Consider the following 64,916-nt stretch of genomic DNA (forward strand, 5'->3'; position numbering starts at 1 on the left):
CTTCAATCTGAGTATATCCTTGAGCCACCAGTCTTGCTTTGTTTCTAGTTACTACACCATTCTCATCTGACTTGTTCTTGAAAATCCACTTGGTTCCTATGATGTTTACTCCCTCAGGCCTAGGAATGAGATCCCATACTTCATTTCTTCTGAATTGATCAAGTTCTTCTTGCATAGCATTTATCCAGTATTCATCTGTCAGAGCCTCCTTGACATTTTTGGGTTCTACCTTGGATATAAAACATTCATGAGCAATGTAGCTTCTAGCCCTGGTAGTAACTCCTTCTTTGAGGTCACCAATAATATTCTCTTGAGGATGATTCTTTTGAATTCTGATCGATGGAGCTTTATTTGCAGGGGTCATCTGGTGATCTTGCTCATCAGAACTGGTTTCTGATTCAATGTCGAGGTCAATAGTTGGGACATCGGCTGTGACATGTGGACCATCATCATCTTTAGTTGCACCAGTGTCTTCTCTTTCATTTGGTTGATCATCAATAGAGACATTTACAGATTCCATCATTACCTTTGTTCGGGAATTGTACACTCTGTAAGCTTTGCTGTTTGTAGAGTATCCCATGAAAATTCCTTCATCACTCTTAGGATCTAGCTTTCTTCTTTGTTCACGATCAGCCAGAATATAACATTTACTCCCAAAGATATGAAAGTGTTTCACAGTTGGCTTCCTTCCTTTCCAGAGTTCATATAGAGTGACTGTGGTTCCAGCTCTAATGGTTACTCTATTGTGAATGTAACAGGCTGTGTTCATGGCTTCTGCCCAGAACTTGTTGGAAATCTTCCTTGCATGAAGCATAACCCTGGTGGATTCTTGAAGAGTCCTGTTTTTCCTTTCAACAATTCCATTCTGCTGAGGTGTAATTGGAGCTGAGAATTCATGGCTTATTCCTTCTGAATCACAGAAGTCAGAGAATTTGGAGTTCTCAAACTCTCGTCCATGATCACTTCTGATTCTTACTATAGAGCAATTCTTCTCAGTTTGAAGTTTCAGACATAGCCTTCTGAATATGTCAAAGGTTTCTGATTTTTCCTTCATGAAGTCAATCCATGTGAACCTGGAATAATCATCAACACAGACATATACATATTTCTTACCTCCTAGACTTTCTACCTGCATGGGTCCCATCAAGTCCATGTGAAGAAGTTCAAGGACTTTTGTTGTAGTTGGATGCTGAAGCTTTGCATGAGATGTTTTGGTCAGCTTTCCAATCTTGCATTCTCCACATATCTTTTCTTCATCTATTTTCAGTTTTGGTAGCCCTCGTACAGCATCTTTAGAGATAACTTTCTGCATACTCTTGAGATTGATGTGACCTAAACGTTGGTGCCATAGATTCAACTCATCCACTTTTGATATCAAACATCTAGACACTTGGGCTTTCTTTTGTGGAATCCACATGTAGCAATTGTCTTTGGACCTGACACCTCTCATCACAATCTCTTGATCACTAGTGGTAACCATGCATTCAGTCTTGCTAAACTTCACATCCAGATCTTGATCACACAACTGACTTATACTGATTAGATTTGCTGTCAACCCCTTGACAAGAAGAACGTTGTTCAGACTAGGAGATCCAGTGTTTACCAACTTCCCAATGCCTTTGATTTTTCCTTTAGCCCCATCTCCAAAGGTGACTGATTTACTGGAGTATTCCTTGAGATTTTCTAGATACTCCTTATTCCCAGTCATGTGTTTTGAGCAGCCACTATCAAAATACCAGTCTTCACTTGATGAGACTCTAAAAGATGTGTGTGCTATAAGACATGAAACTTCTCCTTTGGGTACCCAAGCTCTCTTAGATGTCTTGAGAACCTTCTGGATCTGAGGATATCCGTATAGCTTGAAGCAGTAGGGCTTAATGTGACCAAACCTACCACAATAATGACATCTCCATGGAATTTGAGCAGTAGCCTTCTGAGTAGTAGGATGTGGAGGCATATGTTGTGACATCGGGCTTGACATCTGATAGTTCTCTGGGTTTTTAAACTCAAAGTTTTCTTTAGCTCTTACAAACTTCCTTGATGCTTTCTGATTTCCTCTACTCCCAGACTGATAACTGAAACCAATGCCTTTAACACTCTTTCCTTGCTTGCTTGTTTCTTCCAGAATCTCTTCAAGCATATTAGATCCACTATTCAGCATACGCACTGACTTGTAGGTATTTTCCAGTTTGGCTGTCAATGTAGCTACTTTCTCTTGAAGATCAGCTATGGTTAACAGAAGCTTGGCTTTTTCAACAGTTTCAACATCCTTTAATTTTGAGTTCCATTTATCCAAATCAACTTGCAGTTTATCAATGGTCTCCCTTAGGTTTTCATTTTCAGTCTTAACTTGTTTCATCTCATCTTCTTGCTCCTTCAGATGTTTGCAAGTTTCCTTCCATTTAACATGTAGGAGTTTGTAAGTCTCTTCCAAATCCTCAAATGTCATACTCATAGATACCCACCTAATATATAAAATACTAAAACTCTCATATATATATATATATATATATATATATATATATATGTGTGTGTGTGTGTTGATATAATGATTTTGTACTTGGGTCTTGTGTTCAACTTTAAGTAAATTTTGAAATTCTAGATCCCTTAGAACAAATGTCCTGCACGATGCTGGGACAATCGATTAGAACATCATACAACTGAAAGACCTGAACACGAAACAACAAACAACTAAAAGGAAACAAGACACAGGAAGTTGTTAACCCAGTTCGGTGAAACTACACCTACGTCTGGTTAGCTTTCGCCCAATGAAAAGGAATTCCACTATCTCAAGAACTAGGTATTACAGACCCACATGAACACATCAAGTTCATTGTTCTTAACCTATTCTACCCAGTGGTATTCTACTTAGAACCACAGCCTAAGTATGAGAGCCCCTCTCACTTTTCCTCAATCACTGCCACAGTGATTGGTGAACAACAATAACACAGAGTTTGTTTGACACTCAAACACAACACAGAACTCAGTCTCACTTTATAGAATCAGTGAGCAAGACGAGTTCACAACTAACAAAGACAAAGAACAACTTACACTCTTAAGAACACTTGATCTTCAAGGTAATTCTCTCGATCAACATCAAGCTTCAGGTCTTTGTCAATATATATACTTCAGCAGAGGCGGCTAGGGTTTATTTGGGCTGAAGAACACTTTGATCCAACTCATATCAGCAGAGAATCTTTCAAGATCTGATATGAGTGATCAACAAGTAAAAATAGAAACAAATCTTTTTAATCACAGATTTGCTTCAACAATTACAACCCGCAACTGGCTCCCAACACACAGTTACTTGACCTTCAAGTAAGCACAGATCATACCATAAAGCATAACCACAAGGGACCCACTTGCATGCCAGCAGGGGCGGATGTCCTGGCCTTCATCAAGGCAGATGTCACAACATCGGCTAGGACATCAGGTTGTTTTTTTTACAAAATTGATGACAACAAAGGAACAACAAATTTGTACAATGGTAATGATAAAAAGAAGCTCTTAGAGCATCTCCAATGCTAGGTTTCTAAATTCCTAGCACTATTCATGTGGGTCCGTGCTGCCACATGTGTTTAAACAACTTTTTGCAAATTTTGCTTCAACCATGAGTTCTTAGGGCCCGTTTGGTGGTCAGGATAGGATATGATAGGATATGATATGTGAACAGGATAAGAACAGGATATGATAAGAGCAGGATAGACTCTTATCATATCCTGTGTTTGAGGTGCACATAATAATGACAGGATATGATAAGGAAAAAAGTATCAGATTTATATTTGAATAAAAAATACATTTAAAAATTGATCATTCTATTAAATTTAATTTCTTTACATTTTCATGAATAGTCTATGTTTTAAAATAAATACAATTAATTTAAATTTTATTAATTAGCCTATTTTATTGTTTTGAAGATAGCATATATTTTAAATAAAATTATGCAGTTAACCAATTGGTTTTCATTTAGTCGTGACACGTGATAATTAACAATAAAAGTTAACTAAATTAAGAATATTATTATTTCAAAAGTACTTTATATTTAAATTATAAATTTATAATTTAAATATAAAGTACTTTTGAAATTAATAATAATTTATAAATAGTTTTAAATAATAGGAGATGAAAATAGAAAATTAATCTATTACTATTAAAAAATCAATGTTTGTAATCAATGGTTTTCACTTAGTTGCGACACGTGATAAACAATAAAAATTAAGGCTTAATTGCACTTTTGCTCCCTGATCTTTCACCTTTGTGCGATTTACCTCCCTCATCTTTAAAATGAGCGAATTCCCTCCCTCTTCTATTAATATGTGCGATTTAGGCCCTTCCGTTAGTTAGCCGTCCAATTACTAACGGCGGTTGCTATTTTCACCCTCCCTTTTACTAACCACACCCCCATATCAGAAATAAAAATAAAAATAAAAATAAAAAAAGGAGGTAAATTGCACAAAGGTGAAAGATCAGGGGGCAAAAGTGCAATTAAGCTAAAAAATAAAAAAATAAATTAAATAAATTAAATAAATTAAATACAATTAACCGAAAATAAAAAAAAAAACTGAAAAAAAATATTTTTATAAAAATCAAAGAAAAAATAATAAAATAAATGAAATAAGTTAAATACAAATAATAGAAAATGAAAAAACATTTTTATAAAATAAAAAAAAAGCTGAAAAAAATATTTTTATAAAAATCAAAGAAAAAATGTTTTTATAAATTCAAAGAAAATAAAATATTTTTTTTAATTGAAGAAAGAAATTTAAAAATAAAATAAAAGAATAATTATTTTTAATTTAGTGTAGGTGGTGCAAATAGAAACAAATTCTTCTTTTATTTTATTTTTAAATTTCTATCTTCAATTAAAAAAAATATGTTATTTTCTTTGACTTTATAAAAACATTTTTTTCTTTGATTTTTATAAAAAAAAATTCAGTTTTTTCTTTGATTTTATAAAAATATTTTTTCATTTTCTATTAATTGTATTTAACTTATTTCATTTATTTTATTATTTTTTCTTTGATTTTTATAAAAATATTTTTTCAGTTTTTTTTAATTTATAGTTTTTTTTATTTTCTATTAATTTTATTTAATTTATTTAATTTATTTTTATTTTTTTATTTTTATTTCTGATAAGGGGGTGTGGTTAGTAAAAGGGGGGTGAAAATAGCAACCACCATTAGCAATTGGACGGCTAACTAACGGAAGGGCCTAAATCACACATATTAATAGAAGAGGGAGGGAATTCGCTCATTTTAAAGATGAGGGAGGTAAATCGCACAAAGGTGAAAGATCAGGGAGCAAAAGTGCAATTAAGCCAAAAATTAACCAAATTAAAAATATTATTATTTCAAAAATACTTTATGTTTAAATTATTATATAAGTAGATGAATAATTTTTTAATAATAGGAGATGAAAATATTAAATTAGTCTATTATTATTAATAAACCAATATTTGTAAGTGAGTAGTCTATTTTACTATTTATGAATAATAATTTTATTTATTTTTTATTTTAGTTAAATTAATATTTTTATATTCATTAATTAATATTATTATAAATTATAAATTATATAATATTAAAATAAATTAATTTGAAGTTAGGATACTGAAAGAAAATATATAAGTGATATCCTATCCTGTTCTATCCTAGCTCCCCCCTCAGGATAACTTTTACACATGATTGACAGGATAGGATAGGAGACAGGATAGTGTTATCATATCCTGTTGGCGCAACAAACATCAGATAACAACAGGATATGATTATTATCCTGTCCTATCATATCCTATCCTGGTCACCAAACGGGCCCTTAGTTCTTAGCACTATTCATCTAGTCCCACAAAACCATTATATTAGTAATATTTTTTATTTACATATAATCTTGATTTAAATTTAAATGTTAATTTTCATTTTCAATACTTAAATTAAATCAGTTGATGAATGAGAGAGAAAAAAATTAATTTTTTATGCTAAGAACTCAAAAAGTAAAACTCTTTATATAAGAGCTAGTTCTTATTTTTAAGAATTAAGAACTTCACGTCAGCTCCCTCCAATGGTTAATAACTCAGTTCTTAGTTCTTAGCTTAGAAATAAGAACAAAAAACCTTGCATTGGAGATGCTCTTAGACCCAAAAAGAGGAAAGAAAATAAGTATTCGCCTTCTCGCTTGAGTTTTGAGTTTAATCTTGAATCTATATTAAATTTAAAATTTAATATTATTTTCATTTGATAAAATATTTGTGAATCCATATATGTCCATGAGTATCCATGGATATTCTAAAATCCGTTTAAAATCCACTAAATGGATATTAATGTAGGTTTGGAGCGAGTACGAGTATGAACTTTTACCTGCGGAACAGGTTATAGATATATACTACTCATGCTCACCCGTATCCACTGACATCCCTACTCGCATCGGTTATTAGTAGTACGAGGAACTAAATCAATGGGTCATTGGTTGGACCGATTGACTCAGCTTATATCAAAAAAATTCTAAAAAATAATATTACTAACTACCATTAATAAATAATGTCATACTTCAAATTCAAAAACATTATCCTCACACAAGTGCCTATTTAAACAACCAACAAGAAAGATTTTACAACAACAAAATAACACAAGTTGTAAACATCATCGAAAAACATAGGTCTTATGCTTCAATCACAAAAAAGCGCACACACAAATGAGTATCAAACATGATTAAATAGCCACAGGCTCATAAATGTCAATCAAAACTGCAAAAATGACAAGTTTCATGTCCAAGGAGGAAAAGTTGCATCCAATGCAGACACTCCTTTATCAAATAAACCAAATAGCATTCAAATTTGCATTTTCCGAGGTTATCTTATGCAGCAGCATCATCATCCAAATTTAATTGATCTGTGAAAAAAAAATCAAAAAAAAAATCAATTTAGATTCATGTAACAATTAACATCAAGTGAAACAAAATATAAAGCAATGAATAATATATTCATATTATAACATAGGTATATACCAATATCATCTGAAATTGGTTGTATGGTTATATTGGCAAGATCATTATGCAATGCATCCACCTCCTCATTGGTTAAGAATGGTGGTGACTCCTCCAATACCCAATCAGAATGGTCATCAATTGTTTCAAAATTGATGGGATCATAACTTTGACGCTTCAACCGGCTCCTGAGTTTATTAATTTGCTCATATATCAATATCAAAAAATTCAAGAACATATTTATTTATCTATAAAGAAAACAATCAATTAAGAATTAACCTAATCATACCTTTGTTGTAGCCTCAAGTTGTAACGAACAAAGACAAGATCAATAAGTTTTTGACGCTCCAACCTATTTCTTTTTATTGAATGAATGTGCTCAAATACACTCCAATTTCGATAACAACCCGAAACACTACAAGTTTGACTTAAAACACGAATAGCTAACTTTTGCAAATGTGGTGCATTGCTTCCATAAGATTCCCACAATTGATCTATAATATCACATGCAATAAAACCAATGAATATACATATAGAACTATAAGTCTAGAATCTAAATCAAGGATCAAAGACAATGAAAGTTCTCAAACACTAATTTTACCTGGCATTATTGTATTTCTTTCACGCACTGCAATTGGCCTTCCAAAATCTAACTCAACATTTTTGTATATTCTCGTTTCACTTGACAACTTACATTCCAAATCATGATCTCCCCAAGAATACTTTTCAATCCATCATAAAGGCCAGTTATTGTGATCTTATGCTTTTCATAATCTTCAAGGTTAAACCGACAAGCTGGATTCAACCAATAACCTGCAGCATTAAGATTTTTACAAAGTCGAGAATCCCAATGACCATCTATGATGTTCAAGTAAGGCTCTACTTTCTTCTTATTTGTTTGGAACCTCTTCACCATCTCCTCTCTAGCTTTATAAAAAGCTTGGTAAATAAAACCCATGGCAGGTTTATCTTCACTAACAAGATGTAACAAACGAACAAGTGGCTCAGTAAGTTCGACAATATCAACACATTTTTTCCAAAACCCATAATCCAAGACCTGCTCCACAAATATTTTTGCCCGAGCATCTTTGGCATAAGTTGAGCTTTTCCACTCCATAGATGTAACCATGACTCTTAGTGAATCTTTTTTAGCCAAAATACTTTGAAGTGCAATGAAATTAGTTGCAAAGCTAGTATGAGCAGAACGAAGAATTCCTCCTCCACATGTATGCTTTCTCATCAAATACAATGCATAACAGTGGTTATAAATGTACTTTGTAATTTTTGAAGCTTGTTGCATAGTCTCACTTACATCCTCGAGCTTTCCAATATCCTGCAACATCAATTTAACACAGTGTGTTGCACAAGGAGACCAAAATAATTTAGGAAACTCAGCTTCTAATAACCTTCCAGCAGCAACATAATTTGGAGCATTATCTGTCACTATGTGAACAACATTTTCGGCCCCAACGAATAAGACCACCTCCTTGAAAAGCATATACAACAATTCTGGAATTCTTGAATGTTGAGAAGCATCAACAGATTTCAGAAAATTTGTTCCTTTAGGACAATAAACCAGAAAATTGATGAAAGTTCTCCCACATCGATCAGTCCACCCATCTGCCATAAGTGTACATCCAGTTTGCTTCCAAACATTACGATAACTCTCAACAAGTTTCTTCACTTCATCAACCCACTTACTTAACAAAAAGCCACGAACTCTTTGCATATTTGGAGCTTTATACCCTGGACCCATACTACAAATAGCGTCAATCATAGGTTGATAATATGCCAAATTAACTGCATTAAATGGCACAGGAGCATCAAACATCCATTTTGCAATGGCAATGTCACACTTTTCAATCACTTCTTTACTTTGCACCGCACTTCTTAAGGTCGGTTGAGCTCCTGGAGTTGTTCTAGGCATGAAGTAGTCACCTAAGTGACCAATATGCTTTCCCTTTTGAGTAGAAGGTTCTTGCCTTGATACATTAACATTGGAAACTTCATCATCAATTACTCTTATTAGGTCTTCATCAAGAGGATTACTATCCTCACATTCTTCTTGAAATTTTCTTTTATTCCGACCTAGATCAATGTTTTGTGTGCGCATCTTTGGAGATGGTCCAAGCCTTTTCAAACAATCTCATGCACTTCTCTTATACACGCTTCTCATGATTGGAAGAAGGATTCCTCATAGAAGGTGCTTGATTTTCCATTGATTGTGGTCTTTGCTTGAGATGAAAAACTTCAACCTATATATGCATCAACAAACAATGGAACTATCTTTTTTAAGAAATCCAAATTTGAGGATTGTGAACAGGGAAAAATGAGGTTAAAAGGAGAGTAAAAACAAAAACTAGTATGATACAGGTAATTGAGAAAGCAATTTTAACATAACATAACAGGTAAAAGGACAACACTAAGAAACAGCTAGCTCCATTTCATTTTAGTGTTTAATTTTCCTAATGGAAGCATGTCAATTCTCGCAGAGTATACAAGTCAATTGGAAGTAATTATTACTTATTAGCATTTAGAACCACTTCAATGTGGTGTTTGCCCAAATCAAACATGTAATAACTAGGCTAAAAAGCACTTTTGGCCCCTAATGTTTTAAGTTTGTGCAAATTCTGCCCCTACTCAATTTTTGTTGATGTTTCTACCCCTCATGTTTTCAAACAGTGCACCGTCTACCCCTCCATCAGTCAAACGTTAAAAAACTAATGGAATGAGCTAATTTGGCTTTTTATTTTAATATTTTTTGGACCTGCCACATGAAAATTATAAGTGAAATTGGAAAAATGGGCATGGGAGATTCAAACTCAAGACCTGTAAGTAGCAAAACATGCATTTAACAAGTTCAGTTACATACATAATTGATATATACATCAAGTAAATTTAATTTATATCATTTCCTTGATGATCATCAACCTCATATACTCTTCTTCATCTCTTCAATCCACTCAGGAACCTCTCTTGAGAAAGTCTGACTGACAAAGGGGTAGACGGTGCACTGTTTAAAAACATGAGGGGTAGAAACGTCGACAAAAATAAAGTAGGGGCATAATTTGCACAAACTTGAAACATCAGGGGCAAAAAATGTTTTTTAGCCTAATAACTAATAACCAATCCTCTAAACTTCATAAGAGAAATCCTTCACCCAAATATGAAGAGTTTGAAGAAAGAAACGTACAAAAAGGAATAATTTAAGCAACCAGATTCATTGGTAACACTCTACTTGAGTTCATAACAACTCACCAAGTGATTTCTCAAGCGAGTATTACATTACTCACTTCAACTACAACACCAAATATACTAAAACATGCATGAGGAATATGAGTTGCAATCACAAAAGACTAAACCTCTAGTTGTCCTAGCCTCCTAGCAGGGCTAAACCCACAAGTTTAACAAATAATAGAACTAAATAATGACCTAGCTGATTTACCAATGTGAGTAATGACTTACCAACTAAAACAATTCATCAATAGGTGCTACTCCAATATCCTCCCCAAGACACTCATTTATGATATTATCTTTTTTTTTTCACATCCACTAATCCACTGCAACAACTTCAACTTAACAACACTTAACATTCAAGATGGGTTACCTTCACAAAAGCCATAACTCAAAACCCTTTTAGCAGCAAGAGTTCCTCAAGAAAGCTGGGATTTTTATTAATTTTATGATGGTTCATTACTGTTTAGATTTTAATAGACACCTACTACCACATGATCCATACTATAGACTAACCAAACTAACCTATGAAAACAATTTCAATCAAAAAATTAGCAAATTACCTTAAGCAAACTCCAAACCTAAATAGCCAGATCAGTACCAGTACCAATAGCAATGATTTTGAAAAACCTCCACGATGGACTCCGATCAACTTCGACTTAACGGGAAAACCCTAGTAGCAATGAGGAAAACCTAATCAAACAAAGTAATGAGAAAAAATGGTGTTAAGAGAAAGAAATTGAAATGAGGTGCAAGAAATAAGAGGAGAAACTCAAATCAGTGTGAATGCAACTCAAAATATCTCTGAATGCATGCGAGTGAGTGCCGAAATTAGCAGGGAAAACTGATGACCCGGGTGTTTAAGCTATTTTTCTAGTTTATTTCCATGCATTTTGATATATTATTTAGGATATTTTGGTAATTTTAGGTCACTCCATGATTATTCCATGCATTTTACTATTTTTATGTGGTTTTTAGTATTTTTATATATTTTTATGATTTTTATTTAGATTTATTAGGATTTAAGTTATTTTATTTTTAGTTGATATGTTTTATTTTGAATTATTATCTTTTTAATATTTTATTTTGATTTATTTTATTATTTTGATTTTATTTTATTTAGGATTTTCGGAATAAAAGGAAAAGAGAAAATCAGGAAAAAAGGATCGGATCTGGTGGCGATAGTCCACGGAGTTGCAGTGCACTTGCGAAAGTAAACGGCTGCGGACTCTCTTTCTGACACGTGGCTCCATCCTTCTGAGGGTCCACCGTAAGACGGTAGTTCGAGAGGCACTGGATTCCATTCCTTTAAGCTCCGTCCAATGCAACCGCGACACGTGGCAGTAGCAGCATTTTGTTTTCTTCTTGGAAGGAATCACGTGATTGGAAACCGAAACAGAAACAAGATCATATGACGTGATATTTTTTGCAATATTGGAAGTAATATATTGGAGAACAGATTAGAACGTAAAAGATATATATTGAGAGCAGCTTGAGCCTTCTTCCCTAGAGTTAATCCTAACACTACTTGGAGCTTTTTGAAGAACTATTTTTATTTTAATAATTTATTTGATGATGGAAGTCATGCTTGGCTAAACCTTCGTTGGTACTTGGGGTTTTTGGTTTGATTCTCTTGACCTTATGTTTTGATTTACTTTTTGACTCATGAATCCTATTTTTATTTATGAATTTCTCATCTTTTATTTATGAATCTTTATGCATGAAGACTTTGCTATTTTTGTATGCGATTGAGAAATCGGTAGAAAATTGGGATCCGGTGAGGAATTGATTAGGAACGCTTACGCCTTAGAGATAAGGGTAACTTCTAATTGTGTTGGCTAGTAACTAAGTACTTTAATTCTCCAATTGAATTCGTCTAGGAACTAAGAGATTAGTGTTAGCAGTTTAATTGGAAGTTCTGCGTAGTTAAGAGATTATCACGTAGAAACTTAGGCAAGCACCATAAATAAGTTAGATAATTCATGAGTTAATTAGTCTATTAAGGACATAAGTGAGATTGATGAAATCCTACCCCAGATACTTTCCCTTTTGATTGTTTTCAATACTATATACTTGTTTTTCACTTTACTTTGCAATTAATTAAGTTCTTTTTCAACAATTATTCACCCCCAAAACCTTTTTACTTAGTCTTTTTAGTTATTTAATAGGTTAAATTGATTTAGACAACCGCAATCCTTGAGTTCGATATTTTATTACTACTTAACGAATAGGTACATTTGCCTAGGAGTTATCAAAAACAAACCTCGATAATGTTGGTGCCTAGAGTCAAAAGCAGCGTTCGTGGAGTGGAAGGTAACAACGTCACAGCGAGAAAGAAGCAACAACGTTCATGGAGAGGAAGCAACACCAACGTTCGGTTCTGGGAAAATATTTTTAACAATAATCTCAAATAGTTTTTAATATTTTTAAAAGATTTTAATAATAAAGGTAAAATGGGTGTAATATTTTTTTAAATAATAAATGATAATAATACTATATATATATATATATATATATATATTAATCCACATTACAAGAATAAGGATACAATGGTAATTAAAACATAAAATAAAAAAGAGAGAAAAATAAAAAATCAAAGATTGTAACATCAGCAATACTTAACGTAAAGATTTAACATTGTTAAAATTTAAGGATTTTATCACAAAATTCTAAAATTATAAAGGTTTAATAAAAATATTTTAAATTATAAGGATTTACATAAAAATTGAATAAAATTATAGGGACCAACTGATTAATTTAACTAAAAATAAAATTATATAAGCTATACAAGGAGATATTAAAGGTTTTATTAGAGATGTGAAATACATGCCACTACCGGAGCAAACCAAGTGCAAGGGGCAGAGGAAAAATAGTAATGAATGTTCTGGCTCCTTGAGCAGAGAGGGAGGAGGATATATACAAATTTGCCTGCAAATAACATAACTCATGCAAACTCTACCGTCTCTGTTATAACTAGTTTTTAGCCCGTTTATCTGTTCTATGCACGGAGGATTTTAATTCGAATAATATACTAATTATTTTGAGAGAATATAGATCAATATTGATATATAAGGAATACTATAATGACGTATTTACTGATTGTAATTATTTTCTATTGATGTTTTTACATATTATTTTCAGTGTGAAGATTAATTGGATAGTTTTCCAGTTTGAAATGTGCTACACACTCTATATGATTCCTGTTATGCACAATATTGGATTTAAATGGCAAGGAAAGTAACAAAATAATGTAACATATGAAATAAAGGCTATTGGGCTAGTTAGGGATGGCTGATAGGAGATGGTTTTTGAATACTGTTGCAGAATTTACATTGGGCCCAAAAACAAAAAAGGCCACCAAAGTAATGAAACTCCAGGAGGTGTTCAGCAAAAAGTCTTGGACGGTACCTTTTTTCTTGCACGTTTGGACGATGGCTTGCATGAATGGGTATTGGGGGATAGTTAAGACAAATATCAATATTCAAAAAGATTGTGATAACCATGAGAACAATGAATTATTGACCAACAAAACTGTGTTCCCAAAATATTCACTGGCACAATGAAAACAACTTTACATGGAGTGCATAAGGAATCTGGTTGAGGTCTATAGCATAATGATAAGATTCTCTATGTATTTCTTTAATGATTAATATTAAAATATTATATACATTATTATTTTCCACAAATAAATTATTATTTTATTTACAATATTTATAATTCCTTCTCCATTTCACAATCAGTGGGTAAAAAAACTTCAAATATACTATTTATATTTTTGACCAGAATTGAATTATACGACAATCATTTATTTCTTTGTTAAACAGATTCTTGATTTGCTTAAAAGTGATTTGAAACAAAAATTGAATACATATTGCATGTATAAATAGGGAGCGATTGAAAGTTAAAAACCCATTCCACTTGATCTGTTTCTTCCGGTGGTAAAAAGAAAATTCCAGAAAATTGCAAAATGAAGAACAATAGCATAAGAGAGTTTTGGGACAACGAAGAATCGTTTATTGTTAAATTGAAAGAGAGCAAGGTTAGTGTTTAAGATCTCACTCACATAAGTATCTTCCATAAATTTTGTTTTAATGGATCTGTAATTCAAGTTCTTGTTTGCAGGATTACATCAATGTTCATGAATGGTTTGTAAATACTCATCCAGAAATACTTGAGGAGTTCTAGATAGAACTGATGGACCCTGTTGGGAATAAAATTTAAAATATATTTTCTTTCAAATTCAAGGTGACATAAAAATATAATTTTATAACCACCAAGCACGTAAATTATATGCATATGGTTTGCTTATTTTTCTTCTAGCATCATGATAAAAAGAGGAGCCTGCATTTGTTGTAGGCTTAAAGGCAAAGAATGATAGATTGATATCATCAAAGTCAACTTTTTATGGAGCATAGATGGTAGATGATAATTCTGAGCATTAGATGTTGCAAGGGCCACAAATTAAAACGAACACTCAGAGGATTAGGTGAAAGGGCCACAATCCCTTTATGAGATGGCATAATACAAAAATAAATTCCACCGATAAAAAATACAGGGAAACTCTAGTCCATACAGTTCAGCAAGCTAAACTAATTGTTCAGAATTATAAAAATTTCACAAAGCAAGGAAGAAGAGGCCGGAAGTCTTTAAAGCGCAAAGTTCTTTTTTTTTTGGCTTTGCGTACTGGTGTGTAGTCTTTTGGTCTACCTCATTTTTAAGGGTGTAACTATTTCTCCACAAAAAAAGAATGGAACTGATGTAGAGAGCAAAGCAAATAAAAAATCTAAATCAAACTTCCACGTGAGAGCAAGATGGCTGCAAGAAATGCTTCTCTTTTGTTGCTTTACTTGAGAAGCATTTCTTGCAACCATGAAATATCCCCGTCTTACACTCAATAAAGATAAGAGATTGAAATAAGTACCATTTTTGAATTTGATAAAGATAGGGATAGTTCATTATCACCTCAAGAGTGTATCATATTGAGAAAGAAAAGCACATGTCACACGGACCAAACTCACATAGCATCTTAGATTAAGAAAGAATCAAGTTCATTAACCAAATTCAGTTCACTTCAGCTATCAGCCATGCAGTCCCTGACTGCCCTTATATTGAAAAATTATAAAAAAGAAATTATCTCCTTTGAATACAGAGATCATGCCAGAAAGCTCTGAAGTACATAAGTTTAATTTCTTTAAAGTCTAAAGCAAGTAGCTGAATTCAAAAAACTCTGATATCATGCCAAAAAGCTCTCAAGTACCTGAGCTCAATTTGTCTAAAGTCTAAAGCAAGCATCTGAATTGAAACGACATAGTCATAGTTAAATTAGAAAAGGCCAATAAGTCATATGTTATTCAACGAAACTAATAAAGCTTGCAACATAGGTTAAAACTCAAGCAATGTTGGGTTTTCCATAAACTGTGGCTTGTTAAAAGATCCTTAAACTTCCAACACTTGGATAAAAACCTTGTGATCACCCTTTTTCTCACAACCAATGGAATCAAGAAAACCAAAGAAGAGAGTTGGAAACTACTTGGGCAGTAGAGTTTAGGGCCATTATTTTTGTCATAACATTGCCAGCAAAACTATATATAACTCTAAATTTGATGCATCAAAGCATCACAACCAAAAGTAACTCTAAATCAAGAACAGGTAGGTAATACAAATTAATTACTTAAAGCTAAGTTTTTAAATAAGTGACAATTATTTCCAATAGTCTGAGATTTTATATGTACTATTATAATTGCAACAACAATAGGTGAACCAATTATTACATAAAGGAAAATTCCTTTTATCATGTCCTTAAAGAATAGACATGGTGTTTGTTGTATGATAGATAACAACAAATGTTACAATGTATATATGAATTTTACAAATATTAGTAAAATGAGATGTCAGATCAAACTCAAAAGCTGCAGACTAAAAAGATTGATGAAATAAGAGATAGATGATTGAATTTGAAAGGAGGATATGAACCTTATTAAAACCATGATGAGCCTCAATCACAAAGGTTGAGTATAGAGAGAAAGGAAAACCAGTTATCTGCACAAAAGGTAGAAGTGAGATTTCATTAAAATATAGATGTTAAGATTGATAATAATTCTAAAGCTCAATTATCACAAGCACCATCAAGATAGCATACCACTGAAGTAGAAACTTCCCCCAAAACATAATGCTCCAGAACAGGATATCAAATAGAAAATAATGAATTGCAAAGCATCAAAGTAGTTCAAGTGAGGTTGAAGATGCAGTACGACTGGTAGTGTCCATTACTCAACCTAAACCAACAAAAATAACTTTATTCTTTAGCAATAAGAGGTGTCACAACTGGTGTGTAATCTTTTGTGCTACCTCATTGTATTATGTGAGAATGAAAATGATATTGAACTAAAATGTCCCATACTTGAATTTTTGCTGCTGTGCGTGCATCTAGAAATGTCTTCACTGCTTTCCACAGCATCTTAAACCCAGATCCAACATAAATAATAAAGAGCTAATTTAGAGTCTGGAAGAATTAAAATGAATACTAATTAACTGCACAGTAATGCTCATAAACCAAACAGGGGGAAGGAGCAAGATTTGATATCATACACTTTTCTACGGTATACAAATTTAATTACTTACAAAACATTCTTCATTTTCTGCACTTCAGCAGCTTCAGCCACATTTCATACTGATAGCGTTATTGAGGTCTCAAAATCTCATAAGCCTTCCCCTGCATCCCTTTAAAAGGATAGCTGTTATTTTCCTTCATTGAGAAATACACATAACAACACTCCAGACAGGTAAAAAGGTAGCCAATCCTTCCCTGGTAATATTACAGTTTGTGCCATGTAATATTTTGTAACCACTTCGTAGTGCAAAAGCTCAAGTAGCAATCGACTGAATATTGGTAGATTAACTATTTGTACAATCAATTTAGTAATGGGGTTTTAATGAAAGAGTGAAGAATTGGATAAAGGAAACTCATATTACCATTGGAGCCACCATCAACGTGATGAAATCCTCCATCATCAATTGGATCAGAAAACGTGAGAACCCTACAGAGGAGGAGAGGAAACCCAAAACACTGATGGATTCAAACCTAAAACACTGCTGAATGACGAATGAACAGTGGAGAGTTTGAGATGTAGAGACGTGAATGGTTCCACCATGTCTGGCAAACAACAACCGGCAACAGAAAGGAAAGCCTCAACATCAGATCAATCAAAGAATCAAGCTGATGAATGGTACGACGGAGTGGGTAGAAAGGGGAGAGGAAACACGTTAAGCCAGCTAGGGTTGATGGGAGATGGGGAGATAGAGTGCTGGAGATAGAAACGGCGTCGTATCCCACGTTCTAGTAAAAAAAACGAAAACGAAAGCCAGGTGGCGGAAGCTCATTGGTTGTTTCTTATGAATAGTAACTGGAGAATAAGATGTAGTAGAAGTAGATTCACTATTATCAAATAGAAAAACTAGTGTGAGGAAGGAGGTTAACAATCAGGAAAAAAAATATGAACCAAACGAGCCAGCTATGAGTTCAACGAGTTACCTCTCTTTCGCTGTGTAATGCAGTTAAATCCGCTTAAGATTCACTTAGAACTGTTTTCAAAACCTGGAAAAGAATTACTTGATTGTAAGAACTACATTAATAGAATCCGACATTAAAATTACAAAACATGGTAAATATTTTCACCATGTAAGCGCGAGTTAGAATACAAACAAATATAGCATCATAACTACCTTCCTTACATCTCGGTCAACAAGATCTCCTTCAAGTTTCTACAAAAGGATCCCACCACCACAAGTTTAGTATTATGTCAGAAATAACCAACTTAGAATGGGATAATGAGAAAGTGACATACATCAAAGAATGTGCTGTGAACTCTCTTGAGCACATCGAGAGTTCTTGCAAGTGCTCCATCAGTTTCATTTTCATCAGTCTTCAATTCAGCTAGGGATTTGCGTTCTAAACGATACGCCCAACAACTAGCAGCAAAAAAAAGGTATTTTTCTATCTGTATCAAATTATCTGTATGCTTCATCCATACCTACAACATTTGGTAAAGAATGACATCTAAAACATTAAATGGATGGATTTAGCACATTTCCAACTCTGAGCTCTCTATACAGAATGTACTTAGAAATGATTAGATTCAATGTCAAATCAATAAATAAAACTAAATACATACGGAATGTTAACCAATAATCAGGTAACCACTATACAAAGTGTATAACCATCGCAAGAGAAAGAAAAGAAGCCAAGATATTCAAAGTATAACCATAGCATTATAAATAGATTGATCATGCTTAGCCAAAATTGCCAATAATTTTCAAAGCCATGCTGCAACATCATCTTCACACAAATTAAACATTCAGAATTTACTCAGGGAAAGATAGTCAAAATGAAAAGTCCAACCAGAATGGAAGGAAAAATCTGTTAAACATAGTCTGACCTCTCACTTATGAATCTACATACATAAAACTATAAATGGAAACAGAAGTAGTTTATATCATAAGAATAATACATAATTCAATAGGTACCAGTAACTGGAAATGAGTCAGGAGTCACATTTTCTAATCTATGTTATATTTTACACAAAGAAATTCTGCAGAATAAAGCTGATTTGTAAACACCTCATAAAAAACTAACTTTTTTTCAAAAATATAAAGAAAAAGTTTAACATGCTCTAACATATTGATGTAGACAACTTCTTAAAATGGTTTCCAAAAGAGCATTAGAGTCAGGATGCTTGTATAGCCACCCTAGGCTTGATAACAGTTTTAGCAGGTCTTAATTCCCGAGAGCACCAAATGCAAATGCATGGAAAATCTAATTGCATACTTCTTACGCCTGTCACAGCATCATAAATTATAGAGTTGTTGCTTTCTTTTAATTCACAATATACAATTGTGTTTCAGTTATTTCACCCCAAATTGAAATCTTTTCAGTTAGGAGTAATCCACAGAAGTTGAGTCCTATCAGACTGCTTTAATTTATGAATGAAAGACTGAATGGCTTTCGATGTCACTTACCAACGGAAGACTATTTTTCTTCCCCTATAACTAGATAATTTATATATAACATGAAATTGACTTTGAGACATATAAGCTCATAATCTTCATACATATGTAAAAATATTATAGAACTATCTTCCATATAAATAACTACTATCAAACAAACATTCCAATTAGGTAATTTAGCATTACAATTCAGAAACTGGCAATGCACTCACATGTTTTGTGTCATCAAGAATTAGGATAGCACTTTCATGCCCTGGCACAACATCAAGACTCTTCTGTTCTGTTTCAGTCCCATCAGCTTGAGAAATCACCTTACCATTGAAGTATTCTCCTAGAGGATCAAGCATCTTAACAACATCTCGCGCATACTCCCGACCACCCAGGGTGTATATGTACATTTCAAACATTTTATTTACTTCTTTTAGAAATGTCCGGACAAAAGGCTGATGTTTAGTCAACTTAGGCAGATTGCTGAATTTGAAGAGACTACCATTGGAGACATCTGGAAGCATTTAAAAGAAGCCAATTAGAACTCAGAACATCAAATATCAAGAAAAGGTTGTAGTGAGTCTGAAAGACCATAAATCTAAAAAATATGCAAGAATTTAAGTTAGCATATGTGTCAAACAACCAATTATCCCAAAAGCTTAAGCTATTGGGTAAGGGTCAAATGAATGGTTATATATTATATTCAAACACGCCCCCTCACGCAAGAGCCATTTAGGCTTGAAGCGTGGATAAACGCACAGGCCTGCCTACCATGGGCTTAAATTCCATTTTTTAATTAGAAAGTGAGAGGAGCAAGGATCGAACTCTAGACCGCTAAGTCATAGAGGCTCTGATACGATGTCAAACAACCAATTATCCCAAAAGCTTAAGCTATTGGGTAATGGTCAAATGAATGGTTTTATATTATATTCTAACATCATACAAATTGATTCAATGAATTCTCATCAATGGAAGAGTCTCTCTCTATATATATAGATATGTTGTTCTATATGATGATGGATAGATGCGACAACAACATGGTCCTATCAAATGTAAAATAACACCAGCACATTTTTGTCTTTTAGCACCCAAAGAATAACAAATAAATCTTTTTATTGAACAAATTTTCAAAGCAGAATCACAGACAAAATGCATAAAACCTGTTGGAAACTGATAAGAACCGGATCAAGAATGATGAAAAAGAGAATTTTATTGATCAATTCCTAATTTACAAACCCTGTCCAAGATGAAGCAGAACCTGGAATTAGGCAAGAATGGATAATTACATTCAAATCTCCTTGTGTTTTGAGAGCCCAAGACCTCTCCCTAACTTTCTAAAACTAACAAAAACTCTCTCGACTGGAATTAATATTTTTCTCTAACTCTCTTGCTAATACATTCATTCGATTTCTCTCTCATTCAGTCTCTAACTAACTCTCTCAAACGCAAAACTCTCTCAACTAACTAATTCAGCTACTAATTAATATGGGTACCTATCAGACACTTTCAAAATGCATTCAACAAAAACAACATGCACAATTGCCAGAATAGACTCATTCTCGTTGATTCCTCCACCACACTTTCCGCTACATTCAGACTTTAGAAATTTATAAACCAACAGATTTATATAATACCAAGATTTTGGCAACAGATAATCCTCACAACACAGTAGCACTAAAGTATACATCTATGCTAATTTCAGGGCCTTTCACAGTATAATAAGATCAAGTTGCACTGAAAAAATAGATCAATTGATATGTGAGAAAAGCAAAGATGGGTAAAAACACTATGCGATAAGTAAAACTGCTCATTTAAAGTACAAATGCTAATCACCAAAAGCAAAAGAACAACGGTTGAGATGTACCATCTAGAGAATCTGTCTGGGTAAGCAAATGCAACTCTTCTGACCTCAATAAAAAAACGAAAGTGGAATTAAGCAATGTGTTATCTAGGTCAAGAACCAAGTAAAGCTTTTTACGACTTAACAGGTTCTTCATGTTTGTATTGCGCAATGTTGAAATTTCCTCATCATTAATTCTCAGTCCCTGCAAATAAAAAATTATCCACCACGTTAAATGAACTATCAACTATTATTATGCTTAATTACATAGTGAGGTCATGTGCACAGACCCCAACCATCATGCTAACCATGTCATAAAAATGAATATATGTTTTCTATATTAAATATTAGAGGACAGGTTATAATGTATATAAAACCAAAAGAACATCATCAAACTCTGTAGAGCATCTAAACCAACCATTCATCTGTATACATATACATGAAAGCCCAACAACAATATATTTTACTCCTTACAGTAACAATTACTTCCAATAGAAAGAAACATATCCAGACGAGCTGTGCTATACAGGCTCACCACTACACTTTTTGGTCATGAACATGATCAATAACACTGAAAACCATTCAAATTAAGTTGGTCTAACAAAACAACTATCCGAAGCTAAATTTGTAATTTCACAAGATACATTTCTGAAAAAATGTGTACCTTATGTATGTATCCAAATGTTACGCCATATTCCCCATCCAAATTTTGCCCACAACGTATCGACATATCTTCAGATGAGCCTGGATGTGTACATTCATCCTCCACAGAGGCCTCTGCAACAAGAAGAGGGAGTTACAACACTTACACAAAAAAAAGATAAACACTGTAATAATGATTGCACAAGCATGTGAAAATATTATGCAGAGTCTTCACCAATCACCATTACAAATAATTTCTGCTTGATTCACAAGAACACAAGTTTTAACAAAGTCAAATTTGATGAAAAATATGAAACAACAAAAAATTAGACCAATACATAATTAACGCATAATAGTTTGAAACAGGTAATGAGGAAGAGCACCTGACAGTCTCAAACTCATCTCCATTAATGCTTGATGAATAATGTGTTGGAGAATTTGTAACAATACTCATCTTAGTTTCCACGGCCACCAACACCCGCACCGCCGCCGCCCTCAGCGTGTGGGAAAACGGAATTGCACCTTGAAGAAAAGGAACACGTGACAGGTTTTAATTTCTATTTAACCTTTTAAGCGCGCTGGAATCATCATCTCTTAAGGTAACTTCTCTTATCATATATAGCTTCCCTGTTCTGTTTTTATCAATCAATTTACAGATTCTCTTCACTTTGTGTTGTTTTATCTCCTGTGATTCTGTTGAGATTAAATACTAGTACTACTATAAAATTAAAGTTGGAAAATGAGGCAATGTGATATGATCTAGACTTCAGATTTGATTTCTCTATCATGTTTGTTCAGCTTGTTGTGACCTTTAATTTATTAATGTGTTTTCGGTGCTAATTTTCAGCACGATACGAGAACAACCCTAAATTGTTTTCCCCCTTTTCGCGTGTCCTAGAAGACTGAACTGAACTTTTTTTACATCAAAAGAGATAACCTTTCAAATGTAACAATTTCCATATAGCATTCAAGATGGTCTGGTTATGACTCAATCATATTTCCTTAGGGCCAATGATGTCAATGGTTTTATTTTCTTTTCCAGCCATTTCTATCCAGTACTCAACAAGGCTGCCGATATCAACTAACTGTATGACAAAAAAATTGGTTGTCACTCAATAAAAAGTAGCACAAGTTCCTCTATCCATTTGTTTACATTCCATTTAAAACTGATGTAGGCAAATGACAAGTAGCAATAATGCAATAGCCAATTGACATTTGATGAAATAGTTCAAGCTCTGTTTCTTATTAATGGTATTTTTAAAAATTATGATTTTCCTCAAAGGGGGGTTCACCTGAGTTATTTATGTTACCAGAATCTTGGAAGGTGTTCTGGCAGACTCTTTATAGGGACTACATGGTTAAAAAAAAAAAACCAAGCTTGAGAATTGTTAGGGAAATGTTTCTAATGAAAGAAAAATGATAGACTCTGTTTGTTTAGGTCAGATAAAACTAACAAATGTACTAGAACGGGAAATCCCTCTGTAATGATATCTATTTGTAGGGGTTTAACACACTTTAGCTTAGATTTCCTACTACTACTTTTTGTGTCTCCCTTGTAGTTGATGAATTGCCTTAGCTTACAGAACTAACATAGGCTGTTTCTGTTTTGGATATCTGTTGGCACTAGTGTAAACAGACATTAGCGCTCACTTCGAGGCAAAAAGTGAACAAAAATCTTCTTGTTAATTGAGATGAAAATCTGTTGACATTATACTGATATCAAATATACATAGTGGGCTGTATTTTTGTTCACAAGAAATTTTGACATGCTGTCTTATGATGATACTATAGGCAGCTTAAGATGGCGTGTGAAATTCTTAACATACTATTGTATATCTGTTGATGATCATGGCTATCTCAAGATTGGTTGCCTTAAAGCTTGTTCACACATTTCTGATTTCACAGGGCTTTAGTACATATATATGTGGGCTTTGAACGTTTGAATTATTTGGTCTTTAATTTTTCCCTTTAATGTCATGTTTATCTTTGTGATTTTGTTCTGTACAACAAAATTACCTTTAGTCAAATTTTCTTATCTAAATGAAGAATGTTACAAACGAAGGAAACTTATTACTTTGTCCAAACAAGAAATTTGATCACTTCTATCCGTGCAAAATACTTAACAAGTAAAGGGAATTCAATTTATCCAAACACACTATTGATTTGTTATTATATCTGAATCTGGGGCCAATACTCAGTTACTTCCATTTTTTTGATACTAGTGAAATAAACACACCCAGCCAAGTTCTCAGTTGAAAGCATGGATCCAGAAGCAGCACGAAGTGCACGAGAATCTCTAGACTTGGCATTTCATATGCCCAATATACTGGACACAGGTCTAGACCGCCACACACTTTCTGTTCTTATTGCCCTTTGTGATCTTGGAGTCAATCCTGAAGCACTTGCTGCGGTTGTCAAGGAACTAAGAAAAGAGCAACCCTCATTATCATCCTCGCACTCTGCAGCTCCATCTTCTTTGTCATAACTGGACTGTTGAATGGATGACATCTATCCATGTTTGTCCAAGTTCTTTAGATTATATTGCAATTTCACCTTGAATATTTGTATTCTTTTTCTTCCATTCACCTATTGTAAACAATGGTTAAAATACAAAGACTAGTTATGTTCATTTCAACCCGTTTATTTTTGGGAAGTTCCATACCTAAATCATTTTACTGAATAGAAAAGTTGAAACTTTTTTCTTTTTTCAAAATTATTTACACGTATGACAGTGTTTTAAGAAGCCAGAATTGTAAGCAGAAATGTTATTTATCAAATAACATTTGAATTATATCCACAACATTGGGTACATAGTTATTGGTGTTTTCTCTTCAAAAGATAACTTTGTGGTTTTTCCTTAGAAATAATCATAGGATTTTTCTCTGCAGAATTTAACACACCCTTGATGTGTTTGGTTATGCGATGCACACTAGAAATCTTTCACGCAATTCTGCTTAAGATGAGAACATCCGCTTCTTGGTGATACAAGCTCTTCCAACGGAGAAAACTTAGGAGTGGTTAAATTAGTAATTGTAAGAACTAAGCCAATTTAGATGACAAACATTATGTGACCTACCTGTGTCGCCCAAAACCACCACAGAATGTCATATGTATATTAGGAATTTAGGATAAAAGAGGAGGTGCCTTGAAGGGATTATCAGATAATTGGAAGTGGATACACTCAGAAATCAGAATTTGCATCCAAAGGTTCTCTAGTATGGGAGTCTCTAATTCAAACATGGGCTGACTATCAAGATCTCTAGAATCAACTAGGTCATGGAGAAACTATTTGCTTTGGCATTTGTGTCCTTGATGATACTTTTCATCACAATAGTAACAAAGTCCCTAAGCTTTGCACTTCTACATTTAAACAGACGTGAGTTTCTTAATAGGAAGTGGTTAATGATTATGGTTTAGGAATAGGGTTCAGATTAGGGGTATTGTTTAAGGAGATGGTGTATGAGAATGGTGGCGAACAAGGAGAACAATATACGGCTTTTGAGCCCTTAAGTTTGGACTTGAATGAGGAGTACGATATACAAGTTAGGAGCCCTTAAGTCTGGACTTAGTCAGTTTAGCTAAGCCAATAGCTTGAATCTCATTTGTCAATAAGCCACTGATGTTGATTGCTTAAGCTTGAAGAGCTCCTATTGCCATAGGAGAAAGGGCCAAAACAAAATATGTGTGCCCTAGTAAAATCATCCTAATCAGTGAGCGAATAATTGTTGTGCATCCATTTAAATCAACCAAGAGTTTCCTCTTTCATGTAAAAAAAAAGTTCTAGACCTTGTACCGGAGGAGTGTGATATAATTGAAAAAACTGGTCACCCTGAAATACCAGGCATAATTTAATTAAACAACACAGCTTCCCAATTCTGAATTGCATCAAATCAACTTTTTCTCAGCTATTAGAATGACACAAGGAGTCGGTCGAACTAGTTATTATCAATTGAACTATACTTTGAGGTCCTTGTTATGGACACACAGCAAGCTAGCCTAAACACTGCTATGACTTTCTTTCAATCTGTTAGAATCCAGGGTTCATCAATAGTTAATCAAATAAGTAGGAAGATGCAAAGAAGTGAGCAACAGAAACTGGAAAACTCAGAAAAAGTAGATCAAGATAGATAAAATTTAAATCTCAATAGTTCATTTTCATTTAACCCTTAACGGAATGGTTTAAATAAAAACGCAACGAGATAATCTGTAGACGACAAAGATTCACCAATTGTTGCAGAAAAATAGCATCCTGCTTTGTAGACATCATATATAAAAACATCAAAAGACAGAATGACCACAAGGCTCCGCCAATGATTGACATCAATCATGCAGTGTCCCCAGTATATCGTCATCTCTATACAGATGATACCTGCACAAATGGCATTATGATCTAATTAGTCAAGACTCGACAAAATAACAGCTATTGCAACATGACTAGCCAATTAAATATCACTTGCCAACCAATTAATCCATCCCATATAATTCATTCAGATAGCTAATTATATATCACTTGCTAGTCTTTTGAAATGGAAGTGTTTTTCATTATAATTCATTTAGTAGTCATTTGAAAGAAGCTACACATTACATTATGGAAAATAAGAATAAGTACAACATGGGAATGCCATTTTTCCAGAAATCAATTCCATCTTAACATTTTTGAAACTTAGAGTAAACATGGAATGTCTCATTCAAAGTTAACTTTATCAAGATTAACTTTCTATTCTAGAATCAAACACATCTGAGTGGAAATTAACAGATAAAATATTAAAACACTCCCTACCCTCTTCCCTAAAACTAATTTGGGATTGCAACAAGCTCAAGCAATGGGTTTTGGACAAATGGAAATAAAGGTGCCACTGATAATCACTACCTCCGACATAAAATTGTGTTCTGACTTTATTATTGACAGGAGGAAGGTCCCTATGGGCACTATAGCAAGTACATCATCATCATTTGAAGTCCGTGCTGCCTATTATCCCGACTTAAAATCAAAAAAGTAAAATATCTAATTTAAGCAATCTGTCTGATTTAAAGTTCAAACTAAGAAATTATTATCACTAGATATGGAGCTTCAAGCTAAGTGATAGTGAGAATGATATGCTCAATTTATGATCTAAATGCTTGCCCACCTCAGAACTAAAACTACTAATATAATAAGATAAAGATAGAGTTTGTCCCTAGCTTTAGATTTGAAGCTCTGTATCTATGCACACAGACAAAAGAAACAACGAAAAGCTAATGAAGGACATAAATTTATAAGAAAATAAAAATAAATAATTCATGAAACATCAAACAAAAGCAAGTTCCAAACAATGACAGGTAAATGCAATTCAACTATCAAGCACAACATTTCTTCCTTAATAAGTCCAGGATTGCTTTCATGATTCACGAAGGAGTCTGCTATCAGTGGCATTTCAATATGAAGGGATCAACTTGGCGACAAGCAGATAAGAATAAACTATGATTTTGATGCAACATTTTGTGATTATTGACAAACAAATAGCAGTGCAAATAAGAGTGGAAAACAAAATAAAATGCCAATCCCATCAGACATGATGCAGGCACATTGAGAATGATCAAGTTCAAGGATTGCATGAGGGTAGAAATAGCAAATAATAAATAAATACATCATTAAAAACAATACATACTCTTTGTTATCAAGCTTCACTTCAGTTCCCCCATATTCAGGCAATAGAACAGTGTCACCTTCCTTTACAGTCACAGGGACGAGCTTCCCATCGTTACTGTGAATGCCAGGGCCAACAGCAAGAACTTTTCCAGAATTCAGCTGAGACAAAATAAGTAATTAATTACCAGCTCAGCAAGTGTACTTCAACAAAGCAAGAATGCAATAAAAATATGGATGGTTGCAGTGATAAATGATCACTTATTAGTTTAAAGAAAATGAGACACTAAAAACAGACTTAATACCACACAAAATAACACACTCAGTTTAAACATTTTGAGCTAGACACTGAAACAAGTGGAAAAGCAAACAATTCAAAGTTCACACAATTATTTTCCAAATCCTAATGACAAAGAACTCAAAAATAGTTTACTCAAAACGGGAACAGCTAATCGATTCTGCCGAGAAAATTTAACATACCAACCCACCCTTAATTTATCCTGCTTCCGAAAGAGGGGCAAAACCTCAACTCTCATTTTTTCCTCTGCCTATTATTAAATTACAACTTCAATGTACCACCATCAAAGATTTAACTTGTCAACATAATCCTTCTAAAACAACAGGAATACACACACTTATGGACTTATGTCAACATAATCCTTCCACACACACTTATGTCAACATAATCCTTCTACAAAGAACTGTAGTATTCCAATCAAAAACTTCGCTTTGTTGCTGCAACATTTCATCAGCAAAAAACAAATAGCGACCATTTACATTTACCAATGTTATGGTCCAAAATTAAAATGAACTATAAGCCTATAACACATTTAACGGAATGTCGGAACCCAAAGGGGTTATGAGCACACAACCAATTATTCAAATATGTCCCATATAACATTAAGAGGCCATTTATCAGGAACAGGTTAAGCGAAAATTAAAAACATAACTACATAAGAATAATAACATTCAATCCATGTAAAAGCATGCATCAGCAAAACTACCCAGACAGGTGTGATATCACAAGCAGAAAATTGGACAACCTAAATTCCCCTATAACACCAGGCAAACATTGATATTAAAAAAACAGGAAGAAAAGAAGAGTGTAAATAACGAATTCAAAATATACGAAAACCATGGCAAGATAAAATTTTGAGACGAAAAACGAAGACCCAAAAGGAGGAAATGAAAAGGGTATGAGAGGAATGGGTTAGTAGAAGAAACCTTGGATGATTTCTCAGGTAGCAAAATGCCAGTGGTGGTTTTTGATGGAGGGATGATTTTCTCCACCAAAACTCGGTTGAAAAGTGGAATCAAGCGCTTCGCCATTGGAAGGAGGAGCACACAACAGAACAAAGACTAGAAGGTTGGTTGGGGAAGAAAACCAAGAGCAAGAGCAGAATTGTTGGCTATGGCGTAAGACTAGGGTTTTACAAAGGGTTTTATGTCCAAGGGGTTCTAGAATCGTCTCTCAGCATATATATATTTTCTTTATTTTATTTTATTTTTTACTAAGAAATTACTAAAGGAAATGATTTTCGAACTTTCTTTTTTACCACGAAACAATTTTTTATTTTTTCAAATATTATTAATTTGGAGAAAAAAAAAGAGGAAGAAATTAAAGGATACACATTAAGAGGCCTGGACTTGAGTTATTGGGTGGACTATTACCAACCCAGATCAAATTGAATTGGTACAAGCTAAGCATCCCGGGCCAACTTAAAATTCTCAATCAACTCAAGTCGGAGGAAATGTCATTTTCCATTAACAAATTAAAGCCTGACAAAAAGAAATTAAAGAAAAAAAAGGGTAGTCCTAAGCCATAAGGACATATAAATTTAAAATTTCAATATGCATAATAACTACTAATTAATTCCCTGTCTTTTATGTAACCGTGTGCTTTATCTAATTGATGTCAACATGAGTTGATTCAACTAGTTTCAGGTTTTAGATTTAACTCTCACATTCCGATTGGTGAAAAGTTCGAATCCCTCTGGTGGGATCAGTAAAATCTTAGTTGGTGGACAACCTCCTTGGGGATCTCCAGCGACACTCCTACCCAAGAGTGGGCCTCTAATGATCTCCTCAACATGTCACTAACACCCTACCTAATAATCAAAAGATGTTTTCTCTTCATTCTACCATTTTTTTATAAAAAACAAAATTACCTAATTGATAAGAAATAACCGTATTTACTAATCTTAATAATGATAGCATTATTCAGAAAGCCAAGCCAAGAGACCAAAAGAAACCAGGAGAAAAGCCAAAGTGGAATAAATCACATACAGGTTGGCTATAATCATAATTGATTTGACCACCTTAAACCTAATTACTTATTATTAATGAACATTTTTGACGATACTTATTGGAGTAGTTATCATAACATCTTGGTCTTTATTAGACAACTCTAAATATTCTTTGATATGTTAGCTAATGGTTCAAAATAGCTTATAGTTATAGATAATTATAGACACTTATTTATAAATCAATCTGAACAAGTTATAAAATTAATAGCAGAACAGCTTATAGGTATGTCGTAGGTTATTCTCATATACTTGTAAAAGCCCTTAAATTATAGAGTAAACTCAAGTAAACTCTTTTAAGCATAAGCTAATAGAATGCTTACATGGTTTACAGAATATATACAAGCATGTTTTCACTATAACCTTGAGTTATCATACTAAAAAAAACCTTGAGTTATCAATCCTACTTGTTGTTGTAAGTTTGTAACAGCATCATTTATGCAACCAAGTAACAAATTAAACTACGTTTTAGGCACTTAAAGTGAAGAGTTTAATTTCTATGTACCGACGGTGTAAAGTTGTTTTACACTGTCAACCAATCAGATTTTAAGGATGTGAGAATATTTCTCTTTTTATTTAATTTCATTAATTGACGTGGCACATCCTTGAAATCTGATTGGTTGATAATGTAAAACAACTTTACACTGTCGGTAAAGGCATGCCAAATTAGTGTGGTAACTGAAATACCTAATTTTCATTGCAATAATATATTGTCAAAATAAAAATAAAAAATGATGATAGACATTCACTTTCTATAAACATTTAGACATAAGACTTTGTGGAAGTTTCTAACCGTCATAATATATTGTGGGGTTATGCACCGTCACAAAGACGTATGTCTCATGGCTATCCGCCGGAAAATATATTTCTACCTGTTATTACTCTTGTTGAAATTCTACATAAGCTCTTCTTTTTTGGTAGATAGCAACACATGGGCTCTTTAATTAAACATCATTACTGATTAGCAAAGAAAGATGTAGGCTTATTTTTGTTAGTGCATAATTAGAAGTTTCATGTAGCAGTTATGTTCCAATGATGGTAACAGAGCCAAAGGGCCAAGTCTTTGACTGAAGAGCTAGGTGCAACAGAGTTAAAAAAGCAAAAAATGTAACACCAAAAAGTGGGAAATTATAGTTGCTTGCGGAGCAAAGAATTCTTTTCCTTAATCATATCGCTTGTACTCATAACGACAATCCCCATTTATGCATTTTCATCTCTGCTTTGTTTCAATTGAAATGAAAGCACATGCCAATCAAACCCTCTAATTAGCTAGCATCCAAAATGAGGTGTTGGTGGGTCTTAACAGTGTATAAAACAAACACAAAAAGATACCAAATATTGAAACACAAAATTTAGATCTTAATGTACACTCAAAAACTAATTAAGCTATATACTTAATCATATGGCGTTTCTTCAAATTGGGAAAAACAGAATTTGCATCTTCAACCTTTTCTATACACACACAATAGATGATTCCTGAAAAATCAATATTTGTTTTGAACATTTGAGAGCAGCAACATGCAAATAATGAATGGTTGTTTCAAATGCTATATGCTTAATTTCCTTTAAATAATGTATTCGATTTGAGTCTTATGGAAGAAAAAAAACAGTTCATTGAAATATATGTTTGAATTAGCGTTAGCAGAATTGATACTAGGCTAGATAAAATTACAACAACAACAACCGTCTAAGTGAAATAAGCTATATAAATCACATTACGCAACTAAACTCTATCAAAAACCAAAATTTGAGGAAAACCTGACTTAAGCTGATGTGGCTTATGTTTGGATAACATTTTGTAAAAATAAAAAAAAAACTTTCTTAGGACAATATTATGAAATTCAATCGTAAAATATCATAATAGATTATGTTTAACGCAAATGTAATTATTTGTTGTGAAGAGTGATTCTAATTCTTAACCATGAAATCAATTTTACTAGTACAGTCAAACATCATTCATCAACTTGATTATAAACAAGTAGAATGATTATACTTTCCAAATATGAAGACTTGAAGAGCATGTGGATATTCAATCCTCAGTTTCAGTCTAGTATTGGACGAAAAAGTTCAACATGGAATTGAAGTCAGAAGCATAATTATAATTAGTTCTTGACTAATTAAAGCATGCTGCTTCACTTTTTAATTTTTTTCTTTATACATGCATTATGAGTTCTACTTTAGCATATTAGCATAATATTTCTCCTCTGATTTTCTCACACGAAGGTCTTTGTGTACTCATTCTATTATACACCAAAGCACTGATATCTCTTTGCTTTGTGTCTCTCTTTTTCTGATCCCTTTCACGTACCTACACACGCACAACATAATGGGATCTCAATCATCTCATAGCAACTTATAATGGAAGCTTGTACAAATTGATCATGAAACGGTGAAAATAAAATCGTTTCTTCTATCTTTTAGGGGAAATACTCTTTGTCTGTTTAAATGTTTACCTTTTTATTAAAATTCAATTGGCAAATAGAACAAAATATACTCACAAAAAATTGAAGGAAAGCACGTACACCGCCACATAACATGATGGGGGGGATCTCATAAACTTCTGGTGGAAACTATTTTAAGTAGATTTTGAAATAATCAACTGTTTTTAGTGAATTTTTAAAGTAAAAAATAATTTTTGTATCTGTAAACAAACATAAACTAATTTATGTTTTTCAAAAAAAATCTTAAAATAAAATTATTTTTTTATTCAAACTTTAAAATCACTTACACTAGTGGAATTACTCGTGCCCTGCACGGGGTGACTTTTGTTATTTAAAATGTAAATTTTGTGTAGTATTATGTTTTTTATTTTTTAGTAAATATATCTTAACAATTGTTTTAATTATATGTTCTTAATAGTGAACATTGTGTATTAATCTACCATAAATTTTTACTTATTTAAATTTGGAAAAATTGAGATTTTTAAATAAAAAAACTTAAAGTCACATAAATTTTCAACTCAGATTCTTTTTATAATTCACTTGAATTTTAAATTAAAAAGTTCTAAAATAAAATTTATGGGGAGTATAATTTTTTTTAAATGAATAAAGATAGAATTTTTGTTTTTTTGAAAGGTAGAAGTTATAATATTGAGGTCGTGATTTTATTTTCTATGTAATTCAATGTTTAAATCTAAGATAGATTAACAACTAAATCCAGTTCCTACTCTAGTATGAAATGAGTAAATTTTAGGGATTTATTTTACATACTTCATTGTAGTTTTTTAATTTTACAATTATCTTGTAAACTGATTTATTTAACAAATAATTGGTCAATGAGTACATTAACATCGTCCGTGTTTGAGTCAATGTGATAGAATGAGTAGGGTGAAAACCCACTAGATGGGTATACGATTAGGCATGGGTAATTACCCAAAAAAATAGTGGTTACCCAACCCACCCCATACATTATTAATTTATATATATATATATATATATATATATATATATGACATAGTATTTTAACAAACATTAAGTATAGGCATTTGAGGGGGGCTTGTTTTGTTTCGCCGTTCTGGTTTGGATTCTGTTGTTTTCCTTATTCATGAGAGGCTTGTTCTCATGAAGAGTTTTTTTCTCACATAATATTTCATATTCGGTTTTTTAAAAAAAAACTTAATTGAAGTTATAATTTTCTACTATTTTAAAAAAATAAAATTTTTTTAATCATAAAAAATAATTGAATAAGTATTGTTATCATATTATGTATATTGTTACCCAAAAGTCCTGTATCTATTGTTTTCTTAAAGTAATATTGTATATATTGTTGCTAATATACTCAACTTTTTATGAAATATGTAAATTATTAACCTACAACCTTACTTAAGACTATAACAAAAGAATTTAAATTACAAATTTCTCACTTCCTCTTTTTAAAAAATCTATATACGCGGGTATAGAGACGGTATAGGTAGTTTTTGAAAGCACGGATACGGGGATGAGTACTATAATATCCTACCCATTGCCTTCTCTGTGCAGTGTACACCTCAAGATTCACTTCCGTTGGAATTCAATCACTAAGGTAAATATATAGTTTTCAAATTAAGGAATCACAAGAAGGTTAAATTATATTACTTACTCTAGAGCATCCAAATCAACAACAATATAGTTGACTTTTGTATCTTAATTTTTGAAATCTAAAGTTCACCTTTAGTTACGACAAAACACATGACATCTGCATCAAAATATTGAAGATGGTGGTGATCTTTATATTTTTTTCATTGAAAGAAAATAGAAATATGTCTGAATTATACCGATCAATTTCTCATCCTCTATGAGTTGTCCAGACATAAAAGGAAAAGGTGTGAAGTTAACCCATCAAAGGGAATTTGTAAACTTTTTATTAGTTTCACTGCGGTGGTCAGCTTAAAGTACAACCTGCATGGATGAGTGCAAAGTTTATATTTGTACGAATTAATAGAGACGTTGATCAGGGCAATCTCGTAGCTCAACCCCTCTTTTAAGGTTGACTCGAATTTCGCAACGTGGTTACATTAGACCGTGCACTGAATTTTGTCACCCTAAAAAATGTAGTAGATTCGGTAAAACTTTTTACGAAGATTTTTCACCGTATTTTTTTGAACAAAACGTGGACATACTCATATCTTGTTACACATTATATTTTTTTCGCGCAAATAAGGAAAAAAATAATTAAAACTACTAAAGAACATTCGATTCACTATATAAGTTTTTTTATAAGTTTTATGCTTTTATAAAAGTTTTTTGTATATACATTAAATCAGTATTTTTAATTTTTAATACATGTTAAATTATTAATATTTGATTCATTATTAATTTGCTAATAGTTTCTCATCATTGTTTGTATTTATAATAACAATAGGAAAATGCTTGATAGGCCGAGCATATTGTATACGAAACATAAGAATGGCGTGGCATGACATGTCTGTGTTAAAAAACTAATAAAAATAAAGCATAAAGGAAAATAATTCAGGATGATTAACACCAAAATGGTTAATAAATAAATAAAACGCACATGCAAAAATAATCAAATTGTTAATTTCAAAGAGAAATCAATATGTAACAACAAAATGAAAACCCCAGCTCTAATAAAACTCAAATCAAATCACAGGAAAAAAATCATCAGAATAAATAAACATAAAATAATAGAGAATTTACAAAAATTATTTATATCTAAAGACTTCTCTTATTTTTGAATAAAATCTCACGTGACTAATACTGTTAGCTCTTTCCCCTTTTTTGTCTTCAGCTCTTCGCTCATACCTATGGTAACCATTGCCTACCAAGGATAATGGAGGAAAAAAAATCCACTTTATCAATCTAAGTAGAGAAATTGAAGGATTTCGGTATTTCCCCTTCATGATTTAAAAAAGGCGTGGAACAATATATAATGGTGAATCAAAAATGGAAGAATGAGTAAATAAGGAGAGCATGAAACATGAAATTGACCATTGGACACAACAAATAAAAAAGAGTGAATAATAGGATAACACAACCAATAATAAACTTACGATATTGCGATCAAACAGTGGCAGTGGAGAATTATAAAATAAAAATGGAAATAAAACCCTGAAAACAATAAATCAAAATAAGATAAGCACGATGTCACAAAGAACAGGTGAAAGAGAATGCTATAGACTAAAGAAATAATGTGAAAAATGTCTCGGAAAAAGCAAATGAATTCTAACAAATGCGCATGTATTTATAGTAAAATTAATTATTTTTGGATTAAGATAAAAATCATTACCTTACACATGATTGACAAATTATTTTTCTATAGAGTTGTTCCAGATGAAAGAAAAATTGAAGGTAAAAGTTCCTTAGTATGAAATCGAATAATGAAATGAGAAATAGAAAAATGAAAGGGAGGAAAGAGGAGTATGGGAAATATGGAAAAATGTTGAAAATACTTACCATGGAGTAGACGCATGGAGGAAAAAAAGATGAGTTTTTTTCATAAGAAATTCCAAAGATGGGAGGAAGAAGTATATGATGAAAAAAAATGGAGGAAAATGAAAGTCCTTGCCTTATTGTCAAGGAGGTACGCAGGAAATGGTGCTGAAATTGTTGCCAATGAAAATAAGGAAATATATTTATTAACCTTCTCTAATCTAATTAAGTTTTTCGTTATTTATTACAAATTATATTATTGTTCAAAAAATCATAAATTCTTGAGCATCAATGTTTTTAAAATTTGAATTTCAAAAAGATAATTAATTATATTCTTTAATTTAAGGAAATGATTAAAGTCATTAATTTCAATTATAATAAATAAAATTTTAGTAAAGATGAGTAGAATAAATATAAATATGAAATATTTATTCTATTGGAAAATTTTCGATAAATTCAAAACAAAAATGATGCTGAAAATTTTAAAAAAACCAATATTTATTTGATTTTCAAATATTCATTTGCTCATCATACTCATTTTATAATCAGTATAAATTTGTACTAATTTACTAACAACTAACTTTTACCTATAAAAAAATATATCAATTAGATTTTAAACAATTACTATAATCAAGGAAATTCGAATTTATTAAATAATTTAATTTATCTTTTAAAATCATTTTAACCACGATATCAACGAAAAATAAGTAAAAAGTATTTTAGAAAAATAAAAATAAAAAATCCAATTTTTTTGGTACATCGAAAAGATAAATTACACCCTTCAGGGATCGGTCCAATATTTATTTTTATTTGAAATAATTAAAATATTTATTATAAGTATTTACTATATTATTAATTAAAATAAAAAGGATTCCATTTATTTTTATGAATCATATTTTCAACTTTGTAATATAATCTTTTTTTGATACTCGATACATCTTAAAAAAGAATATAAGCGAAAATAAAAAATAAAAATTGAAAATAAAATTTACTTTTAATTAGAATTGATTATTTTCGAATATTTTAAATCTAATAATAAGGAATTTTTAATAATGGATGAAATGAAATACAGTTAGAGATGTTCATGTTGTTATCATTTTTTCAAAAATTTGGAGGAGATGAAAATAATATGATTTTGAACTAATATCCTTTTTTTAGAAAAATAACCAATATCCTGACCTTGATAGTTTTCATAAGTAATAAGTAATACTGATGTTATTTTCAAAAAAAAAAGTAATACTGATGTTTTATTCTTAAATTTTTTTTTTACTTCTAAGTGTAACAAAAAATAAAATAACTGAAGTTATCGGTTTCAATTTTTTTTTACGTTTCTATTTTTATAAACTTTTTTTCAAAATTATTAATTTAGTGTGTATGTAGTCATAGGTATTATTGAACATAACAATTAATGTGGCAAAAAAAAGTGGAAATGAGTTTTTTTGTTTTGGAGGGAAAATGAATTAGTTAGGAGGGGACATGTGGCATAGGTCTTCTAGAAGAAAACCTTATTTTCATATATATATAGATTTTAAGATGACACAAACGACGTCTTTTATGAATTGTTGTACAATTGATCATTCATACAAGCTAGAATTTGCAGATTTATTCTATAATTGAATATTTTTGAGATAGGTTTAATGGTGAAAGAACATTCAAACACCCAAAATTGATTCTAACAGTAAAATAATCATATTTTGACACTTAAAAATATGAAGTAGATGCTCTTGTGCAGTTTCAATCTTTAACATTTATTGACGTAAGAAGTAACATAGGTTTTTATTTTTTTTTGACAGAAAGTAACATAGATTAAACACGGTGAGAATTTATATGTTTACTTTTAACCCCATCTTTGGGGCATACATATATATATATATATATATATATATATATATATATGTGTGTGTCTGTGTAATTTAAATAATGTAGCACACTAAGCACTTAATCAGCCCATATAAAATCCAAAAGCTCAATCATATATAAGTTGGTTTCGCTATATGACAAATTCGAGATTATATGTGAACTAGACTATAGGGACAAAAGAAAGCATATAGGGTCATCTATTTTATGTTCTGATGTCTCTAATAAAGAAGTTTAATCAATTACATTTTTATATTTTCGTTGAGGTGTGAATTAATTCATTACCTGTTCATTAGCAAGAACATAATCATATCCAGTAAGAAAGTACCCCATACATTCTGAAATTAACCCCACCCTTTGATTAATTGGTGGCCCACATCAAGCTCCTATGTCCCTCTCTTCTTTTTGTTTATCAATTGTCTTCATCTTTCCATTTACCTCGATCTATAGGTGTATTTAGATTTTTTTTAGAGCCGAAATAAAATACTTAAAAAATATTAAGTAAAATTATATTTATTTTCAATACAATCTCTCGTTCTTTCATATCAATAAATTTGTCTATTTATTGTATTGCAAATTATCTTTTCAATAATTTCTCTCTTAGTATATAAAACTTAATTACTAATTTACGAGAAGTTGCTATCGCATCTCTTCACCAAAAAGAATTAAATGCATACTCATTTATATTTTTGAAAAAAAAATATGAATAATGTGAAAAAAAAAATTATTTACCAAAAAAGGTAAAAAAATTCATATTTACCAAACTGGTGTGTTTTTGAGGAAAAAGCCACGGAAGCATGGCCACCATTATAAACCGTGGCCTATGGTCGGAAAATGCAACGGTTCTGAACATGTGGCCTAAAAACCGGTTCTAGCCACGGTTTAAGAACCGTAGCCTATAACTTCATCACATTCCCAAAACTTTCACTTATAAGAAATAAATTTTTATATGTTTTTATAATTTCATATGGGTATATTAAATTTTTTTTTTATAGATATTTATTTTAAACAACAAAAATAAATATGAGCTTTTTATTTATTTAAATGTTTAAAATATAATAAACTCACGAGATTTTAATATTGGCTCTTTATTTAAATATGAGTCTTTATTTAAATATTTATAAATAAAAAATAAATATATTAAATTCATGAAATTTTAAAAATATATATTAAATTCATGATATTTATTTTAAACATTTAATATATGAAAAGCTCATATTTACTTTTGTTCTTTAAAATAAATATCTATAAAAAAATAAATATAATAAACTCATATGAAATTATAAACACATATAAAAATTCATTTTTCATTTAGTGGAAATAATTTATACGAAATCTTTGAAGAAAGTGGATTTAATGTGAAGATGGTATAGGCTACGGTTCCATAACCGTGGTAGGAACTGTGGCCTTTCATGACTTTAGGCCACGGTTTCTGACTGTGGCCTTGCGTCCGTTGCTTTTTCTCAAAAACACACCAATTTTGTAAATATGATTTTTTTAACCCTTTTTTGGTAAATAATTTTTTTTTTCACATTATTCATATTTTTTTTTCTATATTTTTAGTTGTCTTCGTTTTTCCATTCACCTCGATCTATAGGTGCATCTATAATGTTTTTGAGAGTTGAAATAAAATACTTAAAAAATATTAATTAATATTATATTTATTTTTAATAATAATTTTATAATTCAAATACAATTCTTCTTTATTCTTTCATGTCAATAAACTTGTCTGTTTATTGTAATGACAATGTAATTTTCCTCTCAGTACATATAAGTTATCAATTTACGAGAAGTTGCTCTCGCATCTCTTCACCAAAAAAATTAAATGCATATTCATTTATATTTTTAAGAACACTAATCATAATTGATCAATTTAGCGTTCACTTAGTTGCGAGCATTTTGGACTAATTAGGATGATAATGGTTCAAATGACTGTTTGGGTCTACAAGAACCAATAATAATCCATCATCTCATTGTGTTACCGCAAAAATAAAATATTACTAGTCCGCTTAGCACACTGAACCAGATAGCAAATACCATCAAGCTGCAGCTATTCAGTACGAAATTAAAGAAGACCGGAAGTGGTCTTGGTAAATTAGTTAAAAGCCTGCTGATCAACCAATAGGAAATAACACAGATGGTAAATAGTTAGATTTCTGGGTTTGATCCATGTGCAGGGAAAAAGACTCATTGGGATGTTTATCCGCTTAATGTGGTAGATTTTTTTTATAAGCTTTCTAATAGAGTTAGTAAATAACTGAACTCCTTAAACATTTAGTTGAAAGTTCGATTCATGTGTGTATGGAAAAATACTTATTAAAAGATGTCTATTCATGATCATTTAATGTGGTCTTAAAACCTCGAAATTAAAGAATTAATTTTATCATGACTATCGGCAGTGGGAATACTTTAGTATAATCATGTAGCCTCTTGAGATCAACATGCTCTTATTGTAAATCGTAATCATATTAAAACATTTATATAGGTAAAAGGAATCAAATCATTGAATCTCTGCGTTGCCTCGCCCATCATCAATGGCAGCTATTAGATTGGTTAGATTCATTATTGTAAAGATTTTGAATTAGATTTGCAACTATATAAGTTTTTCATCTAATCTATCTAATACTTATATATACAACTAATACAAGACATCCATAACGTGGTTGAACACATTAGAAAATTGTCTCATTCTGATGGCAAAGGAAAACTATATAACAGTGCGTGTGCATCACATCAATTTTCAATCAAGATTCCGCGCATGTTATTGAGTAAAGGCTCAAATATATCATCTTACCCTATTTGGGCGTGTCTTCTCCTAGGGATCTAACCTAAATAAAAAGACATTCTCAATAGAGAAAGCACTGTTTCTGAGTGCATAAAGTGCATATGACAATGGGAAAAGTAAATCAACAAATTAAAATGATTCATCTCACATGACCCTATAGACATATTAAGTGCATGTTTGCATGAGCATAGTAAAAATTGAGTTTGAATAGAGATTATAATAAAGTGAATTAAAGAGAGTTAATCATGATTTATATTTGAATACGTTTACATGAAAAGTGATTTTTTATATGGTAAATTGGTAACTTGTGAAATTCACTCTTACAATTGATTATGTCTACTATAGAAACTATTATCTCTCTAGCTTTTTTTTAAGACTAAAATTAATTCTCTAAGTTGATTGGTGGTGGAGATACTTTTATAAATTTTAAGGAAAATCTTCTTGAATAGTTTTTGGATGCATGAATTAATTTTAAGAAAAAAGAAGTTGATCCAAACATGTTTCAAACAGCTGATCAATGACAATTTATTCTAAGGCTCACAAACATGAAAATAGTACATGTTTGAATACACGGGGATAAACACGCGAGGTCATAATCAAACAGGGTAAAACTATTGTCACCGCTCCTCTACAGACTCATTCACCATCCCATTGTTTCAATTTTCCGCATTTATGATTGCGGTATGTATAATTTGCATTCCACAATCTAAAATGCCGTATATATTATGTTTTTTATACATTTCACAATCATAAATGCCGAATATTAAGGTTGTCGAAGTATGTAAAGGGATGGTGATAATAGTTTCACCCAATCAAATATGGTGTATTTGATAATCGCAAAAACTAAAGAAGTATTTACCGTGTATCAAATATGCATAGCAAAGCTTTCAGTTTAAGAAACTCAAAACCCACCCACTACACTTTGTGTCTTTCTTCTCTTACTCCTTCCCACTTTTACTCACTCTCTACACATCAAGCCAACTCTGTCTCTCTCTCTCCCCCTCTCTCCCTCTCTCTCATGCTAGTTTTAGTTTCTCTCACTGTTCTGGTGTTGGTGTTTGTCTCTGCCTAGAGACTAGAGTTTGAGTGTTTTTTTTATCAGCAAAGAGAAACAAAAAACTTGGCTCTGAAATCTGAACCAAACATTTCTACTACTACTATATACTAACGAAACTAGCATCAAGTTCTATGCATTTTGGCTCCCTCGTTCCATTGACTTCCCCCCACTTCAAATTCCTAGGCTTCCAAACAAAAAGAAACTCAAAAGCATCTTTCTTTTCTTGATAACATCACCAAAACCAAAAGGCTTCATCTCTCAAAACCACAGCTCCAAAACAGAGGACAACAAGAAGTAGAAGAAGAAGAAGAAGAATCTGTGTAGTGCTTCATTCCATGCCATGATTTGCGTGAAGAACAAGAACCAGCAACTTGGTTTTGTGATTTTCTTTCTGCTCCTTCTGATGATGCTCTTGCTGTTGAGCACTGCTCCATATAAAGCAGCATCTGGGAAAACCAGAGTTGGAAATTTTAGAGGTGGTTCCTCTGTTTCTGGGTTTAAATCTTCCTCTAAATTCCATGGTGGAAAAGATGCAAGTGAAGAGGGAGACCAAGTTTTTGATGGTGAGAAAAGGAAAGTGTACACAGGTCCTAACCCTCTACACAACAGATAAGTTAAACTGATGCAACATCCACAAAGGATTCCAGTTCTCAATCCTAGTTTTCTTTTTTTCTTCCTCTCTTTTTTTGTTATTTTTGTTATTTCTCTTTCTTTATATTACATTTTGAAAGCATTTTTAATGCTTTATAAGTCCTTTTCCGGTAAGTTTCTACTTGTATATGAGAATTTAGGTTTGAGTTATATTGATATGATGAGAGAATATAGCTATATTTTTGAAGAAATCGTATATATTATGAGTTTTCAGCTATGTGTAATTAATAAATCTTGAGCATTAACTTCATCATCAATGATTTTGTTAGTGCTTTTGGTTAAGATAATGAATGTGTTTGTTTGCATGCTTCATTTGTCTTCTGGGATTTTTGTTTCTTTCAAGATTCTCATTTACATCATCAAGTTTTCTACATTTAGCTAACGTTTGCTGACTTGAAGAAGAAAGTGTGTATGGCTAGGCCAAATGTAAATGGCGATCATATATAATAATGAGTATTGCCAAGCATATTAGGAAATCTTGCTATTGTAAGGTCAAAATCAAATCTGAAAAATTCATGTTTGGATATCCAGCGATAATTCTAAGGCTAAAATCAATCTTGGAGAAAACCTGTATGTAGATTCTGAGTATCATAGTCAATTAAATAACTAATTGAAATATGTTATCCATGTTCATTTACATTGTAATACAACACTTTTTTTTAGTGTATGTTTGGATACACGAGTGTAAACCACAGTAAAACCAAAATCATGGTTGACTGCATTAAAAGCTAAAATAAGTTACTTCTCTCAACCATGATTTTGCCTCATGGTTTTCTATCCGAATAGAACATATTTTCTCCCCCAATGAAAAAAAAGTTACACTTATTTTTAAAATCACAAGTTGATGTTGTTATTATGTTGCTTTTTCTGTGTAGATTAATTAATGCTACTTTATCTTAACTACAATTCTTAAGTTTATGTTATCTTAAATTAATCCCTCATTGCTAAAATGTTCAGGTGTTTGGTGTTAGAGCAAAATAAAAATCTTTGTCTAAACCATAAGAAAACTGTTTACTTCTAGTGTCTTTGTCTTCACTAGCTATAAGAAAATTTCTACTAATTGAACCTCCACATTTTAATTATGTAATGATCTGAATGCTCAACTAAGTAGCTTGTTTTGTTACACACCATCACCTCATCTGTTTCAGTGTGAAATTTAATTTCTGCAGCTGAAAATTAAAGCTCTGCATAAAGTACTAAGCTTTGTTGCAATGCAGCACATATGTATGGTGGGGGGACAAAATTTTGGTCTAACAAATAATTTCATCAACAAAAGGTGTCCTGTATACAGTGATTCTTGTGAAATTGATGAGATGAGTCCATGGATGTGCATAAAATTTTCAACCTACATAACACTTTTAATCATGAAGCTGAGTGAGTGAGGATCAAAATGTCCACAGCCATCTAGTCATCTTAATTTCTATTTCGTGATTATGAACCAGGTCCCACTTTAATAATCAATTTTTTTTTAAAAAAAAAAAATTGCCTATGCCAGCCATATTTCCACTTACCAGGGTGGGGGAAAAAGAATCACATTTGTAAAATTAATTCACATAGGTACCAAACTCAACCACTCCTTTTTATTTGATTCTAAATTAAAATCATGTCCAATTTAATCAAAATTTAATTATATCTTTATTATTTAACCATAATCTGACAAATTTCTTTGTAATATTTAAACATTTTATTTGGATTTTACCTTCAATCAAACATCAAAAGAAATAATAACTATGAACATCTTGCAGTTTTTACCGTTAGAAAGGAAATACTAGTCAAATAGCTACAGGTTTTTTTATTTAAGGACATGCTTCTTACCCTCTTATACATTATAAAATAATTATATTTGGATACAGAGTATACAATTATTTCGAGAATAGATATTTTGTCCTTGATCATTCAAACTGTTTTTGTGCAGTGTGAACCATGTGTCTCTTTGGCTGCAAATGCATCAGAATTATGGAGAACTCTCCACAAACAGCCAAATTTGACATTTAATGCTCTTAAAAAAAATATTGAGTCAAATTTGATCAGCAAATTGTTGACAACATTAATTTTTTTACCTATGGTTCATTTTACATTATGAATAAATTAAGTGTAAACATCACCTCCCAAACTTTTCGTATGTTTGGTTTGATGTTAAGTCATTCATAGAAGCAGTTCTAATTTTCTCTAACATGGTTTTTCACTGTCAAGTAAAAATTCTTAGAAGTACTTCATGCTAACAAAATGATGTTGAGGCCAATGAAGAAAAACAACTTTAGAGTTAGTAAGAAAGTGATTTTAGCTTCAATTATTTAAAAATCATGTATCTAAATATAAATCATTTTACTTTCAATTCACTTTTATAATTATTATTTTGTCACATTCAATTTCTTCCAAATTTCTTTATACCAACGTTAAACCAAACACACACTTACAACATGTGTCGTTGAAATCCCCATAATTACTTCGGGAGAGAAGTTACAAAGTGTAGCGGTAATTGGTAAAGAGTAGTTTTTATGAATCCAAACATGTTATTAATCCTTCTCCAATATCAGAGACCCTTATCTCTCTCAACATGTGGGGGAGGGGGACATTCTAAACTCAGATAACTGTGCAAAAGATTACATTGATACAGAACCTGGATCCTAAGATAGATGCATGGAACAAGAGCAAGAATTGAAAAGTTATGTTAAAAAAAATGGACAATTTTGCTAATTGTTGTTACTAGTAGTGCTTGGATTAAAAAAAAAACAACTCTCACAAAGGCAACATTAGGATTATTTCATGAATCAGGAGCATGTGAAGTCGTTTTCCGGGCAACAGAATGTCACAGCAAGCATAAATGTACACGACAAAAGTTTGCATTTAAAGCAAGGTTCCACTCCCATTTGAGTATATTTAATGAAAGGAAAACGTCAAGCATTTATTGCTGCATTTAGATGTTACTACTAGTACTGCTGAATTTCACTCTCATTCTTCAGGGGCAGTTGGGTAAAAACACTCATTTTTCAGAGACAAACAGGGTAAAGAAAGCAAAGATTTTGCAAAATTAGTAGCACTGAAGTGGAAAAAAGACTAGCCATTTTACCCAATGCAATGGCAGAGAGAAAATGAGAGGAGGGTCCATGTTGATATCATAAATATGGTAAAGAGATCTTTGGTTTCTCCATATGGGACTTGCATGCTGGATTTCTGTTGTGTGCAGGAAAGTGCTTGGACACATAATATAAGAAGAAATTATTCCTTACAACAAGCTTCATTTTATAAATTATACACTAAGGTTTCATGAATCGTTGGACACATGACATCTGTCGGTGATTTATGTAGTTTATGACTGTCACAAACTGTCTTCTAAAAGTTAGTGTAACACATATTGTGACTCTAAAATATGGGAAATGAGTGGGGGAAACTAGGTGCAGGTCCTTAATCTGTGACATCAAGGTATAATGAAGTGAATGGTATCCAATATGTAATGATAATGATGGTGAATTTAAAGTTAATGAGTTTTAATGAGAGGTCTGTGCTTTTGTCCCCAGAACAGGTCCCTGACCTCTGACCATTTACAATGACCCACAATCAGTTTGATATTGTCAATTACTAAAATAGTACTGTATTGTTTTGTATATTCATGCAAGTGTCTTTATTTGAGTTTGGAATCATTTTTAAGAAGGAAAAAGAACAATCACTGGTTAAATTATAACCAGTTATGGACTAACAAAAACTATTATAAACTTTGAAGTTATTATACTTCACCCTTTGCTAAGCAAATTTTTCCAACTGAATTTTGTGTAATGACTTTGACCACAAAAGAATTCACCACTACATCTTGAGGTTGAGAGGATCAGAAATACTTGAAATCCAAAATTCAAAGCGTTTGAGTGGCTAAATTAAGATTAGACAGTTCAAAATTTTAAGCTCACATTCAATAACATGAATACATGCTGGCATTAGTGCAAATCGACGTTAACACTTGACACTCACTTTGAAATACCACACTATGCCATCTATGCCAATAAAAACACTGCCATCTTTGAGAATTCACTTTATGTTGTATCTAAACAATAAAACAAACACTATTCCATCTAATCTACAGCTCCAGGCAAAGAATTGAGTAAATTCAAAATTTTCTGCCCATAAAATCCCAATTTGAAGGTGAGAGAGAGAGATATCCAAGAATTCTACTAAGGAGACAAAGTCACAGGTGCATTTAAAGGTGGTTTTAATGAAGCAGGGGGAATTTAAATAATGGAAAACTGCAATAACTACCTAACTAATGCCATCAACAACTCTCTCATCTACTTATAACTTCTCAGTTGTCACAGTTCTATTCTATAGACACATCCTCAGTCTGAGAGAAAATCAAGGTAGTAAGAAACACCTCTTAAATGCACATTACTATCAGTTATAAAAAGATTGTTCAAAAGCGGGGCAAAGATTTTTCAGACAGGAGACATGGGATTTTCAGCTTTAATGTTGTTTTTACTAATTCAGGAAATTTCTTACTCAGTAGAAGTAGAGCAAATCCTGTTGATGCGATTCTTCGTGTGCTCCAGAAGTAAACAGTGCCAGATGACATCATATCTATACACACACTTAACTTCAAAATATATACATTCAAGAACATACAGACAAATATAAACTTATAACTTACTGATGTAGTACTATACTCTTGTTAAAAAGTAAATGGTATAACTACTGTGTCTATATGTTTATATACTCCCTCCATTTTTATTTATCTTTCCAAAAAGAGAATAAACACTTAAATTAAGGAATCCAATTACTTTGTTAAGATTCTTTTATAAATTTCCCATTTTTACTATTTGTCCACACTAGTCAATAGTGAAAAAAGTAGTTTATTTATTGTACTTGATTAAGTAGAGAATTACTTAGTGAACTAAAGGGTATAATAAAAAAAAATGACAATTAATCTGATCTTCAATTGTGATCTTAAATTACTAACCAGAGACATAAATAAGAATAAATTTTTCTTCTCTCTCAACAAAAAATAAGAACAAATAGAATGTGTGTAGATAGGAAGAGCTTGAAAGGTGAAGAGACTCAATGTTAGCTAAACAAGCATGCAAATATGATCAAAATTGATTCTTTTGAAGAGCTCCATGCACACAAAATACACACAGTCACACACTAGTGAGAAACGGCCCTGTTGAAAGAAGGCAATTTCCCTAAATGAAGAAAAGCAATGAAGGAAAGGACAGCCTAAATGCAACTAGCTACGCAAGCAAACAAATATAACACAGAAAATTAAATTATGCATCAGGATCCTCTACATTAAAAAAACAATTTGTAGAGGATCTTGTCAAACAATTTTAAATATAGCTTGAACAAATATACACTATGGCATTATAACTGCACAGAGTGGCGCAGATTTTTTAGGGTCCAAAAGATCAAAATCAGGATAATGATAATTCTTTAGTGCAACATGCCACAATCTAGTATCAAAATTAGGAACATATTAGAGTCAATAACTCAATATCATATGGTCTCATATAGTAAATTGGATAGTATGATCAGATGGTTCCTTGAATGTGCCACCTAAGCTTTAGTAGAACTTAGCTCCCTTTTCTGGTAACTTGGTTTTCCTTAATTTTGTCACAACTTACAAAACTAACAAATTTCTATGTTTAAGAACCTCCGAAATCTTGAATATAAGAAAGAGAAAATGTGATTGATGGCTCTTCAAATCCATTAAAAATGGTCAAACTACAAGAAGAAAAGGATCACTTTCTTCAACTAATTTTATTTTTAAAATATGCCAAAGATGACAATGCTGTTGACATTGGACGCACTAAGCATTTTTACAATTTCTATCCTGATTACATGTGTTTAACACCAACTTACATACACTTTGTGGAGTCATAACTTGTAAACAAGAGTAATGCAGTGGGTAAAATCTACCTCTCATGCGGATACATGATCTGGCTTTACTGGCTTTAGCAACTCACAGTTTGGAGGCATGATTTGTAACTTTACTCGAGGCAGTTGCAGCTTTTGAACCTGATGCACGCCCTAAATGCTTGCAGATGAAATCCCCAGCCAGCATAAGCTTTCCAAGGTCCACATTGGTTTTCACTCCGAGCCCGGTCAGCATGTAAACAACATCCTCGGTGGCAACATTCCCAGTTGCACCCTTGGCGTATGGACAACCTCCAAGACCAGAGACAGATGAATCCACAGTGCTGATCCCCATCTACAAAAATACATGACCAGGTTTAACCAAATAGGAATTGTAATGGAAATTTCAAAGCAGTTGAGATTTTCATTCTGTCTGTCAGGTTGTCACAAGCAGAGTTGTCTATAACACGCTATAACAACATTGTGGCGCGTTGTGGCCCCTGGCCGCTCTTGGTTGGTACTTGCATCGCAGTTAGTATAGCAGCGGTTACGGCCACTAAAACGGCGGAAAAAGCAGTCTTCATGGGGCTACCTGGCCCCTATTAAGTGGAACTGGCAAAAACTCAACTGCCCTCAGAACAGAAAGTAACCATTAGGGTATTTTTTCTTCAGAAACTTATTGAAAAGGGTCTCAGAAAATTCCTCATACCTTTCTTCCTTCCTCAATCTAAGTAGACCCATCTAATGACAAAGCTGTGATAGTGGTGAAAGTGATATAGAATATGAGGATGATTGGTGATTCCTATTTAGCAAACTTTTATTTGAATTTCTCATGTTTTTAGAAAGTTTAGTTTAAGCCTTAGATAAAGCTTAAACTTCTCTATTACCTTGACTTTGTTGTTATTTACTTTTATGTTTTGTTTATCACACTATGATGTTTTACTGTTAATTATGAATGTCATGAATCTTGAGTATTTTTTTTTATCATTTTTGAGCATTTATATATGCAAATAGTCTAAATTATATAAACTATATAAAAATTAAAGATAGTGGCATCATGTTGGCATTTTCGGAGTTAACCGCAAAGCACTGGTTTTCAGAATTTAAAACACGGGTTGTGAGATAGTTTTCTGCATGCACGTCCATGTTGAACATGTGGCTTAAGAACTAGAATTCTATAGACTGCAAAGACAATATTATCTTGCTTGGTAAAAGAAACAAATCGGATCTCAGTAATGTGTTATGGGAAGTTAACCCAATTTCATCAAATCAGAGAATGAACACATTTATTACTGAGGGACAAGAACACAATCCACGTCATCCATTTTGATAAGAGGAATCCAAAACCCTCCATAACTACACTCTTAACATAAAAAATCATATTCAAGCAACCTGCCCGAATAAAACATTACCATCGTAAGGAAAAAATTTATTTACCTGCAGTGAAACGAGAGTATTTGAAAGTGCCTGACCATAAGTATCATGAAAGTGGACAGCAAGCTTGTCAGCAGGAACAACATCAAGAACAGCTTCAAGCATTGGAATGACCGTACCTGTAAACATGAGTAAGATTAAGTCAAATAAGAAGATTTGATAAACCAAACCAACTAGGATAGGACCATACCAGTGAAGTATAATAGATTAATATGAAAGTTTTGACTACAGACAATTAGTTAATCTTCTATGCTTTGTTTATTACTAGAGCTGATATGAAACTGCCCTACAAGCCTACACCATTAACTTCCATTAAATTCATAAAATTTAAGAAAGTTACTTACTTTACTAACAGAAAGATGTTCTTTTACTCACTTCACAGATCTCAATCACCTTAGACGTCCCATCATAAAACCCTCAGATTATACCACATCTTATCCCATTCCTTCTTAAAACAGTTAAGATAAGAAAATGAAACTAGTTCTAGACATTACCTTAACATGGAAAATTAGAAATTTTCTGTTTTATTAAACAGGATCTTGTACATTAGAATATCATTTACACAATTGAAACAACATTAGAGCATCCATAGCCTTTTAACATGTCATATACATATACCGGTACTGCAATCAAAGCCGAAATTGCTCAAAAAACCACAAGTGACATTAAATACAAAGAAACATTACCAGGTGTGCCAACACCAATTGTATCCCCTAGTGAAATCTCCGAGCACCCCATCTCATAAAGTGATTTTGCCACGTAAGCTACTTTTGTTGGAGCAATTTTTCCTTCCAGAGGACATCCCACAACACAAGATATATATCTGTAGTATGGAATCAGTCACATGACTGATGATATAACATGCTAAATGAATGTGAAAGTAGAGGGAAGATCAACATAGTACTTCTTTAAGATCAACAGAATACTGCTTCAAGATCAATGTAATTTGAAGGAAAAATTAACAGATTCTAGCAAGGACAATTTGGAATCCAGGACACACTATTACGTGCCAAATCATTTTTTGTTTCTGCTTCATTTTGGAGACCTTTTTTTAAAAAGCTCCCTCAGGAAGTTGGAAAAAAAGTGGTTATTTCCTCAAAATAAGTTAATCCGAACACACATTCCATCATCTTTCAACATCATGGTTGACAGTATACTGATGATGAGAATGCCATCAACTGTAATTAACAAAACCAACCAGCATCTATTTCAATTTCAGATGAAATAGAAATCAAAACCTTTCCTTTGACCTGATGTCACAGCTAAATGAAACTGTTGACATGGCAAGAGGGACTTAGCTCAAGAGTTATTCTTCCACTAACAGATCTAAATCACCTATTCTTTAGACAGCCATGTGAATCCAAGCAAAGTCAAAAAAAATTGATAGCTGACAAGTGGTGCTTCAAGATTGTCAGAAAAATGTGAACACCATTTTTGTTTTCAAAACAGGATGTATCTAGTAAAAGTATTGACCATACATGTAAATCTTATTTAGCTTAAACTGGTGAAAAACGAAATTTCAGAAAAAGCTAAAATTTATCCATCTCTACTAACTACTACATATTACTCAAAAACCATACCCACGGACTGGGATCGAGAGGCTTCTAGAAGCTAAAACAATGTCACGGCAACGAGTGAGATTATCCTCAATGCCACAATTCAGATTTGCTTTAGAGAATGATTCAGATGCTGCAGGAAAAACAGCGACTTCCTTAGCTCCAGCAGCAACAGCTGTCTCAAAACCCTGGAAGAAAGTGGATCAGATGATCATGCCCATCAACAAATTCTAAATAAAATAATTTTACTATTCACTTTATAATTCTTACTTTGAGGTTTGGAGTTAAGACAGGAAATCTAGCACCTTCAACATTTTGAATTCCTGCCAATACATCCTTTGCATCTGCCAACTGAATTAAGTTATAAATATGTGAAATTATTTGGTCAGAGGGTCAAATGATTCATTAAACTCTAGGCCTGAAAAAAGTGGGGTTGAAATACAGTTTTGAGAGTACAATACAAAATAACACTTCAGCAGGTCTTGTGAAGAATTCAAGGGAAAAAATCAACAAAAATAGGTGTTTTATTAAAAATATTTCCTCCTATTATTATATGAAGGCAAAAAGTTAGAAAACTTTGTATTTTTCCTAGTTGGACAATTGTCTAGAAAAATTAAACACTCTTTGAACAAATGTGCAGTTGGCCAATCCTTATTAAAGAAAATTTGACATTTAATCTGAATTTTCTGGAAAAAATCAGTACTTACTAAAAGTTCAAACAAGCACACATACATGTGGGTATTTGACATAACAATGATTACCCATAAACAGAAGTGTTTTTTTTTTGCAAAACTATAACAAGCTTTAAAATCGATTGAACATCAATTCTTGCTATCTGTAACTGTACATTTTCCTTACTCGTAGACCAACAAATCAATAGGTCACGCCTCAGTCACTAAAAAAAAGTGAATCTTACTTGCATTCTTAGAGGTGAATGTTGAAGAGCTGATGCTCAAACCAAATCGGGCAGAAACTCACAGAAAACTTATATTTGCGATTATTACTCATCAAAAATACCCAGTAGATGGTCACCACTCATTAACAAAAGCAAGAAACATAATACCCTACATTTCTATTCACAATTCTACTTGAAATTGGATTACAGTCCTGCTTAATCCTACAGAAGCCACTAACCCATGCCACAGATCTTCATGATCACTCATTAACTTCCAAGTTCCAAATACTACCTTGTGCCATCAATAACAACCAAAGCCTTTTCCCACATTAGGTGCTACATGGATTAAATGGCACTGCGATGTCCTATTGAGAATCAAGTCTAATGAAAAAATATTTAAATATAAATATTTATTAATGATTTGACCAATAGCTTTTCTGGGTCTCTTTCTATCTGTGACTAATAATCTAGAGTATGCTTTTAGAACAATTTTCAAAATGAGGTACAGATGATAACGTGCACAAGAAACCTGACCAACTCATGCAACAAGCAAAGAGAAGACTCAGTCGTTATTCTTGGTAATATGACTGAAAAATAAAACTTTCACAAGAGAATTACGGGAACATTAATCAAGACAAGAATCTTTGAATATATATTCAATTGATAATTAACAGACTATATATCATATAATAAGAAACATGTAAATATGGCCAAAATAATACCAATTACCAAAACAAAAAATAACAAGAAAGAGTATTAAAAGAGTATCGGACAGTAATAAGAGGGAAATCACAAATCATTGACTGTCCCAAGGAAAAATAAATCTACTCTTACCTGGGGCACCCATTTTGGTGAGACAAAACTAGTCGCCTCAACAACAGACAACCCAGAAGAAACTAGCAGTTTTATCAATTCAACTTTTACATCGGTAGGAACAGTAACCTTCTCATTTTGTAATCCATCCCTTGGACCAACCTCCACTATCTTTACAAAGTCTGGAATACTTTTAAGGAGCTGAAGCATCGTATTGTAAGTATTATTAGTCATAAATTCTAAAACAAAAGGGCAATAAAAATGTGGCATAATTATCAAAATGTGCAAAATGAAAATTTTCAATAAAAATGACATTTTTTTTTCATTTAAAGAAAAATAAGTTCAATTCAACTAGGCTGCTATATATACTTAAATGGTTAAGCATGTGTCATCTATCTTCCTTGCTTAACAACAAATTTCAAGTTAAAATACACAACAGGGAAAAAAAGTATAAAATAGATCATTGCACCTTACTTGAGAACTCTTTTGCGCATCTATCATTGTGATCAGATATAAAATGGCGATTTATCACATAGCAGGCAGCATGACTCTTATCATTTCTCCTCGAAGTCCAGTTCAGGCATCCAGACAAACCTTTTAGATTGAATTTGTCAAATGCACTTCTAAGTTCGCTTGTGTTTATGATTTCCCTAGTCCATTCAAGAACAGGAATATTAACAACAAATTATTTAAGGTAATGGCCATAACTTCCTTGAAAATTTTAAGCAAACTGTCAATTTAAATCAGCAAGGAGTACAAACAAACGGCATATAATTATATCCGAACAGTGAGGGAGAAGCACTAAGCAAGGAAAAGGTGAAGGAATAGGAGGAGAAGCGAGACTAGATTAGGTCTCATTTGAAGAGAAATCTAGGGTTTTTTTTCAACCCTTGCAGCGAAACCCGACCCATTGAAACCCACAAGTTTCATGTGAACAAGTTTCCTGGATCGGATAAAGATCGTAGAATCGTGCGATCTTACAATTCGAATCACGATTCTGCTATTCATGGAAACATGAATCGTGAAGTAGAATTTCCTGGGTGTGGCAGCAACGTCAGAATCATATGACAATGGTGAATAAGAAATCAATGAAACAGATAAGAATCAATGAATCAATCAATTGAATCAGTTTAAAGAGAAACCCAGAAAGCACAACTCATTCGAATTCAACAGAACCTGAACTTAAACAATTATCTTAACTACAATAAGAAAAATTGAATCATTCACATGCCCATCAAAAGAAAACTAGAACTTTGTACGTGCAGCACCAACTTCACAAACATATGATAATCATGAATAAGAAATCAATCAATTGAATTGGTCAAAAGAGAAACCCAGAAATAACAAGTCATTCCAATTCAACAGAACATGAACTTGAAACAATAATCTTATACATAAACTAACCAGAAACTAGCAAAAACAGAATCTTTCACATGACCCCAGAATTTTTCTTCCTATCTAAGGAAACAGAAACAAAAAGGAAATGGGTTACAAGCTGAATTACCGAAAATCAAGAGATTCAACGCCGCGAGCTGTGTCCACTGCAGATTGCGACAAGTGTGGCAGTGTTAGAACTGGTGGAAGATTCAAGAATCTCCTATTTCGCACAATCTTCTGCATGATCAATCCCTTTGGAACACTAGCAATCGCACTTGATTTGGAGAGGAAGCAGAGTGAAAATGGGAGTTGGGTTTGGGGCCCCGCGCCCCACTTAAAGTGGGGAAATTACTGAAAAACCCCCCTTTAAAAGAATACGGAATATTAAATTTCGTATTCAATACGGAATATAAAGTTCCGTATTATATTACTATGTAATCGACAGGGGTTTTTTCAAAACTCATTTCAGCGCTCCAAACCCATTTCCCAACCCTTGCTCTGCAATCTTCGAGACCGACGCTCTCCTTGCTTCAATCATCATCTGGACAGGGTACCATCGTCTCCATCATCAACCCCATTCTCCCCATTCATTGCATTGAACCTAGAGGTAAGTAAGTTTGGATTTCAACTTGAATTCACCATTTAACTTGAAATTATGGAATCTTTCAACCCTAGGATAGTCGATTTATGCTTAAGTAGATGTTAGGTTGGCTGAAATTGTATAAATTGGTCTTTGGGGCGAGTTCCAATCATGCAATGTCGTTAATGGAGTTCTGGTTCGATACGGAACATAATATTCCGTATTCAATATGAAACTTAATGTTCCGTATTGGATATGAAACTTAATGTTCCGTATTTGGTGTCTGTTTAGAGTTATAAACTTAATTTATAAAATGTTTTTATAAAACTTAATATAATTAGCTTAGTTTATTTATAAAACCTAATCTAATTAGCTTAGTTAATTTATAAAATGTTTTTAAACTTATAATTAACATCGTGAATTATTTAGTGATTTTATTTAGAGATTTAATTGAAAAATTTAGTAATTGAGCGAGTATAATTTATTCAGTGAATTTATTTAGAAAATGTTTGCTCTGAATATATAGTGAGAATGTAGAACAGAAAGAGGTCTCGAGCTAGTGAGGATGCGGGGCCTACAGAGGATAGACACCGGCGATTACATGCTTCTAGCCGGCGCGGCGATCATGCTGCGACCTCTCAGGCGGTTGAGGCTTCAGCTCCAGCTCCAGTTGATTCTATGCAGTCGCCCATGGTAGAGGCTTCAGCTCCAGCTCCAGTTGAGCCTACTGATCCAGTTCCTACTCCGCCGTCTCCCATGGTTGAGGTACCTCGCCATGAGTCACCAGGCGAGGAGTCATCAGGCGAGTCGTCATCCGGCGATAAGTCATCCGGCGATGAGTCATCCGGCGATGAGTCATCCGACGAGGAGTCATCCGGCGAGGAGGGGTCATATGACGAGGATAGTATTCCTCCTCCTGATGTTGATGCTGATGTCGTGCCAGAGGCACAGGGTGGCGAGGAGGACCTGATCCAGAGGTTTCCGCCGTTTCCGGGGGGGCCTGTTGATCTTATTAACTCTCCAATGTAAACAATCTATCAAATGAAAAACATATAACAAGGCATAAATTAAGCTCATATAATTTTTGTACCTGTTACTTGTTGTTGTTCCAAAGTGCATCACATGATTTGTCCATGCCTTGACAAATTTTTCCTTGTGGACCAACCATGTAGTAGAACAATAGGAGGTAAAGTTGCTGTATTTGTCCTTGCACATATTAAACAATTGCATCCATTGAACTTCAAATTCTTCAACTGTTGCAGCATCCACCACCTCTCCCCACTTCCCCATAACCAATTCAGCAAAATCATCTGTACCAACATAGAGTTTGCACTTTGCCAAAACACACATGTTGATGTGCCACAAGCATAATAAATGGCTGGTGTTGGGAAGGCTTTGCTTAGCAGCACTCAATAAGGCAAGATCCCTGTCAGTAACAATCACCTTAGGCAACATGGCTTGATTAGCTAATAGAGACTTCATACACTCCAGTGCCCAAACGTAGTCATCTGTGCCCTCATTAACAATGTAGCAAAAGGCTATGGAGTATGTCTTATCTGTGGAAGTCAGTCCAACAATCTCAAGCAATGGAATTTTATATTTGTTTGTCTTGTATGTGCAATCCATAATCACTACATATGGAAATGTGTTGAACAGTTTGATAGCATTTGGATGAGCCCAAAATACATCCCTAATGACTTCCGATCCAGGCTCATGTCTTTCAAAGTGGACGTACTTGTCACCGTCCAACTTCTTCAACAAGTGTTGCATTTCTGTCAATGACCCGCGGAGGGATTTTCTTAACCTCTTGCAAGCACCATAAATCTGAGATATGGTAGTCAAGTTTAAAGGATTGTTTTCCTTCAAAGTCAACAGCATCTTTCTCGGTGGAACCCAACTCTTTGACATTTTTTCCACTTGCTCCTTCTCTTCGGAATTTAGACGACCAACAAAATTGTGGCCAAGTAGTGACCTAGCTGGTTCATGGTTGTGTGTACCTTCCATCACCTTTAGCCGCCAATCTCTATCTATGCCATTTTTCATAGGTCGTCCTTTTAGTCTAAAAGGACATTCTGTCTTTTGTGTTCTCGTTCCTTCAACAAGGTCAGGGTCTCTGTAGGGAACATACTTACCATGCTTCTCGCACCCCAACATGACATAAGCTTTTCTGCTTCCATTCCCACCGCTATCTGACTTTGTGATCAACACAACATATCCATTTTCAATCGCAATTCCATGAACTCAATCATCACGGGTAGGGAAAATCTGTTCAATGATGCATACCCAACACACAAACAAGGCATAAACAAGGGTGATCAAGACATAATAAGAATTGATATATTACACTTTCAAAACAATGCAAAAATCTGTTCAAAGAATACCTGATCAGTTGTAAATAAATGCGAGACATCTATACTTATACACGGGGGTACAAATGCTGGTGGTGGCACCTCTTCAGGTTGAGCATTGTTCAATCCAACTTCAATCAATTGGGATTCATGAAATAAAAATGATTCTGTCATCCCTGGAAGAGAATACGGAACTTTATTATCCATATTGAATACGGAACTTTATAATTCGTATTGAATACGGAAATTTATAATTCGTATTGAATACGGTATATTAATTTTCGTATAGACTCCGAAACTTTATATTCCGTATTTTAACACATCTCAGAATTCAGAAAATCATCATTCTAACTACTTAATATACTTAATCTAACTACTTAATCTAACAACTTCAACTACTTAAACTAACAACATACAACAAACAACTAACAACACTTACCTCAAATGTTATCTTTTTGCATCCAATGGTGGAGAGCTTGCCAATGAAGGAGTTGGTGGTGGTGGTAGGAAGAATGGAAGTGAGGATGAAAGTGAGGTAGGAGAGGGTGAGAGAGAGGGTGGTCTGGAGGCATTGAGGGGGTTAAGGGGGCTGGTGAGGGGTTGGTGACGGAGGAGTAATGGTGGAGGGGTTGGTGGAGGGAGGAGTAATGGTGGAAAAGGTGATGACTGTCAGAGTTATAATACGGAATTTTAACTTCCGTATTCTATTTTATTGAATACGGAAGTTTAAGTTCCGTAGGGCATTTATGGGTTAAAAAAAAAGAGGTGGGGCGCGGAGCCCCATAGGGGGGCCCCAAACCCAACTCCCAGTGAAAATGAATGGGAGAATTGTTCAGAAGAAGAAAACTCAATATGTGTTGTTGGATTAAGGAGGGAACAACAACTATGACCAAGTTGGATAAGGACAAAGGTTATTAATAACTTTACCATAATGTTTCAACAAAACTAACTGTAATAATGTGTAAAGGACTAGGTTCATTTTAATGGGTGATGATGATCTTTTAAGGTTTGTCCTATAAGCGCCTATTCGTGTATTCAAGGCTGCGACGAGTGCGTGCAGTTTGTGGTGGTTTTAAACGGTTGAGTTAAAATACTATGTAGTTCGTGGCGGTTTTTTTGTGGGCGTAAAAACACACCACAAACTGCAAGTGTCGCTAGTGTTGCGAAAATAATGATGTGCACGAATTATTTTTCATTGTACTATTCGTCATTAATGGTGAGGCGTGAGGGATCTCAAATTCTATTAATTATAATTTGATTTTCTTAGTCCTAGCGATAAGAAGTTTATACATGCTAGTCAATTTAGGTCTATCAACTTATCCAATGTTATTTTTAAGTTGGTCATGGAAACTATTGCTAATATATTTTTGAATGCTTACACTATTTGAAAAGGGGGGGGGGGAATCACAAGTAGGAAGGGGATGATGGCCCTTAAGTTTGAATTCAAATTTCGAAAGGTTAAAGTAAACATGGCTTTGTTTGTTTAACTTTGTTTACGCGAAAAATTTCACCTACACAAACAAATGAGTGCAAAGAGCAATCTAGGACTTGGATCAGGTCTTTTTGTGTGCGGTCTTTTTATTTAATGTCTTATTAGTTATAACTATGCGTTGAGGTTAAAAGTCTAGTTCGAAATATGGCGATCGGGTCAAAACAAGTTAAAAAAACTATAAAGCCTCGCTAAGTTCAAGGTCCGGAGAACCTGAAACTTTAGTTTTCAAAAATCTGACAAAAAAAAAACTCAACTTTTAATTTTATCCGGTGATAACTTCGAGAATCAAGGTTCAGTGATCATTGACTCAAGCTTTGCCAACAATTTTGATAAATAAGAGTCATGTTATCTGGTGATAACTTAAATAGTCGACGTTCCGGTGAACCAAGGCTTGTATTTCGAAATAGAGTTCTGAAAACAAATTAGAAAACGAAAACACAAGAACTTGAAGTAAAAGTGCATCAAAAGTAAAGGAAAAGGTTAAATAAAGCATAAAAGTGCGTAAACAAAAGAGAAATTTGATTAAATAACTGAAAGAAAAGAAAAAGGCATGATGGAACTCCTATACATTAACTATGTGCAACTGTTTATCTGTGTGAGCATTTTAGAGTGTTTATATCTAGTGTTCAACCCCTTCTCATAATTTCATTGATTTATATATAGTCCTAGAATTCTAACTAGTAAGTTAATCCTACATACCATATTAAATAAAATAAAACATCCTAATTTGAGTTGTTCTCTCGGCATAACTTACCTTTTTCTCAAGCTCATGTCTCAAACTCAATTCCCGCTATAACTTGATTTGTCTTCCCCATGTTCTGGTAACTGCCTCCATCTGGTAATGTGGCATTTTGACGCGTAAATCTTCTAGACTTCAAGATTGTGGGTTTAAGATGCAGAAGCTTCTAGTCACATTCTTGAACTTCAAGTTCCCTTTCTAGCGTTCCGACTTTTTGGGCATTCGATCCTTGTCTCCCTTAGCCTAGACGAAAAATCCGCCCAAGTGTTAGAGTTTCTTCATTCGAATCCCTTTTGAGGTTATTACTTTCTACTTGTGCTTTCCTTTTGATCTGAGTTGTCTTTCGGAACATGAGCACTTATTCAATCATGCAGTTCCCCGCTGATCAGTATACCATGTTTCATGACTTCTTGAGATCCCTAGAATTGGCTAGCATTCTACAATCATTCGTCTCGAGAATCAGTACACTCTTTAACCTTCTAAAATCGAAATTTTTGTAGTAACATATCCCCCCCCCAAAAAAAATTTTGTTCCTTGAGTTAGACGAGAGGATAACATTTTCCTTAAGTCCAGAATTTCAAATCCCAACACAAAGGTGTTCCTTATACACTTGGTATTTCAAGACCCAACCAAACCATCTTAGGGGTTTAATGACCATCATTACCCTAACCAACTCCTATTGGCCCATCGTGTTCTTTTAACTCACATTGCATGCAACTCCTCGTCTTCCCAAATTTATGGACGTAGTGCAACATTGATTAGACATTTAGACTCATTACCCATGAACAGATCTCTAGTATCTCAATTAAAGACTCATTCATGAACTTTTGATCTTTCCCCCTTTTTTAACTTCCATTGCATGTATTCCTATAAATAGGGGAAATAAACTCACAGTTTTCCATTCGCTCTCGACGCAAGCTCCAACTGTGACACCCGGGGCCAACGAGGGCGGGGAATGACCGCCTGGGTGAAGGGAAACATGACTTAATCGATGCCACACCCGAAAAAGAGGTATTTTGAGACAGTATACATATGAGACTATGTAGTTGAGGAGGACATATAAGACTTGATTGGTACTGCTCATCACAACAAGATGCATCTTTTTTTCGAGAGTCCAACTCATAACAACTCCAAGGTTAAGTGTGCTTGCCTTGGAGCAATATTGGGATAGGTGACCTCTTGGTAAGTTTTCCAAGAAGTGCGCGAGTGAGGACAAAGCGCGCTGGAAAGACCCGTGTTGTTATCGTGAGGTCAGTCGTCAGATCGGGATGTTGCACCAACTATTCATGCTTCTTCTTAAACTTCACGATGGTGCTCAACCAAGATGAGCTCTAAAACATCTTCTCATGGCTGCCATCTAATGCTTTGTGCACATTAAAATGTACTTGTAAAAATCTAGATTTATCTAAGGAAATAGAGTTCTACATGAGGCAGGCCTGACACATGTTACTCCAGGGTGACATGAACTTTTTCATTCAACCTAATCTCAATCAAATGAACAGCTGCGAGGTTGATCTTCACTGCATGCTGGAATAGAGCCCTTCTCCCAGAGTGCCACGAGATTTCTTTGATTTTGGATCCTCGTCTGAAAGGTTCTGACCTCAAAGAATGGGTTGGTCCTAGTCTTTTATACGTCCCAAGAGAGTCCCGTAGAACTGCTATTGTGCAACCCTGTAACCAAGTCAAGGTTTCCTTTGAGTTCTCCTCTGGATGAATACCAACCTAAAGAGGCCAACGTGAATCTTGTTATTGACTATTCTGATAATTTTGGTGTTGAGAGTTTTAGGATATTTTCGGTTAAGCCCCATCTTGAATGGTCTTTTCATCTCATCCTTAGATAATGGCCCGTGCATTACACGTGTGTCGCACGAATAAAATTGCATATATTAGTATATGTTGAAATAAGATAACAAACAAATGCTATTAGTATAAAATATTGAGAATGAGGTCTACAATAGATTTAACTATATACTTGAATTTTTTTTTGTACTGGTTGGTTCTGGTTTAATTAATTGATAATTTGTGTCGAACAAGTGCCACACTATACTACAATAGATCTTTTTTTATGTTGTGGTTTCCATGGTATCTATGATGGTTCTGGTTTAATTGATTGATAATTTGTGTCGAACAAGTGCCACACTATACTACAATAGATCTTTTTTATGCTGTGGTTTCCATGGTATCTATGATGTTCAACACTTCATCAGGACACTGAGGTATGACATAAAGATTGTTGAAATTACATTATTATCATGCTAACAAATATATATCTCACGCACAAATCCTTGGGGTTGTCGGACAATTTATCAGTCCCACAATCACCTTATCAAAGCATAACCGCACTTCTGCCAAACCATCGGCCTGTTTCCCGTTGCACATAATTTCTGGGACAACATGATAAGCTGCTCGGAGATTTTGCAAAAAAAAGTTTGAATTATTATAAACTAAATTATGATAATGCTAAAAAGTGTTGCTAGAAGCACAAAAATGTTGTAGAATTGGTTTAGGCCCATTTAGCTAACAGTGACATGCAACCATACCCTAGAAGGAGACACAAATTGGCTCTTATCTGAAGCTTACTACTTTGTTGGAATCATGGGTTCAAAAAATCAACAGCAAGCAGGTCCACAAGAGACATGTAAATTAAGATCCATGCTGATGTTGTATTCAAAATCCCTTCCACAATCAGAGCAGTTTGGTTGTTCTCGTCGTACGCGTTCGTAATCCCCATCTCAATTGCAATTCCCACTGGTGTTGTCAACGAAAGGAACAATATCATCACAATAACTGCTTTGGTCTTGAACTTTGCCTGTGAGATCCAACCACCAAACCCCATGCCTTAAAAAAATTGATGGAAAGTTAAAGCTGCAGTTAGAGGCCTTATTGTCTCAAGACTCTCTGATGCACCCAAAGAGATCCCAATTATCACATAATGTACCACAATCCCTAACTCTAACACCTGAGAAATATATTTTTATTCAAATAATTACTTAAAACTTTTTTTATTCAAATATATTTTTATAAGTATGCATGTTTCATATAATAATATTTTTTTTATTAAGAACATAAAGTCTCATTTATTTAAATATAGATTTTTCAAACAATAGTAACTGCCAGAATACATTTCCATAATTTATTTAAATATACTAACATATAATCATTGTCATTCTGGAAATGCTATATACTTGACACCAAGTGATAAATTCTTCAGACAATTCATGAGCTGCAAAGTGGTGTTATCATAGCATAATCGAACCTCCATTAGAGTATCTCTCTAAGACTAGTGAAATGCAACTTCAGGAAAAATATTATATTTTGACAAGAGATTTAACAAAATCTGATTTATTTGGTACAAAGTGTTTGATGGAATCCCCAATGCCACTTGAATGTCAGATAAGGCTTCAATCTGCCACTTCAGGTTTAGAGCAGTTTCAAAATATTCTCCTTGCTAAAAATGACCTCCGTTTACCATGCACCCGCCATGGTTTTCATACTCTTGTACCCAAAACGGTTCATCGGCGGCCAAAAGCATATTCGGCCAATAAACTGCAAGTTGTCCCTTTAGATTAAGGGTCTGCAAGAAAGAACAAATCAGTTAAAATTAAGATAGGTTAGAATTAAAGTAAAAGGGGAGATGAATAGAAGAAGAATAAGTTCATCTCATTGAAAATAGTAGAAAAATACATCATCACAGATCTGGAAAATAAAATAAAATACAGAAATGGAAGCGTAACAAGTTCATATAAACATATAAGGATGTTAATATGTAAGTATTAATTATATGATATAAGGGGATGTATCATATGAGAAAGATGTTCTTATGTGAGAAAATGAGAATAAATCATGACCGTTAGATCATGTCATGAACGGTCCAGATTAAAACAATTTAATGCTCACATGATCACTTAAAAAAGTCATGTGACTTTCTTAAAAACTCACATGACTTAATGTTTTAATCTGAACCGTTCATGATTAGATCTAACGGTCATGATTTATTCTCATGTTCTCACATAAAAACACCTTTCTCACATGATACATCCTCATGATATAAGTACACATAAAATTATATACATTTGTAAATGTTAAGTTTGAATTAGATTGGTTCGGTTTTGAAAATCAAAGCCAAAATTAAATCCAATGAAAAAATTCGGTTTATTTTACTTTTGGTTTGTTCAATTTTCAGTTTGATTAGATTTTGGTTTTTTTATGGGTTTATCGGTTTTGTTTAGATTGGATCATCATGAACAACCTTAATATCCACCACAAAGCTTGATAAAATGTGAACTCTTATTTTCTAAGAGCATCTTTATTCATCACATTATTTACAAGTTTTTACATATCATTTAGGGAGTTAGTTAGTGTGCCTATATAAGTAGAGCCCACCATTGTAATTGGTATGTTGTTGAATGATTTGTCATATGTTCCCTCTATTCTCTATGTTCTCCTTCCCTTTTTCCTCTCTTTCTAGTTCTTGTCCTATCATTGATATCAGAGCACCGATCCGGTGCGCCTGAACAATTAAAAAAAAATTGACGATTTGTGGTGGAATCGAATGGATGCTTGGTGGATCTCATTCAAAAAGATGTGTGAGAAGCATAAGCGTGAGGCGTAAATTAGTTTGAAATTTTAGTTTTTTTTGGAAAAAAAAGTGGGAGTTTGGTTTAGAATTATAATTATTTGAAGAGTCTTGAAGTTGACGCATCATCTTTAGATGATGTGGCAACAACACACAAATAATTAGACTGATAAAGTAGCAGCATAATAGTTGCGCTTCAGAAATTATATACTATAATAAATAATAGATTTTCAATATTCATGTATATTTCAAAGTTCTTAAAATAACTTATAGTAAATTACCTAGTAAAATTTACATGTTGATGTATATGAATTAGTTTATTTTTTATAACTTTGTGTGCGTTCATGTGCGCATAAAGTGCGTGCATGTATAACTAAAAAGAAATATATTTTAATTTATGTATTGAAATCTTATTTTGACCTCAAATTATTTATCCAAGCTCCACAATTGGTATGCAAATAGTTAAAAAAAATGAAAAAATGAATGCAAAGACTTTCCCTCTGGCCTTGAAAGAAACTAGTGATTATATTCGTGTGATGCACGGGATCTAATTCATTAATTTTATCTACAGACGTGTAAATCTACCAAAGTTTCCTACTGTGTAATGACTCTTTATTTCTTTAAATAATATATTATTCTCTTTTTTTGAAAGAAAAAAATTCTACCTAAGTTTCCAAATACACATTAAACAAATAATCAACAATAAGCATGATTACCTTTGGGTTGAAAAGAGAACGTCTCAAGTTGGAGAACAACCATCACATATACTATTGTGAGAGGAGCCATTGCTGTGAGCTCTTGTCCACTCTTAGTTTTGTAGAGCACTCCGCACTCGTTTGATTGTCCCATTTTCTTCAAGTAAAGATGTAACAGTTCCTTGTTCTAATTTGACACTGCACAAAATTGGAAGTAAGAAGATGCAAGTGTAAGATTCAAAGAATTTTTTTTAACTTCAAAAGAAATGATTCCTTCAATGAATGAAAATATGATGAAAACATGTACTTTGGAAGAGATGAAGCATTCTCTCGCATTCTCTGAATGAAAAGGCCTTTGTGAAAACTTCTCCCAGAGATATCAGAGTCAAATTTTTTCAAGGGATAAGAAAGCTTGGTATTTTCCCATCCTTATAAAGTGTATATCCAAAAACTCTCTGAGCATCATTTTCATCCACACAATATGCAATTAATCATATATTAGTCTCTGCAATTCACATCTGCCACAATTATAATAGCATATGAAATGAAATTTACTCAAATTAGTTATGATGCAGTACATAAGTTGAATGAGGCATCATACTAATGTCTTCATTTGTAAAATGATATAGTACAGAAGTTGATCCAGTTTCATTCATTAAATCTAGGGTCACTACATAATGAATCTTTAAATCAAAATTGAAACTACAAAATGAATCCTACACTATGGCTTCCTTGGCGGATCTCTTATGAC

At 33.1% G+C, this 64,916-nt stretch overlaps 4 protein-coding genes and 1 long non-coding RNA gene across 6 annotated transcripts; all 5 read right to left on the minus strand.

The window, feature by feature from the left end:
- Window positions 1–6,843: 6,843 nt before the first annotated feature.
- LOC130722998 (uncharacterized) lies at window positions 6,844–9,085 on the minus strand. The gene is made up of 4 exons (XM_057573909.1): window positions 7,696–9,085; window positions 7,262–7,466; window positions 6,994–7,160; window positions 6,844–6,878 (listed from the first exon to the last, which is right to left on the minus strand). Exons 1-4 carry the CDS (start codon window positions 9,083–9,085, stop codon window positions 6,844–6,846), a joined length of 1,797 nt encoding a protein of 598 aa, XP_057429892.1.
- A 5,218-nt stretch (window positions 9,086–14,303) lies between these two features.
- Window positions 14,304–17,525, minus strand: LOC130730052 (uncharacterized). 2 transcript variants are annotated; one of them, XR_009016221.1, is made up of 5 exons: window positions 17,179–17,525; window positions 16,828–16,918; window positions 16,607–16,663; window positions 16,346–16,481; window positions 14,304–16,245 (listed from the first exon to the last, which is right to left on the minus strand). It is a non-coding gene; the product is annotated as an uncharacterized LOC130730052 (long non-coding RNA). The 2 variants fall into 2 exon arrangements; XR_009016220.1 differs by having other exon boundaries at window positions 16,828–16,926.
- Window positions 17,526–17,736: 211 nt separating this feature from the next.
- On the minus strand, window positions 17,737–22,087 carry LOC130723003 (RNA polymerase II C-terminal domain phosphatase-like 4). The gene is made up of 7 exons (XM_057573913.1): window positions 22,063–22,087; window positions 21,702–21,814; window positions 21,062–21,242; window positions 19,422–19,711; window positions 18,051–18,236; window positions 17,929–17,967; window positions 17,737–17,800 (listed from the first exon to the last, which is right to left on the minus strand). Exons 1-7 carry the CDS (start codon window positions 22,085–22,087, stop codon window positions 17,771–17,773), a joined length of 864 nt encoding a protein of 287 aa, XP_057429896.1. The 3' UTR covers window positions 17,737–17,770.
- Window positions 22,088–25,793: 3,706 nt separating this feature from the next.
- Window positions 25,794–28,763, minus strand: LOC130730054 (10 kDa chaperonin, mitochondrial-like). Its single transcript, XM_057581937.1, has 3 exons — window positions 28,530–28,763; window positions 27,328–27,467; window positions 25,794–26,048 (listed from the first exon to the last, which is right to left on the minus strand). Exons 1-3 carry the CDS (start codon window positions 28,632–28,634, stop codon window positions 26,000–26,002), a joined length of 294 nt encoding a protein of 97 aa, XP_057437920.1. The 5' UTR covers window positions 28,635–28,763; the 3' UTR covers window positions 25,794–25,999.
- Window positions 28,764–47,472: 18,709 nt separating this feature from the next.
- On the minus strand, window positions 47,473–54,028 carry LOC130730055 (hydroxymethylglutaryl-CoA lyase, mitochondrial-like). Its single transcript, XM_057581938.1, has 8 exons — window positions 53,863–54,028; window positions 52,828–53,008; window positions 52,380–52,559; window positions 50,921–51,001; window positions 50,675–50,838; window positions 49,781–49,917; window positions 49,098–49,213; window positions 47,473–48,015 (listed from the first exon to the last, which is right to left on the minus strand). Exons 1-8 carry the CDS (start codon window positions 53,976–53,978, stop codon window positions 47,767–47,769), a joined length of 1,224 nt encoding a protein of 407 aa, XP_057437921.1. The 5' UTR covers window positions 53,979–54,028; the 3' UTR covers window positions 47,473–47,766.
- Between the last annotated feature and the right edge of the window lie 10,888 nt (window positions 54,029–64,916).

Source organism: Lotus japonicus, chromosome 1, assembly GCF_012489685.1.
Source record: "Lotus japonicus ecotype B-129 chromosome 1, LjGifu_v1.2".
Lineage (NCBI taxonomy): Eukaryota > Viridiplantae > Streptophyta > Magnoliopsida > Fabales > Fabaceae > Lotus > Lotus japonicus.

Coding starts and splice junctions, on each gene's coding strand:
- LOC130722998 (XM_057573909.1), bottom strand. CDS start 9,085: ATGCGCACACAAAACATTGATCTAGGTCGGAATAAAAGAAAATTTCAA. Junction 7,467..7,695: donor CCTTTATGATGGATTGAAAA/GTATTCTTGGGG, acceptor GTGATATTATAG/ATCAATTGTGGGAATCTTAT. Junction 7,161..7,261: donor AACTTGAGGCTACAACAAAG/GTATGATTAGGT, acceptor TAATAAACTCAG/GAGCCGGTTGAAGCGTCAAA.
- LOC130723003 (XM_057573913.1), bottom strand. CDS start 22,087: ATGGAGATGAGTTTGAGACTGTCAG. Junction 19,712..21,061: donor CCAGACAGATTCTCTAGATG/GTACATCTCAAC, acceptor AAATGCTTCCAG/ATGTCTCCAATGGTAGTCTC. Junction 18,237..19,421: donor TTCTTGATGACACAAAACAT/GTGAGTGCATTG, acceptor CAAATGTTGTAG/GTATGGATGAAGCATACAGA.
- LOC130730054 (XM_057581937.1), bottom strand. CDS start 28,634: ATGGCGAAGCGCTTGATTCCACTTTTCAACCGAGTTTTGGTGGAGAAA. Junction 27,468..28,529: donor TACCTGAGAAATCATCCAAG/GTTTCTTCTACT, acceptor ATTTTGTCTCAG/CTGAATTCTGGAAAAGTTCT. Junction 26,049..27,327: donor GTGAAGCTTGATAACAAAGA/GTATGTATTGTT, acceptor CCATTTGTGCAG/GTATCATCTGTATAGAGATG.
- LOC130730055 (XM_057581938.1), bottom strand. CDS start 53,978: ATGCAGAAGATTGTGCGAAATAGGAGATTCTTGAATCTTCCACCAGTT. Junction 50,839..50,920: donor TCTTAACTCCAAACCTCAAA/GTAAGAATTATA, acceptor ACTTTCTTCCAG/GGTTTTGAGACAGCTGTTGC. Junction 49,918..50,674: donor CTCTCGATCCCAGTCCGTGG/GTATGGTTTTTG, acceptor TCCATACTACAG/ATATATATCTTGTGTTGTGG.